Genomic DNA, 69,876 nt, shown 5'->3' on the forward strand with positions numbered 1-69,876 from the left:
GCAGCACAGATGGCTGCAGCTGACCTCTGACCTTCAAACTTTCCTGGAAGATGTCAGAAACCTGCCCTCAAACTCAGGGGACAGGCCATGTTCCCTCAAGAACCCTCTCGATGGCCTGGCAGCCCTTTCCCACCGCTGGGGCAGGTGGAAGGTAAGCAGCAATACATGATCTCTCCAGAGAATTCCTGGCTCCCAAATCTTTCTTTGGTCTCTGGCTTCTCCCTCCGACCATCTGGAAGCAAGTGACTGGGTGAGGCACCTGGGCCGATTTGGGCCTCCCGTTGGCAAGCCTCACCTGGAGCATCCAGCACCTCCCCTAGAACATGGGCAACTGTGGTCTTGTTTCGTCCAGCTTTGGGCCTCAGCCCAGAGCAGGACCTCCCCCACACTTTACAAATTTTTAATTCTTTTTTAAAAAAATTTATTTTACTGAAGTATAGTTGATTTACAATGTTGTGTTAATTTCTGCTGTATAGCAAAGTGATTCAGTTATACATGCATATACATTCTTTTTCATATTCTTTTCCATTATGGTGTATCACAGGAGATTGAATATAGTTCCCTGTGCTGTACAGTAGGACCTTGTTGTTTATCCATCCTATATATACTAGTTTGCATCTGCTAACTCCGCACTCCCAGACCTTCCCTCCTGCAACACGCCCCCCCAGCAGCCACAAGTCTGTTCTCTCTGTGAGTCTATTTCTGTTTTGTAGATAAGTTCATTTGTGTCCTATTTTTTAGATTCCACATATAAGTGATATCATACGGTATTTGTCTTTCTCTTTCTGACTTACTTCACTTAGTATGATAATCTCTAGGTCCATCCATGTGGCTGCAAATGGCATTATTTCATTCTTTTTTATGGCTAAGTAGTATTCCATTGTGTATATATTCCACATCTTCTTTATCTATTCATCTGTCAATGGACACTTAGGTTGTTTCCATGTCTTGGCTATTGTGAACAGTGCTGCTATGAACATAGGGGTGCAAGTATATTTTCAAAGTATGGTTTTCTCCAGATATATGCCCAGGAGTGGGATTGCTGTATAATATGGTAGCTCTATTTTTTGTTTTTGCTTTTAAGGAAAGTCCATACTGTTTTTCCTAGTGGCTGCACCAATTTACATTGCCACCAACAGTGTGGGAGGGTTCCCTTTTCTCCACACCCTCTCCAGCATTTGTTATAAAGTTTAATTCTTATTTTGAAATAACCTCAACTTTACAGAAAAGTGGCAACTACAGAACACATGACTGTCTTTTTCCCTGAACCATCTGAAAATAAGTTCCTTACATTATGCCCCATCACCTCCCATCCCCATGGGTTACAGTACATTTCCTACCAAGAGGGACATTCTCCTACATAACCACCAGCCAGCCAGCAAAATCGGTAAGTTAACATCAACACCTAACTACCATTTAGTCTTCAGATCCCACTCAAGCTTCACCAGTTGTCCCAGTAATGCTCTTTATAGCAAAAGGATCCAGGTTTTGGGGATCACGTCTCATTTAGTTGTCATATTTCTTTTGTCTACTTCAATCTAGAAACAGTTCCTCAACCTCTGCTTGCATTGTCACTTTTGAGACTACAGGCTAGTTCTTTGGTAGAATGTCCCTCAGTTCGGGTTTGTACAACGTTTTTCAAGATTCAGTTCAGACGGAGCATTTTTGGCAGAAATACGACAGACGTGATGTAAGGTTCTTCTCATTGTCTCCAATCAGGTGGTGCCCAGTTTTGATTTGTTCCATTACTGACATTCACTTTGATCACTTGTTTAAGATGGTGTCTGCTGGACTCCTCCATTGTAAAATCACTTTTTCCCTTTGTAATTAATAACTATGTGGGAAGGTACTTTGAGACTATGTAAATATCCCATTCCTCATTAAATTTTCCATTTATTCATTTATGTCAGTATGGATTCATGGTTTCCTATTTTATTCAATGGGCTATAAACTGCTACCATCATTATTTATTTTGATGTTCAAATTGCCCCAGATTTGGCCCATGGGAGCCCCTTCAAGCTGACTTCTGTTTCCTTTTGATATATGCACATCAGGATTTGAGTACACTGGCTTTTTGGCACAATAAGATGTCCTAGGTTCATCTGGTACTTTCTCTGCTCTCGCCCTGGAATCGGGCATTCCTCCAAGAAATCCTGGTTCATTTTAGGGGACAACTATATTTAGAATTCAAGCACTGGGTGCAAGGTATGCTCTTTGCTATTGGTGTGTCACTGTTCGCAGGTCCTCTTGGTGGACTGAGCAAAGGAATAGATGAATATAGGTCAGTTGATTGACAGATCACGTTTATGTCTATGTTTTTGCTTCTATCTATCAATCTATCTATCATCTATCTGTCTCATCTGTTTCTACTGAGAACTGTGAGTTCCCATCGCCAACTCCAACTCCGACCCGGGATCATTCTAGTTTTCTCTCTTTCCTTATTTGTAACTCCCTTCCCCCATAGCGTGAAACATGGATCCCATTAGCCTCCGTATATTTATGCATTTGATCCCCTGTATGTAATCAGGCCCCCCCTGCTGCACCACTCTCCCAGGTGGCTTCCTCACCCTGTGTTCTGACCCACCGAGGTAGACACTCCCCTTCACAGGGGAGTCCGGCTCATCTGCTCAGGCTCCAACATGACATCCTGCTCTGGGCCACTGTGGCCTCCCCTGGCCTTCGGTGCAGACAGTGACCTTGCTTGGCCTCACCTAATGGCTTTGGGGCAGAGTTTTTCATAAAAGGAAGGAAAGGGAAGGGGTGGGCAGGGGAGGGAGGGGAAGGGAGGAAAGAGGAAGAGGAAGAAGAAGAGAAAGAGTAGAAAATCCATTTAAAATCATTCTCATTTGCCTGCCATGGGAAACCACCCCCTTCCCCGCAGGCTCCATGTGGCGTTGCCATTTTGCAGACCTTGGGAATCAGACTGGTGAGTGGCTTTGCTTGTGCTCAGCCTTCCTCTCTACTCCCTCTATTTAACTTCTCTGTGCCTCAGCCTTCTCATGTGTAGAATGCAGATTACAGCAGCGTCCACCTCACATGCTGTTGAGAGGATGCAATGCTCCAGGCCCTGATCATACCAGACCTTCCGGGTGGCCTGCCCCAGGGCCTTGTCACAGCTCCCACCTCCCCCTCACTGTTCCAACCTGTTCCTGGCTGTTGCTCAGGATGTCCCTGGACAAGCTGAAAGTCCAAGCTTCCACCCTCCTGCATTCACTCTCAGGCTGGCATGATGAGCGCCCATCTCTCATCCCCACTGGAGCTGAGTCTGGTCAGGTTTGGATCTTGGCTGGAGGGCAGAGGCAGGCCCTTAGCCCGGTGGCAGACCTCAGCCCCTGTCCCTGGCTGAAGCAGATCTGGGGCTGAGCCAGGGACCTCCTGGCACCCCACTCACCAGTGTGCTGGAGGCAGGATGGGCTATTGGCTCAAAGGGGTTCTGCACAGCTGCCGCCGGTGTGGGCTCATTCCCAGGGCTCAGACATGCCCTCCTCCTGGGCTGTGACTCCACCCAGTCCCTGGCCCTGAGGTCTTCTTCCCTGTTGTCTCCGAGTTGAGGATACTTTGCAGGCGAGGATAATGCTCAGCATGGCTCTGCGGCCACCTGCAGGCAGTCTATGATTTTTTCGGATGCAGAGAAGGCCTGGTGGCAACTGTGCCATAATGGAGGACATCTGAGCAGAGTCTGGGGAAACGAGAGAGGGTAAAGAAGAGAGGCTGAGTGACACCAGGAGCCTGGGTGGGGCGGTGCCTGGAGTCCCTCTGGCTACATAGGCTGGACCCCCAGAAAGCCAGCCTTTAGGGTGAACAACAGCCATGCTGGGCTGAGTCCCTACAATTTTCTGGCTTCAATTCTCATGCATCTCTAGACATTTCCTGGTGTGGAGCTCTGGTTACAGACTGGGCGTGAGCCCTCTGGGCTGACAGCCTCACAGAGGAGCAGTGTGTGTGGTTCAAATGTGACTCTGGGGTCCACCTGAAGATCGCAGTTCGCGTTAATTCCTGTGGGATTCCCGGAGGGGATTGCAGGCTGCCTTCTTCTAGCGGGGAGGGGTCTCAGGGCAGAAGCACCCTGGAGTGTGCAGGGTCTTCCCTGCAGGCCGGTCCCTGCCCCTGTCACCGTTAGAGCCCGGGTTCCCGCGGCGCATAGGCCTGGAGCTCCAGGCTAATTGTGAATTAGGAGCGCAATTATGCCCGGCAGAATTGGCTCCGCGCTGCCGCCTCTTCCCGACAGACATGTATATTAATAGTTGGCACTTATTGAACCAAATATGAATATTCATCTTCATTTATATTTCAAGGCCTTTCCTCCCGGAGGCCCGCGGGGCTGCGACCAGCTCCAGCCCCATCACGGAGCTGACAGCTCGCACTCCTGGGCCCTGACTCCTGGCTCGGCGGGGCGGCGGCGGCGGCCCGGCTCCCAGCTGTCCACAAACACTCATTAGGGGCCGGACCCAGCGAGCTGCGGAGAATGTGTAATCGCGGCGCGCGCTGCTAATTAGGGAGCTGATGGGGCATTGAGGGCGAGAGGACGAATTCTTTAAACAGAGGACGGGAAACTTGAAGAGCTGTAATTACTTGGAGCAGAGTTCATTTCAGAACTTGGGAGCCAATGAGTCTGATGACAGCCCTGCCCGGAGGCGGGCGGGGGCGGCGGGGGTGGGAGGGAGGGAGAAGCGAGGCGCTGGCCCAAACCTCCGCAGTGCCCAGGAGGCGGGGCGCCGCCCTCATTTTGTTCAACGCAATCAAGCTGCGCGCGCTCGCTCTCCCCTCCCGGGACAGCTTCCTCTCCCTCGGGGTCACCTTGGGCTCGGGCTCCTGTCTCTCCAGAGTGCTCCCCTGGCCTGGCGGGTCGTTCCTGGGCGCTCCCAGCGCCACCCAGGGCCTTGGCTCTCCCCGACAGCCAGCCCAGAACGGTGGGTCAACGATCCAGCCACCTGACAGCTGTTGTCGCTCCTTCCCGGAGCCAGAGGAGATGGAGGGCTTCGGGCTCCCCCAGACACCCGGGCTGGCACTGACAGGAGCTGTGCCACGTGGAGGTGGGGGGGCCGCGGTTTAGAGCCCCTGCCAACAGGACTTCCTCCAGAATTTCCCAGGCGTGTCACCGCAGGCCTCAGACCCTAAGAGGCTGTGTTGATGCCTGGGTGCTCTTCAGTCCTCATCTGCCTCCCCCAGCTCCAAGGCCACCGCGCCACCAGGGGTCTTCTGCAAACCTCCGCCTGAAATCCCACCCACCTCTCTCAGGGAAACCTCACCACTACCAGCTGGCGTCTGTCCTTGTGGCCCAGGGCAGAGTCCCACATCAGTCATGCATTTCAGAGCACCTGCGGGGGAGGGGGAAGAGATACTCCTCCACCCTCCCCCTCCCCTTTAAGGTCCAGTGCCACCCAGGTCTCCCAGGACAGCTGTGGGCAGGAAGAGCGCTAGGCCCATGGTCAGAAGTGGACGTGGGAGCTTCTGGGGGCATTGTCCTGTCTCCGTCCCCCCCGGGGTGAGCTTCAGGCCTGACTGTACCTATAACATCCGACAGATCCCATTCAGCTGGTGCATCCTGCCCCCAGCCCCACCCAGGTGGCAGCAATTGTTAGGTCTGAATCCATACTCTGACCACTTCCTCAACTAGCAAGAGGTGTTGGCCCCTCTCCCCATTATTGGGTGTTTGGGTTTTTTTCCTGATGGCCTTTACTCTCTGTTGCTCAAGGAGAAGCTTGTGACTCAAGCTGCGTTTTTCTTTTTTTTTTTTTTTTGCAGTACACGGGCCTCTCACCGCTGTGGCCTCTCTCACTGCGGAACACAGGCTCCGGACCCGCAGGCTCAGCGGCCATGGCTCACGGGCCCAGCCGCTCCACGGCATGTGGAATCCTCCCGGACCGTGACACGAACCCGTGTCCCCCGCATCGGCGGGCGGACCCTCAACCACTGCGCCACCAGGGAAGCCCACAAGCTGCGTTTTTAAGGTCTGTGGTCTCCCTCCAGAAGATAGTTGTCAGTACTTGCTTCTAATTCCAGCTGCTGCTTTGCGTGCTAACTAGTGATGATTGTGGTGGTGGTAATAGCAACAAAAACTCCCACTTATCTGAGTGCTTCCTGTGGGCGAGGCACTAGTCTCGGTGCTTCACATGTATTAACTCATTCAATCCTCACAGTAACCGAAGTGGATATTAGTATTGTTTATGATACCCATTTTACAGATGAGGAAATCGAGGTTCAGGAAAGCTTGGTGGTTTGTTGGTAAGTGGCAGAGCAGGGATGGATTTGAACTCCAGTCTGTTTGGCCCCAAAGCCTGTGCTTCTAACCTCAATCCTCAACTGCACCTGGAAGCCCAGCCCACAGGGCCCGGAGCTCCTGGGGCAGGGACCCAGGCTGACATGGAGAGAAAAGAAAGTCCTTTGGCGGGTGGAGAAGATGGGGTCAGGGGACAGTCATGCCATTCCTCAGGTTCCCCAAGCGACCTGGGAGGAATTTGGGCAACATTTTCCTCACTTCAGTCTAGATCTGTGCTGTCCAGTGCTGTAGCCCCTAACCCCATGTGGCTATTTAAATGAACTCAAATAAAATTACAAGTTGGGTTCCTCAGTCATGCCAGCCGCATTTCGGTGTTCAGTAGTCAGATGTGGAATATTAACCTCCCCTGTTATCAGTCACCCCATACAGAATGCCAGTGGCCTTCCTAGCTTGGGGGTAGAACTCAGAGTCAGCAACCTTCAGGAATCTTCTCCCGGGTGCCCGTCAGGGACTCAGAGCGTGAACACCTGGCAGGGACAGAGTGGGAAGGGGCTGTGTGGGAAAGCATGAGAGCCCTACCCTTACACCTGCCTCTGCAGCCCCCAGGCAAGCATCAGGAGCTGCAATTAGCAGACAGGGGCCCTGCTTAAACCTGCCATTCGTTCCCCTCCTCCCAAAGGCAAGCAGCTTACAGCAGCTTTGCTCTTTTTCCTGCAAGAGGAGATCAGAAACAGAAGCATTCAGGCCTTGCCTGGCGCTCTCCTCTCTCCCGGCGTGAAGTCTGCCCAGCCCTGCCAGGCTCCGCTTCTAATTAGGGAAGCCAGGCTGCGGCCACAGAGGGGCCGGCGCCCAGCCAGCAGCCCACCTGGCCCCCTCCCAGCTAATCAGGTCCTAATTGACGCAGGGGTTGCTCGGCCGTGCTCCCCTTGCTCCGTGGGCCCAGCTGCCGCTCCTCCCCAGAAAGGGGCTCAGCCCTCTGTCCCAGCAAGTTTGAAACCATCTGGACAGAAGGTGGGAGACCCGTGTTCACAGCATTCAGGACTTTCTTCACGCCCCCGGGCAGATTGCTGGGAGAGAAAGCTCCTTGACAAGATGTAACCTGCACTGCCCTGGGCGGGGCTGGGTTCGATGTGGGGCGTCTGAGGGGTGTGCTTCTGTGCTTGAGCTCAGACCCTGACCACTAGGTATCCTTAGGCCTGTGCCTTAGGAGACTCTATCAGGGAAAGCAAAGATGGGGGGTGGGGGTGGATTAGGAAGGGAGATAAGGCCTGAGGGTGAGAGTGGAGATGGGGGCAGGGGTGGGAAGCCACTGGGAGTTGGCTCAGGCTGGGCCTGGCAGGGGTTTTTCCTCACTGATGCCACTGTGTCCTTGGAGCTGATCCACATGGAGGAAAGCCAAGGAAGGGGGGAGGGAATACATTTACAGAGCATCCTCATCTTGCATCTCCTTTTACGGTTCCAAAAGGCTTCCTCTTGGTTTATCCCCACAGCTCTGGGAAAGAAGTGGGGCGGGACTGTCATTCCCATTCTGCAGAAGGGGAAAACTGAGGCCCACAGTGGGGAATTGATTTGCTCAAGGCCACACAGGGTCAGAGCTGGAGTTGAAAGCTGACCTTTGTCCTCTCACTCCCCAGCCCAGGGCTGACTATAGAAATGTCAGACCTTCACTTCACTTACCTTGGGGAATGTTATTGATTGCTGAAGTGGCCACATTTGTTTCCGGATGGCCTGGAATTGGGGCTGTGGCTGAAGTTTTTTAGGAGTTCTAGGGAAAATGGCACAGATGAGAGAGTTTGAATTCGCTCTCCATAACTTTGAAAACCACTCCCAAGAAATTTGGTCAAGGCTGCAACGGTAAAGACGGTAAAGACACCCCCCAGGCCTCCGAGGAAGGCCCCCTCTCTCTGAGACAGCCGAAAAACGATAGGAAGGGAGAATTTTCAATATGGATTAACACATAGAAAGGGATTTCATTTTGGACGTTAGTTTCTCTGTAAGAACTTAATGAGGAGGTGAGGCTCAGACTTGGGAGTTTTCTGCTGCCGCCTGGACTTCTGCCGCCTGTGCTGTCTGTGGCGCCCCCTTTGTTGAACTAGCTGGGGCAGCGGGGCTGGTCAGAACTTAAGGTAGGGAAATAGAAGGGTGTGTGAATTTTTGACTTAAGTGTGTGGGACAACCTTGGGTTATTCAGTTATCAATTAATGTCCTGTTCTAACCTATTCAGAGACCTCTGGACCTGCAGCTCTCCCGTAGGTTTTTTTTTTTGGCCACACGGTGCCTCACGGCATGTGAGATCAGGGATCGAACCCATGCCCCCTGCGGTGGAAACGCAGAGTCTTAACCACTGGACCGCCAGGGAAATCCCTCCAGTAGGTATTGACCAAGGGGCCTTCGTGAGCTGGGAATGGAACTGTACCAATGGGCTGCTGGTTGTGGCCCCCTCCCTTGGGAGGCAGTCACGCCCCCCCCCACTAGGTAGACCAGAAAGTCAAGAGAGGACAAAAACAGGGTGCTTCACCCCTCCACTCTCCCCTTCCTAGACCTTCCTCTGACTGCTGTCCTCCCACCGAAGGAGGGCTCTGCCGACTCGCATGGTCAGAACTCAGGACGTCGGCTGGGCCAAGGTCACGGCCTTAGTGGACCCCGATTTAAGTTCACGGCATCTCGCGGACCCAGGCAGGGCACGAGCCCTGGGTCCTGCGACCACTCCTCCTCAGCATCCCCTCTGATTGTACATTCTGGGAGGAGGAGTGGACTGAGAACCTCTCCCGGGGCCTCACTCTCTTTCCTTGGGAGGTGTTGATGCCACATTTAGATTTGGGGAAGTGCTCGGGCCCCCTGAAGCCGACGCTCCATGTTCCGGGTTCTGGCCGCTCAGCGCGCTGTGCTGGGCCTTAGGCATCACGTGTCACGTAGCTGTGAACACAGCAGGGCTCTGATCTGTGCTGTGCTCTCGCTCCCCCAGGAGTCCCGCCAGGAAGTGGAGGTTACGTAGGGTAGGATGCAGGCATTCCTGGGTCCCTGGCAGTAAGCTAACAGCACAAAACCTCACCCTTAACCTAGAATGGTTATTAACATATTAATTAATATTTAAAAACTCATTATGCCTTGATGATGGCTTCCTTAAGCTGCTTTTATATTAACTGCAGCCATCCAGGAGCAATAACCGTACTTATGTGGCGAAATGGAGTCGTTCTACTTAATTACCGAGGAGGTTTAACAGTCAGTCTTCAAAGCCCACAAACAATCAGAGAGTTGATGTCATGTCTTCTTTTTAGATTTTCTTTTAAATTGGATGCTGTGATGGTTAGGAAGTCGTTTCTTATATTGAGGAGAAACCTTCCTGTCAACACCCTACTTTCCTCCCACTGTGCCAGGCTGGGGCACCTGGTCCGGTCAGGCACAGGGCCCTGTGAGAGCCTGTGGACCCAGTGCGGCTGGGGGGCACCCTAGCACCTACCTTGCACCTTGGGGGTTACACCACCGGACAACCCCACAGGCTGGGGCCCCAGGTCTGGAAATGCTTCTCTGTCTCCCCCTGGCAGGGTTCTGCCTCTGAGCCCTGGGCTGCGACCCTAGCGTTCTGTCTGTGGTTAACACCAGTCTTCCGGGGGGCTGTGCCTTCAGCATTTTCAGGTCCCAGGGGGTGATCCTGTCAGGCTCTGTCACAGCGTCCCTCCTCCCTGTTACCTGCAGGCTTCTTCCTGAACCCCTTTCCGCCACACCAGCACCCAACTCTGCAATGGGTCACACAGCCACCAACCACCCACTGCCTGTGGGGTCCCGTGACAGCAGTAGAGGCAGCTCATGGTCAGTCTGTTGGGACAGTTGCAGGTGGGGAAGGCGATGGGAGAGAGGCCACAGCAGGCGCTGCTTATGTCCCTCCTGCCTGTGAGGACAGGTCCCTGAGCACCGCTGAGGATTTTAGGATTTCTGTCACCTTCCTGAGGGGCTGGAGGCACAGTGTGACAGGGACCCCTGGTGGTCTCTGCTTCACCTGCCTCCTGCACGCCCCAAGGCAATGGGGATGCTCAAGGTGACGTGGAGGCCTCAGGTGAGCCAGGAGTGCTGGGGCTGAGGCAGAGGGGGCCTGGAGGCCAGCAGAACGTGTGACAGCTGATGCAGCCTGCCTGTCCGTGTCTGCGAAATAATCGCACCAGGCCATCCCTTCTAGGTCCTGGCCCCAAGGAAGCCCTCTGGGGCAGGGGCGGAGTCCAATGATGTTGAGAGATGGCATCAGCTTACTGTGCTTTAGAAAGTATGACGAGGTGACAGGCGGGGAAATGGGTGAATCCCTCCCGTGGTGCTGATGATGGCAGGCGTGGCTGGAAAACGTCAGAGCCCCGACCGACCACTCTAAGGTGGTTCCCTGCGGCGCTCGGTGGGGCGGCGGGCAGAGGCTGGCAGCCGCCAGGTGCCGGGCACAGTCTTTTAAACTACAGTAAGTCCCCTACGTATGATCCTTCAGCTCTGCCATCTCCACCTCCTCTCCCCGCTCCAGTCAGTAACTCCTCTTGCCTCTTCGATGCCAGCCCCTGTATGCCAGCCGTTGTACTGTACTACTGTACTCTTCAAGGTACTGTGCTGTAAGACTGAACATGTTTCCTTTGTTTTTTGTGTTTCTTTTTTATGTATTATGCGTGTGAAAAGTATTATAAGCTTATTACAGTACAGGACAGTATAGCCAATTGTGTTGGTTGGGTACCTAGGCTAACTCTGTTGGACTTACGAACACATTGGACTTAAAATGCGCTCTCAGAAGGGAATGGGACTCTTCCGTATGTAGGGGGCTTACGGTAACAAAGCTGTGTCCCTGGACGTGCACAGGCCAAGGCAGGCGTGGAGCTGTCAGGACCGAGGTCGTAGGCTCGTGGAGGATGTTCAAGGTCGGGGCAGAGCAAGAGTGAGGTTTCCAGTTGGGTCTGCGCTCAGTCAGGGTAGGCTGGACGTAAGGCTGGATTCAGGTCAGGGGTCAAGAGAGGCTTCCACGGGAGCTTAGGAGAGAGGTCAGGTTAGGGAATAGAGCTGGAGTTTGGTTTGGGGGAAAGGATTTTTTCCTGGATGAGGGTGCAGTTGGGATTATGTATGTGTCAGGGTGTAGGATTTCCTCATTTGGGGGGTACCATCTAGGGGCCCAGACAGAGGCCAAGACCAGGCATGACATGCCCAGAGTCCACTCCAGCTCACCCTCGGGGAACACCCAGAAGGCTCCTTCTCTTGCTTCTGGCCCAGTGTTCTGTGCTTTCTCTCTCCTTTCCCTGTCCCCTCTCCTGCCCCAACCATTTTCTGAGACTAAGGGTATTAGGGGCTGGTGACTCCATGGAAGCCCTGAAACTGAAGGTCCCCAGTCACTTCCATTGCTGCTGGTGTGGGCGGTGCGGCACCATCTCCAAAGGACAGTGATCTTGGGCTTCCTTCTTCTCTCTCTCCTGCCCGCAGCCATGGCCACCCACCCACACCTGCCATTAGCTGTAAGCCCTGTCCACAGCTCAGGTGGAAGCTTGGCCCCAGATCTTAGGAAGGGGAACTTTGAACTCCCGGGTTGGCTGCACTTGACTGATAGCCACTCCTGCGGCCTCCGAGGTCTTAGGCAGAAGCTGCTCTGTGACAGGTCCCGTCGTCACAGGAGGGGAACACAGGGCCACTCCTGTCTTCCCCTCCTGACCCTCACTGCCCAGCTGAGGTCCATGCTATTCCCCTGGCTCCCTCATCAGGGGCTGGATCAGGGTAATCCCTCTCCCAATTCAGATCCAAACATGTCCTGTAGGGGTTGTGTTTCCAAGCTCAACCCAGGACTCTCTCTGAGCAGACCCTCCTGCCCTGGGTCTCCCAGTGGGCCTATCCCTTCCTCCCTGGGGGCTGGAGCCATGCTTGGAGTGTTCTAGTACAAGAGGAGGTGGCAGAAACCAGGAGAGTGACGTGGTGTAACCAGGGTCTCTGCAAGGGAATGGTGACGTGTGAGCTGTAATCCCCCGGGCGTCCCTGGTGTGTCTGTGTCACAGTAGCGCGTGCACATGCCACGCTGCGTATCCTGGTGGGGGCGTGTGTGTCGGTGTGGGCGGGAGAGGGAGCAGTGTGCAGTCTGACGCTTCTTTCTTCTAGTGCCCGTGGGCTGGCTCAGCCCAGCCCCTTCCCAATCCCACGTGCTGGCTGGGGTCTGCCTCTCCACCCATATCCCCACTTTGAGCTCTTTCTGTTTTGCTCTTCCATAATTCCTCCAAAAAGGATCTTGGTCTTCCCTCACACTAACTACCTTACGTCTTGTCACGGGACTCTCGGCTGTGTTCACCCACTGTGCATCCTGGGGTGGGGTGTGTGTTAGGGAGGTTGACTGCAGGGTCCCACAGCCTTGGATCCCAATCCCGTTCCGCCATGTACTGGCCAGATGGCCTTCAGCGAGTCACATGACTGCTCTAAGCTTCCGTTTCCTCATCTGTAAAATGCGGATAATAATATCTCCTAGCTGGAAGTTCAGTTGTGAGGATTAAATGAAACACGCACGTGAAGGGCCACGCACACTGTAGGCGCTCAGTAAGTAGCTGGTATTCTCAGCCTTACCTGTGCCTGCTTACAGCTCTGTGGGGCCTGTGCTGTCTCAGGCTGGGTTCTCAGCAGTGAACCCTGAGATGAGAAATCGTGTACAAGTGGTTTATGAAGTAGGTGCTCCCAGGACAAGCCTGTGAAGCGGAGGAGGGGGCAGAGGGCCAGGAGGGAGAAGCCAAGCTGGTGTGTGGGAGGGGAGGACGGAGGCTGGAGGATGTTACACAGAGGAAGTTCCCCTCCACAGGCAGAGGAAGTTAAGGGACGGGCACCACTGAAATGGCGAGTAGGAAGAGAGGCAAAGTGTCAACACCCTGGTTGCTCCCGGAGTGGAAGCACCAGGGAAGTGGAGTTGGTCACCCAGATGGGGCTGGGAGTCTCCGTGTATGCTAATCTCTAGGTCCGCCCATGTTGCTGCACATGACATTATTTCATTCTTTTTTATGGCTGAGTAATGTTCCATTGTACATATGTACCACATCTTCTTTTTTTTTATTTTGTTTTAGAAGGCTGATATTTTTTATTGAGTGCAGTGACTATATGAGGTAGGCGCTATTGACCCTGGTTTACAGCTGGGGAGACTTACTTTTTTTTTTTTTTAAGAAGATGTTGGGGGTAGGAGTTTATTAATTAATTAATTTATTTTTGCTGTGTTGGGTCTTTGTTTCTGTGTGAGGGCTTTCTCTAGTTGTGGCAAGCGGGGGCCACTCTTCATCACGGTGCGCGGACCTCTCACTATCACGGCCTCTCTTGTTGTGGAGCACAGGCTCCAGATGCGCAGGCTCAGTAGTTGTGGCTCACGGGCCCAGTCGCTCCACGGGACGTGGGATCCTCCCAGACCAGGGCTCGAACCCGTGTCCCCTGCATTAGCAGGCAGATTCTCAACCACTGCGCCACCAGGGAAGCCCTACCACATCTTTACCCATTCATGTGCTGATGAGCACTTAGGTTGCTTCCATGTCCTGGCTATTGCAAATAGTGCTGCTGTCAACATTGGGGTGCATGTATCTTTTTGAATTACAGCTTTTGTCTTTTCCAAATATGTGATATCACTTATATGTGGAATCTAAAAAGTAGTACAAATGAACTTCTTTACCAAACAGAAACACACTCACAGACAGAGAGAACAAACTTATGGTTACCAAAAGGGAAGGCGGGGAGGGAGAAGTTGGGAGTATGGGATTAACAGATGCACACTACCATAGATAAAATAGATAAACAACAAGGACTTACTATATAGCACAGGGAACCGTATTCAATATCTTGTAATAAACTATAATGGAAAGGAATAGAGGAGAAGAATATAGATGTATACATATACATGTATAACCGAATTACTTTGCTGTACACCTGAAAGTAACACGATATTGTAAATTAACTATACTTCAATAAAAGTAATACATACATACATTTTTTTTAAAAATGGCCAAGGAAGGTACCCGGGTGACTAAGCCGAAAGACAGCCTCACAGGACCTCCAGCACTCTGTCGGGGGCGGGGGGGAGGTAGAGAAAGCCAGTTTGTGTTCCCAGCCCACAGAGGGCATGCTGGGGAGAGCGATGGCACATTCAAGTAGGTCTGGTGTTGGTCACGTACTGGAGCTACAGAATAGGGGTCTTAAGCATTCCAGTTTCTTTCTTTCCCCTTCCTGGCATGGGGCAGGTCTGAGATCCTGGCTCCATGGTGGGACCACGTGTCTAGTGCTAGTCAAAGCGTCACGAGCAAAAGTGCCTCTTCTAGGACAGAGCACTTAGCCCCTGAAGTGAAACCCTCCGCAGCACTCGCTTCCCTCTGCTGCGTCGTTCACGACGTTCTGGATGGTGGCTGCTCCATCGGCCTGGGTCCTGGAGGGAGGACGGTGATGACGTGGATCAGGGCCTGTGGCTGACTTGTGATGGACACGTAACACAGTGAGAAATACGTCCCCGAGATGTGGGGGCTGTTTGTTGTCATGGCGTAACCTAGCTTATACTGGCTGATACAGGCTTCATGACTAGAAGCCAAGATGGGACTCAAGGACTCAGCACCTCAGTGAACACCAGGAGCTGGTCACACCGTCTGAGACCAGTGAGAGTACAACGGGCAGCATGGGTTCCTAATGCCTTTCCCTGTGCCCCCATGAGAGGTGCCAGCCGCCCCCTGCAGTTGGCTGCCGTCTTTGCAAGAAGGGAGGAGAATGAAGACATAATGAAAGAGGAGTGTCCTGAGAGCTTGAATTTTGGAAGACTGAGTATTTATGCAAAAGATATTGAGTTAACCTGAAAGAGACTGTTTTAAACAGGAAGAGGCTGAGCTATCTTTAATTGATGAGTTAAAGGATCTCCCCTACTCCTTTCCCAGGCATCGGTGGGAATACAAGTGCAAGAGCAAGATGAGATGAGTCATAGAAAATAAAGGTCTGTGCTTTTGCACATCTGAATGTATACAATTCTGCCATTTTGTGCCTGCCCAGCTCAGTTCTGCCCGACTCCAGAGGCTGGGCCCTACTCTCCCCAGATAGCTCACGTTCCCTAAAACATGGCTCCATGTGCCATGTGCCAGCCCAGAGTTGTGGCAGCAAGAAAGGTGGGAGCTGGGTGGGGGGACATGAGGAGGCCATTTCAAGTAGCTGGTTAAGTGCTTTGTTTTAGAAAGAAGGAGACCAGGGATAAGACGAGGCAGGTCCTCCGCGCCACAGAGCCAGTGCAGGCCATGTGGGAGCCTCGGGGTGGAGGCAGGAGCGTTCCCGCCACAGAGGTCCTGCCCTCCTTTCCCTTTGACTCTGTCTCTGAGCATCACACCACCATCTGCCACTAACGTCCAACCAGAAACTGGGTCAGCCTTGACTCTGCATTCAGTCCCCAGGCCCTCTGGCCTTGACCGTGTGCTCCAGCCCTCTAGGCCTGTCCTCTCCCACCCCATGCCCAGGAGGCTCGTCACCTGGTCTGCCTTCATGTGTTTGTTACATTTCTCCTAGTTCTCCTTCCTGCAGGGTCACCACGGGCTCACTGTGTCCCCCAGCTGAAGCACCCCACCTCCACGGTGGCATCCCACAGCTCTCCTCTCTCTGGGTCCCAGTAGCTGCTCCCTCCCCATCTCCTTTCTGACCTGGGCTGGTAATGGCTCCCCATGGTTCCAAGCTCTAGGGTACAGCACCATTCTTTAGAGCTTTCCTTCACCCTGCTCACATCTGTGAGACAGTCCCTTGATTAAACTCTTCTCATGGTGCTGAGTCTGAGGGCGCTATCTGCTTTCTGCCAGGGTGTGGCTGATAGATCCTTGGTGGGAGGATTCCTGTAAGGATGGAGATAATGGATATAAGGCACAAAGGTCTAACCCCGAGGACACAGTTGTCGCTCGATAACTAGAAGCTATAATTAACTGTAACCTACTAAACACTGTCGAAGAGTCATTTATCTCCGACCTGGTTGCCACTTTGCTGGGAGAGGTGGCCATTATCTCTCTCCTGACCATTTTAGTTGTCCTCCTTGGTCTGCCTGCCTCCTAGGACAGAGCACTTCCTTCCTGGAACAGAGCACTTCCTTGAGCACCTTGGTGGAGTCCAAGCTGCTCAGCCTGGCCCACAGGCCCTTCCTGCCTGTCCCTGCCCGTCACACACACACACACACACACACACACACACGCACGCACGCACGCACGCACGCACGCACGCACACACACACACACACACACACACGACACCTCCAGGTGGGGGACTGTGTCCTCAGCTCTCTGGGCTTCCCTCTGCTAGTGTTCTCAAACCTCATGCCATGGATGGATGTTAACCACAAAGATCAGTGTTCTGGCTTTCAGCACTTCCCCCAGCAGCCAGCACAGGCCCTGGCTCACAGCAGGTGCTCAATATATAATTGTGGAAGGAAGGAAGGGAGACTAAAGTTTAATGGCATCTTCTCTGTGCCAGGCCCTGGGCACATTACCTTCTGTTGGCATAAGAGTTGCTGGCCTTTAACAGTGGTAACATAGATGTAGTGGTTTTATGACTAATATTAGCCATAACTTTCTAAGGGGTGTTAAGATTACAAGGTTGGGATTGTCAATAGTTGGAATTAGGACTAGAGCAGGATAATAGATTTTGAATTGAACTCTGCAAGGCCTCTTAGGGAAGTTCTGGAGATGCCTGTTGTCTCGGGTTCCAACCTCACCCTTGTCTGGGGCTGAACATGGTGGAGGATAGAGGTGGGAGAGTGAAGGGATTTGGAGGGGAAAGTTTCTGGACTGACCCTTCCGCTAGAGAGCCTGAGCTGATCTGAGGACTGTCAGATCCAACAGGGGGGCCTTTGCCAGGCAGCTCCAGAGACACACGGGAAATGCTGTGAAAAGCCAGGTGCTGGGAGAGAGGGATGGAGGCTGAAGATGGTGCCCAGTGGGGGGGACCTGCCCTTACGGGATGCTCTTAATGATGCAGCTTGGCCTTGGGGGTGGGGATCAGAGCCCCCTGCCCAGCCAGGTCATCAGCCAACTGTGGGATTCAGTCCCACTCTCAGGCAAAGGGCTTTGCAGTAAAGTAGACATAGGCCCAAGCACTCCTCTTCATATCCTAGAAGGAAGCAAAGCCTATAACCAACACCCCAACCTGTGAGTCTCAAATAATGGTTAAGACTCTGGAGCCAGACTGTCGAGGTTTGAATATCAGCTCCACTCCATACAAGCTGTGTGACCCTGGGTGCGTTACTTAACCTATTCTGTGCTCAGTCTTCTAATCTGTGAAATGGGACTGATAGAATATTTACCTCATACAGCTGTAAGGGTGAAAGAGTTACTGGGGTAAAGCTTTTGGAGTAGTGCTGGCACAGACTAAGTGCTATAGAAGTGGTTGCTGTCACTTTTGTACTTATTGTCTGGAAGCTCAAGGGAGGAAAAATGGAGATTGGAACTGGCTTCATGGAAGGAGCAACGGGTTGGGGCTTTGAAGGACTAATACAATTTCCCACGGAGGACAAGAGAGTGGAAGGGCCTTCAAAGCTGAGGGCAGAGTTTGAGTTGGTAATTAGATTGCCCTTTAGGGGAATGGTAAGGGCGTGAGGTGATGGGGGCCCAGGGAGGGAGAAGAGATGTGGTGTGAGATGAGATCAGGCTGAGGGATTGGGCTCTGCCCGCGGGGTGCTAAGAAGCCTCCAGAAGGCTGTTACCAGGGTCAAGGCATGGGCAGAAGTATGTTCTGGAATCAGTCTAGGGCAGTGGAGAATAAGGGGCTGTTGGGTGAGGGAATTATGGAGTAGGGGTGGGACAGGGAGGCCAGTTAGGAGGCTTGCCCCCAGCTTTGGTGAGGACAGGGGCCCCCGGAGTGTGGAATGGAAGCAGCCCTCTGAACTGGGATGGGGAGGGTGCTTCCCGGTGCCCAGGCCTCCGACCCTTCTCCCTTTGCTTGAGGCATGGCCCAGGGCTCAGCCACTGCTCTGCGGAGCTGCCCTCGTCTGCTCTGGTCCTGGGCATTCTTTCCTTCCTGTGTTGCAGGGTGAGAAACCATCTGTTTCCGCAACTGTCACTTTTCTTCATAACCCCCAACAAGACCCCTGGCTCAGTCTACTCGGAGGGCTTTCCTGCAGACAGTGGCAGAAGTCACAGCGGAGGCAGCCACAGGTTCCCAGAGCCCTGACAGGCCGGCTGCCTGGCTACAGCTCTGCTGGCCCCTGACGTGGAGGTTGAGACCCCACTGGGCCTCGCCTTCAGCTACCCTCCTGCAGAAGGAGCCCACCCTCACTCCTCCCAGACCCGCCTGACTGTGGGCCGTAGACCCTTATCCAACAGGAAGAGGCCACCTAGCCAGGACAGCCAGGGCCTTCTTGGCCCCAAGAGGACACTCTGGAGGGCCCCTCTCCAGGCTGGGCCCCACCCAGGTCTCTAGGCCTTAGCCCAGCCATGCAGGACCCACAGGGGCACTGCCCCATGCGTTGGGAGGCAGCCTGGAAAGGGGCTGAGTGTGTGGACCTGGGGCCAGGCCACCTGGGTCTGATCCTGGTGCCACCACTTCCTAGCAGTGTAATGCTGAGCCTCTCTGGGTCTCAGTTTCCCCATCTGTGAAATGGAGCTAACGATACCTGGCTGATCTGTCATGAGGCCATGAATGGGTCAGGACCTGCAGAGTTGTAGCACACAGTTCCCCTGCGTAAGTGTTAGCTCACTGTGTCTGTCATCTTTTTGTGCTCTGTGGCCATACAGGGACCCGATGAGGCATGAGCAGTGAACCTCTGGGAGAGAAGAGCATTGGGTGGGATGAATCAGGAAAGCTCATCTTACACCTCTCTGGACAGGACTGGAAACCTCTCCTCAACAACTCTGGCAGACAGTGGCTTACCCTCTACGTGCATACTCCCAGCGATGGGGAGCTCATTCCGTTGCTGGATTTATTGTTAGACTCTCTGAAGTTAGCAAGTTCTTCCCTGTATGTCCCGGGCCTTAGCAAAACATCTGGATCTCCATGGCCCCATTCCAGTTCAGGTGTCTGTAGACCTCCCTTTCGCAAGTGTTTTGGGAGAATTTCTGGAAGTACGTCACATGATTTGTACTCACAGGGGCAGCCAACTGAGCCAGAATCCTGGCCAAGATTTCACTGCCTCAGCCACCACTACTGTCACCTCGGAGCTCATTGTGCCAGGCATTTGCTGCTGCCCCTACTGCCAGTCACATGGGAAATGAAACCTGTGTCTTCTAGGCCTCCCTTTCCAAGTGAGGGGTGCCCCGCCTCCAGCCATGTCCACTTAGGGGTCCTACAGCTGGTGGCTTGGCTTCAGGGTATAAGTGTAGCGACTCAGTCTGTGATGGTTTTCTCCGTGAAGGGCACAGCACACGCGTGCTCCCAGGGTGGCCAGCTAAGCTATATTCCTCCCCCAGCTGCAGGGCCAGACCCCACATCCCCCCTGGGGCTCTGATCTGGCTGGGCTCGCCCTCATTCCAGCCACCATCACTTCTTTGGGTGAGCTCTTACTTAGTACCATTGCTCTCTGTCAGGGCCCTGGAGCCCATAGAAAATGATTGTATATGGTCTAAATTCAAGGCCTTTTCCCAGTATACTTCTTGGCTCTTACGTAAATCTTGGATGAAAATGCTTCCATGGGGATGTGCCTCAGTGCTCCCATCAGAAGTATCAGAGGTAGCTCTTGCCTCCCCCCCACCTCCCGCCCCTCCCCTGCTCTATTACACTTTCCCTACCACACAACTTCCTCCCTTGACCTCCCTGTGGCCCTCATTCTGCTCTTTGGACTGGTACAAAGAAAGTCAAGTCTTAATGATAGCAATAATAATATTTATTGAGTGCTTACAGTGTGCCAAGTCTATTACATCCATTGGAAGAATGCCTACTAGCTGTGTGACCTTGGGCAAATAACCTAACCTCTCTGGGTCTCATTTTCCTGATCTGTAAAATGGGGAAATAATACCTACCTTCTTCTGTGTAGTGCAGATCAAATGAATGAGTAACAGTAAAGTGTTTGTTTAGAATAGTGCTTGGTACGTAGCAAGTGTTCAAAAAAATGTTAGCTCTCATTATCAAACAATTTAATGACTTAGGTGCTATTTATCGTGCCACTTTCCAGGCAAGGAAACAGTCTGTGAGAGGTGGTGTGACTTTCAGAAGCCACACAGTTGGTTAAAAGAGGGGCAAGGGTTATTTCAGGACCCACTCTCTGGACCCCCAACTATTGAACTGCTTCCCCACACAGCCCACTCTGCAAACATTCTCTTTGCATTTGGTCTTCCGTAGCAAAATGCCTCCAGTTCTTCCAGCTGTTGCCCTCAGGTTGTTATTGTTGAACAACTTGTTTCTTCTCCCTTACACGAAAGGTGAGGCCACATTCACCGAAATCCACAAGGAAGCCAGTGCTGGGCGTGGGGGGAATGTGGCTGGGCAGGTGGTAGGGGAGCTGGTCTGGGAGCCCAGGGGCAGGAGCAAAGAAGGTTTTGGGGAGACCACGGGAGCCATGTGGGAACGGCCCCCTTAGGTGCTCCAAAAGCCGCCTGGGATGGGATGGGGACAGTAGAATGACCCAGGAATTAGAAGCCAAAGAGGCAGCCTCCCTGTCCCATGGGGTCCCTGTCCTCTGACAAAGGGGCCTTGCTAGATAGAGGGGCCCAAGCCTTGTGACCCCCAAGAAGACCCAAGGTGGTGATGGGGTGCCTGGCCCTAACTCCTAGGCCGCATGTTGATGTCTAAGAGTCTGGGAAACAGCCCCCTCAAGGTGTGACCTGGGGCAAGACCCCCCACTCTGTGAGCCTCAGTTTCCCTGTTAACCAGAGGTATGTAGCCAAAAGTGCTCTCAGGGGGCCTGCTCACTGCTAGGGCTCTTTTGATGCTGTTTGCTGTCTGATGGGGCCGGGCTGATGTTGGGAGGCAGCCTGGACTCCAGGAGGGATGGGGCTCTGGAAATTGGAGACCCAGGTTCTAGCCCTGCTTCTGCCTCTGACCTGCTTTGCCGTTGGGCCTAATACTTAAGTCTCTCAGAGCTTGCTTCCCAGACTGGAAGAAAGGGGAAGAGGAAAAATGACAACACTCAGAGTCTTTCCAACTCTGGCGTCTTGTCAGCTCTGCTTTGCTCAAGGTCTGAAGACAGGCTGTGAGAGGCAGCTGAGGAGGGGTGCTTGGCCTCTCCACAGGTTAGGTTCTCTAGGACTACATCTCTGTAAACAATATTTGTTGCACACCATCTCCTGGCAGGCACTGTTGTGGGCACTTGGATGTATCAGTGAACAAAAAGATCCCTGGTACAGACCCCCGTTAGGCCAAGCATGGGTTTGGAGGCACTGAGTTATACTATGTGAAGGAAGCGACCTTGATCTTCCAGGAAACCAAGTTGGAATCCCTTTGTAAATCAAGGGAAGTCCCTTTATGACGCTCCTGAAAAAAAGAACCCAGTTTTTATCAACTGTGTTTGCTTAACAGGAAGGGACCAGAGCCCAGCCAGTTTCCGTGCTGTTGGAGGTGCTCATTTGCATTTGGATATGCTATTTATAAACGCACTCCTATTCATTAAAGCAGGTTCCCCAAGGCCCTCAGCTGCTCAACAAGGTGGGGGCTAGCCTGCGGTGCACCTTCTGCGTGAAAGGTGCATTCACCGTGCAGGGCTTTGCACAACCTCACCAGGTGTGCAGAGAAGGGGGCGGGGCCGGGTCTGGGGCCAGCAGGGCTGGGAGGGTGGAGATGAGGACAATCTGGTGAAGGGATGCGGAGGGATGTGGAGGGCGGGTGGGGAGCCCCGAGGGGGAGGCTTGAGCAGCAGGGCTGCACTGGGCTTCAGGCGGGCCCAGGGGCGGCTGGGGAAGTGTGAGCCTTCTCTCCCCAACCTTGTGGACCATGGGCGGGTGACCATCTCCAGCCCAGGCCTCGCAGCCCCTCCTGCAGAGGAAGTCTGTGCTGGTCCTTGTGGGTGCACCCTGGTCTGCCTGGGAGGCTCCCATCTGTCCAGGGCAGGACAGCAGTGATGCGGCTGGGTCGTCTCTCTCCACCAAGGCGCGCCACCCTCTAAGCGCACATCTTTCTAAAGGGATTAGGCTTCACACGGGTCAGGGAACAATTTGTTATTCTGCTGGCTAGAGCCGAGTTTCCCTTTGAAAAATGGTTACTCTCGGAGTCGGCAATTACTTCAAAATAAATTTACCAAAGACACAATTGTGCCTCTTGGGTCAGTAAATGACTTGCCTGTTTGGGGCTGAGGAGACAAGGTGTTTATTAAGGACCGCCTTCGTTTCCTGTGCAGGTTTTTCAGTTTGAATAATTGTCCAATTAAATATAATTTGGAAGTCAGTGCTAACCCAGCGCCTTGATCACAGGAGGAAGAATCACTTGGAGGCGTGCATTAATAAATCCCTGGGAGCCCCATCGCTCCCCAGACCCCTCCTTTGGTTTAATATTGAGAAATTTTTTTGTCTTCCCATGGTCTATATGCCTCCCATTTGGAAATGAGCTGCTTTTCCCCAAAGAATTCCTCGGCCTCACTCGTTTCCATCTGTCTGTCTGCTTCTCTCTAGCAAGCAGATACATGAGGCTTCTCCTCGGGATGGTTCCTTTATGGGCCTGGGGACTTGTGGGTTCTTCTTTCATTCCTCCGGTCACTCATTCAACAAACACCTACTGAGAACTTACTCTGGGCCCTGCCCTGCGCTGGAAAGGGGAAAAACCAGATGTTGCTCTGGCCCTCAAAGATGACTCAGCCCATTGAGAGAGAGGGACCCCAAAATGGGCCTGAGTGGTTCAATGTGGTTCGTGCTGTGTTCTGCTCCCCAGGGGGCCCTGGTCAAAGGCTTACCTGGAGAAAGTGACAGCCAACTGAGGCCTAGAAGGACAAAAAGAGACAGGCCTAGGAAAGGAGAGGATGCATCAGGAATGTGCAGAAACGCAGAGTGGGAGGGCACTCAGGGGGATAGCCCTAGGTGCTTTGGTGTGGCCAGGTGCAGTCATGTGGGGTTTGGTAGGAAATAGGCAGGAAAGGGCCGGAGCTGGGATGTGGTGATGCCTTGAGCCTAGAGAAGGAATCTGGAGTTTATCTGGATTTAAGGGTAATGCCAGGCTAGGACTGGGTGAGTCCAGCAGGGCCCCTAGGGATTTAAGGAGGCATTGCTATTTAAGGCTGACCCTACATTACACAACCAGAGGACGAGTGCATTCTTAAATTTTGCACCCTAGTCTGGGTCTTGGGGCAATGGAAGGTTTCCAAGAGAGAGAGATGGGAACAAACTGTTTTAGAAAGATCATTGGTGGCTGTATGCTAGAACTCATCCTCCCAGCCCAGTGCAGCCCAAGGGTTAGGGTCAGGGTCAGGGAGGCCAGTTAGGAAGTGACTGCAAGGGTCCCAGGGAGAGGAGAACACCTCAATCAAGGGGAGGCAGGGAGAATGGGGGAGGGGCCGTGCTCAGGCAGACCAGACAGGAGGAATCACGATGGGCCTCACTGGGAGAGTCCACAGGCTAATGAGAGACGCAGGCCTTCTGGAGCCTGGGGGGTGTGTATCACTGTGGGCAAAGCTGCCACCTGCATGGCCTCAAGATGAAATCTGGTGGAGATGGATGCAGGGAGAGAGCCATGCTCCCTGCAGCTCAGCTCAGCCAGGAGGCTGGCAGCCTGAAGCGTAGCATGGCCACTGGGCTAGGAGGTCTTGGCTGGGCCTGGTCCAGGGTCAGGGTCAGTGATAGGGCCAAGCTCAGGACTGAGCTGGTGACCAGGATTCTGTTGAACATATTCGGGCTGGTCGAAGGGGAGACCCCAGGGTCATGGGCCTAAGTCAGAGACCCCTGGCCACCACCCCGTGAACTCCTATCCCTACTGTGAAGAACTGATCAGAGTAAAGTCCCCTTGAGGGCTGTGGTCAGGTTTGGTGGCTTTTCGATGCTCACAGCCCTACCACCTGACCTTGTGGCCCATTTGAGGCCCAGGAACAACGGGGAACGAAGTAAGGACTTGGCATGTGTCCCTCACCACCGCCCTGCGACCTGTCCAGAGCACTGCTCCAGACCCAAGGCTCCACCCTGCCCCAGGCTCTCAACCCATCCTCCTGGCCCAGTGCAGCCCAAAGATGCGAATTGCCCTAAGAAGGTCCATCTAGCTGGTGGGCTTGCCCTGCCTGTAGCCCCAGTACCTCCAGTTGGCAGGTCTGATTTTCCCCAGAATGAGCCAGAGAGGGCTCTGACCTACAAAGGGGTCCTCAGGTTCTCTGGATCCATATTGCAGATGGGGAAACTCAAGTCAGGAGATGGAAGAAAGTCCCTCGGGGCCATACAGAGAGTAACTGCAAAGCCAAGGCCAGCCCCAGGGCTCCCAGTGGCCAGCCAGGGTGTTTATACAGCATCTTAGTCTCTTTGGGCTGACAGAACACAATACCACAGACTGGGTGGCTTACACACTATAGAAACGCATTTCTCACAGTTCTGGAGGCTGGGAGTCCAAGATCAGGGTGCCAACGTGATCAGGTTCCAGGGTAAGCCCTCTTCCATGTTGTAGACTGCGACTTCTCGCTGTGTCCTCATGTGGTGGAATGGGCTAGGGAGGGGCCCATTTTATAATCACCTCCCAAAGTCCCCTCTTCCTAATTACCTGGGGAATTAAAATTTTTGCATTTGAATTTGGGGGGAACATAAACATTCAGACCGTAGTGTACAGTAATGATTATACCACTTGCCCAGCCTAGGGATGTAGTGAGGGAGATGGGCGGCAGCCCTGGGGTCCCCACAGGAGGATCCGTCCTCTGGGAGTGGCTTGGGGAGGGCAGCTAAGGACCCAGAGCATTTCTGTGGTACTGCCCTGGTCAGCTGCATCTGATGGGGTGAAATACCCTCACACAGGGGCCTGTCCCCAGTAGGAGGAGACTGATGGGCTCAGAGGTGTGGTCATGGGCTTAGAAACTATCTGTCCTGAGACCAAAGCCTGACCAGGCAGTGTCCAGGCCAAGCTGCAGGCCTAGGGAGAGGATATTTTTGTCTGGGAGCCTGAGGTCACTTCAGTAGAGATGATGGTGAAGTGAGGATGCGGTCCGGACATACTGCGTGGTGTCCTCTGGAGGCTGGGGACTGGATCAGAAGGTGGGGTGCTGGCGCTGGCTGGGCCCCTGCATGGCCTGCATTGAACAATCATTTATAGAGTATGTTGGTGTACTGAACACTGTTCTAGGTAGCGGTGACACTGTAGTGAACCAAAGGGGCAAACAGCTCTGTTGGCATGGAGTTTAGCCTTTAGAGAGGGCAGATAACCAACCAACACAAGCAAGTAAAGCGTAGAGCTTGTGAATTATAAGTGCCACGCAGGAAAGTGAAGTGGGGAGGGTGCGGGGGAGCCTAAGGGGATGGGTACCGTTTTACATGGGGTGGCCTGAGAAAGGTTCACTGAGAAGTTGACATTTGAGTGGAGACTTGAAGGCGGTGAGGGGAAGAGGCTCGAGGATCCTTCTGGGCGTGGGAACAGCAGTGCTAAAGCCCTGAGGTGGGCATGTGTGTGGCTTGTTCAGCAAAGAGGTAAAGGCTGGAATGGAGCGAGCAGAGTGGGGAGCGTTTGGGGATGGGAGTCACAGAGGACGAGCTGTAGGAGGCCAAGGACACGAGAAGACAGGCTGAGGGCCGCGCGGGGTGAGTCCAAGGGTCCCTGGAGCTGTCCTCCCAACCCAGGAAGGATTGGCGAGGCCCCATCTGCTGGCTGTAGTCACAGAGCCTCCCTACAGGCCCACCGTGCCTCCCCAGCTCCCCCAGGAAAATGCTGCTCCGGGCCACTCTGCTGACTTCTGTGGGAAGGCACTCAGGGGTGGCGAGGAGGGTGCAGTGGCCCCCATCTGCTCTAGCTGCCACCCCCATTCTTCCTCAGCCCCACCAGGAAGGAAGGAGCGGGATTTGTCTGCCCATATTCACAGCGATGGAGGTGATCCAGGTTGAAAGAAAATCAATAAGATGTGTCCATTTATGTGGCACAAAGGAAGAAAGGTCTGCAGACAGAAATAGGCCGGGATTCACACGCAGGTGACTTAATAAGACTTTTCGCCAGTTTGAAGAGGACGGTAATTTAGATTTGCCTTTGAACGTCTCTTTTTTTTGTGCCTCAATAACTCTCGGGATCAGCCTGCTTAGGAAGCAAGGGAAAGGAGATTGGCCGCCTTCTTAGAAGACAAGCCCGTTTGGGAAGGCCGCTTGCTCGGAGAAGTTCAAACACCGGCCTTGAGAAAAGATGAAAGTGCCGCTTCAGCACATCCTCGGCCCATTGATCATGATTGAGGCCTGGGCCTGGTGCATTTGGGCTGGAGCGGGACAATGAGAACAAGGCTGGGCTGCCGGGAGGCCTCCTCTGAGCCGCTGTGGAGCCGGAGGTGCTCATTACCGGCTCTGGGGCTTCGTGGCCAGGTGGGGGGCAAGAGGCAGCGAGGCCCTGACTGCAGACTGCAAGCCCCACAGGCCCCGTGGGCTGCCACCCAGCCTTAGCCCCGGAGGCAGCTCAGCTCTCCCCGCAGGCGGTGGCTTCCCTGGCTTTTGGCAGGCAGGACTCAGGCTGCCTCTCTGGCTCCAGCTTGGCCCACGGGCAGACCCAGTTCATCCCAAAGAAGTCTGGAATGCCTGAAGGAAAAGGCGAAGGGCCGAGGCCGGACTCCTCGGGGCTCCCCTGAGGAGGCCACGGCACCAGCCACCTCTGAGGCTGGGTGTCGCCTGCTGGGCAGGGCTGGGCTACCTGAGTGGGCTCTCCTCACCCTTCAGGGGCAGCTGGGGTCCCGGGGTCTTAGGAAGCTGGGGCGTTGGGGCGGTCTCCCAGCCTCCAGGTAGATCCTGTGCTCCTCTCCCCAGACCCCGTTCAAGTTTTGCCTCTCCCAAACCCCCTGTCCTCAGTGCCTCCATAGGGCCCCGTGCTTGCCCCATTGTGGGCCTCATCACCTATGCTGTCACTGTCCCATCCCCACCCGCAAGCTCCTCAGGATGAGGACAGCCCCTAGCCACCACACGGGGCCGGGCACAGAGCAGGCGCTGGAAATGTCTGCCACTCTGGTGCCTCTTCATTTGACCTCCTTTCACAGCCAGCAGGAGGTCCCCACGTTCAATGCAGTTCCTGATCCATACAAGGCCCTGTGTGGGGAAGGTTAGCAGCAGACCCAGCACATGATGCCCGCCTCTAGCCCCAGCCCAGTGTCTTCTGCTTCAGTGCCCTGGGCCCTCTCAGGGTCCAGCAGGACTGTGGGAGGGACAGAAGTTGGAGTCAGGGGACTTCATCCCACAGCCTGGTTTGCATTTAATCCTGAGCCAGTCTGCCTTAGCTGTAATAGAATGCCATAAACTGGGTGGCTTATAAGAACAGAACTTTGTTTCTCACGGTTCTGGGCTCTGGAAGGCCAAGATCTGGGCGCCTGCATGGTTGGTTCCGGAGAGGGCCCTCTTCTGGGGTGCTGACGGCCACCGTCTCACAGGGTGGCCAGCAGAGAGAAGAAGCAAGCTCTCTTGTGTCTCCTATAAGGACACTAATCCCACTCCTGAGGGCTCCACCCTTGTGCTCTCATCTAATCCTAATTACCTCCCAAAGGCCCCACCTCCTAATACCGTCACACTGAGGGTATGGTTTCAACATATGAATTTGGGGAGACAACAAACATTCCGTTGATAGCCAAGTCCATTCCCCTCCTTCCCAGTTTCTTCCTCTGGAGACACTCTGGGCTGGTCTCTGTGCTGTCCAGTATAGTAGCCACTAGCCGCTTGTGGCCATGGAGCACTTGAAATGTGCCTAGTTGGAATTGAGATGTGCTGTCAGTGTAAAAGATTATACACTTCAGTAATAATTTTATGCTGATTACATGTTGAAATGATAGTGTTTTGGGTTACATAAACCCAATAATAATATGGGGCTAAGGAAAATATATTATTAAATTAGTTTAATCTTTTCAGTGTGACTACTAGAAACTTTAAAAATCATGTATGTGGCTTGCAGTGTATTTCTGTTGGACAACACCAGTCTATGTGGGTTCTGAGCATGAATGTTCTAGAAATCTATGATGAGATATGGGTGGGAAAGTGCTTTGAACAGAGCCAGTTTTCACAGGGATAATACAGGCAGCCAGGAGGGACCAGGCCTGCCTCGGAAACGGTTATTGCCCAAAGCTGGGCCTTTTGGATATCTCCTTCAGGCTTTTCTAGTACCAGAAGCCAGTGACCACTGTCATGGATGAGGCAGTGCTTTCAAGGGGTCTCTCTCATTGTGGCCTAGGGTGTCATGGGCACTTCCTTCTTTCTCTGAGGTTCACGTGCTGTGCAATACTGTTACTAGAACAGGTGACGAGGACCTCGTGGTCTTCACGAAGGGCTTGGGGACCCGGGCTACGGATCAGGAAGGGGTACTGGTCTTAAAGTCGGGGTTCTGCCTCGTTCCCAGGCTTCCCTGGCCTCTCTGTGTTTGCACACCACTCCACCTCCTAGAAGGCCCTTTGCTCTTTTGCCCACCTGGTGACTTCCTATTGAAGCTCATTGGCACCTCCTCAGGGAGCCCCACGGATGGAGTTCTCTGATCCGTCTGTACTGTGATGGACCAGCATTCCTATTTGGCTGGAAGCACCCCAAGAACAGAGTCTGGTCCCTGTGCTCCAGCACTCACACGGGACCAGGCACAGAGCAGCTCTACACATTGAAGGAGAGTTTGAGTGAATGGACAGAATCTGGTTCCAGATCAGCCTTGGAATGGGGCACAGTGCTTAGTGGGGACTGGGCAGGTGATGGATAGAACTTGGGGGTGATGCAGAAAAGCAGTGTGAACTGGGGGAGGCGGGGGAAGACTGAGAGTCCAGGAACTTCCATTAACAGTCTTCGAGGTGTGAGGTCCTCCCTGGAGGGGATGACACCAAACAGGCTTAGGGCAGCCTGGCTGAGGGGAGTGGGAAGGTTAGGTCCTGCCCCCTGGCTTCCTGGGAAGGCCAAGCAGGAGCCAATAGAGGAAGTGGGGGATTTGGTCCAGGATCTGAGAGGGACCTAGGAGGTCCTGCAGGCACCTAAGGGACTTCAGAAAGAAAGGGGCTATAGAGACTGGGAGAGAAGAGCCCCCTGTCTGGAGATAGGGGCCTCCTCCTGGCCTGGGAATCTGGAATCTGGAACAGGAGGGTCCCTTGAGAGATGGAAATGCCAGAATGACTCTGATGAGGGAGACCTTCTGGGGTAGGCTGGGTTGTGGGGTGGGACAGGCCAGGGTGAGGCTGGGCTGGGGGCACTAGTCCAGCAAAGGGAGAGGTCAGGCCTGGGGGTGGCAGGGGGCTCACTGGGTTCCAGAAGAGAGGCTGCTGGGACTGGAGGGAATGTTAGGACCCTGCAGTGGCTCCAGACATGGCCGTAACATGGACAGGTACGTTGGCAAGACCGTGGGGCTCCACACTCTGCCACTGAGCTGCCTCAGGACACCTGTCAGCCCCTCTGCACTCCTACTAGTCCCGTGAGCTGCGAGCACCATTGAGGCCTCAGGCAGGCAGACCCGAGGCCCACCTGGGTCCAAATGCCTGGCTGTAGCTGCAGCACTGGTAGCTGATGGCCCCGGATGCTACCTCCCTCTCTGAGACTTGAACTTCTCATCTGCACAGTCCTTGGGGTTTGCCACTTCCTGCCCGCCCTGGAGGGCCCAGGCTACGGCCTAGCCTTTGCCTCTTTGGGGAGGGGGCTTCAGCATCTCAGCCAGCAGGGGCAGATCCCCAGAGTTCCTGAGGGTAGGCAGATGAAAGTCACTGCCCCCACTCCCTCCCCCAGCCTCCCGGCCAGTCACTTCCCCTCTCCTCCTCTCCTCAGCAGAACTGTAAGAATTATTATTTTTTAAATCCTCATTGGAATGCTAATTTTGATTTTGAGTGTCTGTCATGGGCTCTTTGAAGTTTTTCAGACAAAATAAGTATCTCCTTAACAGAGGGGATTAGTGCCTACTTGTTTAGAATCCTCAGACCGAGAGTGACAACCAATTTCAGAATCTGTGGGGTTTAGGGAGGCTGCAGGAAGAGGGGCCGCCTCCCTCCCTGGTGGTCAGCTTTCCATAAATGGCTTAATGGGGTTAGAGTTTAACCCCTCAAACAGGGATCAGAGCCCCCAGCTTGAAAGCCAGTGAGCAGTGAGGCAGATCTTGCTATTTAAATCCAGCAGGGCTTGGTTAGAACTCTTTCATTCTCTAGAGTTTAAAGAAAACAAACCCACTTCCCTTGCAGAATGTAGGGCCCGCTCCAGACATCCGTCCCAGGCTTCCTCCCCAGAATGCAGGCCTTCGTGCTGCAGGTAATTCCTGGCCCAGGCTCGGCCCAGGCTGGGAGGCTCCTGGCATTAGAATTCCGTTCAATTCAGGAGAACTAATGGGCCAATTTGTAAAGAAAGAAATATAATGAGTTATCACAAAGCTCAGCAAGGACTCGACAAACCGGGCACTTCCCCTCCGTCAAGCGTCCCAGCGTGCTGGCAGACCAGCCGCACTAGAAGTCCTGTGGGTCCCCTGGGAATGCTGCACAAGCAGCGGCAGCCCTGGCGGGTTTCCTTCCCCCTTTACTCCTCCCCCAAGTCATAGTCCTTAAGGGCCAGGTGGCTGAGGGTGATGGTGTGGGGTATATGGAGGTACAAGGAGTGGGGGGACACTTAAGGATTTATTTGCCAAAGCAGAATTATCATTCAGGACATTTTTAAAAAGAGCATTAATACCACGTGAGGCCCCGTGAGCCCCCGCTGGGCTGCAGCATTTCCCCGGGACTCCCATGGCTAGCCCGCACCCGGGATCTGAGGCTGTGGCTTGGTCTGTCATTAAGCCTAGCGTCATGGATGGTGTTGGGCTGCCGCATCCATCCAGTCTGTCACACGAAGCCAGACTGCACCCAGCCTGGACTTGTGGGTGGGCTGTGGGACCTGCTCTGCAGAGAACAGGTGAATGACACACTGTGTCCATTCTGCTGAGATAACAGGCTATGAACTTGAGTCATAGACCCCTAGGCGGGCAAGACCCTCCTGTTCTTCTTTCAGATGTGCAAAATCAGGTCCCCAAAGGGGAAGTGAACTGCCGGAGGACTCACATTAAGGCACTGGCAGCTGTCACACGGTGGACGTGATGAGCTAGGACAGACTGTCGTTGAAGCTGGTGAGGGGCAGTGGGAAGGGCTGGGGCTACAGGTTAGCCCTGGAGGCCTAGAGTGAGGCTCTGGGCTCAGTCTGGCCTGGCCTGCTCACCCTGCAGCCTGGAATGCCTGGAGTCACCCCCACTCTTCCTTCCCTGGCCACCCACTGACCTGGTCCAGCCCAGGCCTGGGGACCGGGAGGACAGAGATCTTGGCCAGCTTGGGAAAGAGGGCTGACCCATGCAGAGGGTCTCTCTGGGCTGCTGTGCCCCTATGGTCTCATTCCTGCCCCTTCGGCCTCTGCTGCCCGCACTGCTGGCCTGTACCCCAGAAATCTGTCCCATCAGGCACATCAGGAGGTTCTTCCAGAGCTGCAGGTCATGGGAAGGTCCCATCACCCATAGATGGGACAGGTGGAGGTCTGGCCACTGTAGGGACTGCTTTATCTCAGAGACACGTGCTCCAGACTGGTCCTCAATGAGGTGCCAGGTAGCCTGGTCCTGCCCACTCAGATCCTGCCTCTTTTCCTCCTATTTTTGTAGGCTACCTAAAGATCCCTCAGGCTCAAGGGAGGTCCACCTGGAGCCTCAGGTTCCACAGAGAGGGCCACAGTCATCTTCCTCATACGAATAATAAATAACAATAACCAGCACAGCTAGTGTTTACTGTGTGGCAGGCATGATTCTGAATGCCGTACATTAACTTACCAAATCTTAACAGTACTAAGATGAGATGCTATTGTTATGATTCCCATTTTGCAGGTTAGGAAAACTGAGGCACAGAGAGGCTAAATAACTTGGTCAAGGTCACCAAGCTAGTGAATGACAGAGTAAGAGTTCACAGCCAGCCAGCGTGGCCCCAGAGTCTGTGCTCTAGCGGCCACTGATGCCTGGAGTCCAGCAGAGTCCTGAGATCCATCCCTGGCATCTACCACGAGGGCAGGTTGAGTGGCCAGAGGCTGAGATTTCCCTGTGCTGTGAGACATGAGACACAGGGAGAGGGCAGTGGATGCAGGGCATTGACTCAGGTTTGGGGAGAGCCCAAGGAGCATGGAGCTGACAGAAAAAACACCTGCCGTGTGCCGGGCACTGTGCCTGGCACTCCACCCACAGTATCTAATAGAAGTCTCCAGCAGCCCTGTAAGGTAGGAATGACTGTCTCCGTTTAACTGATGAATAAGATGGAGACCCAGAAAGGTTAAGTTACTTGTCCACGGTCACACAGCTTGTAAAGAGCATAGCTGGGTTTCAAACGCAAGTTCGTAGGGTTTCAAAGGCGGGTCGGAGGCCATCGTGTGCCAGAGGGTGGGGTGCGGCTGGAGGGAGAGGGGAGGGAAGGGGAGGACTGAGAGTGACGTACCTGGGCAGCGTTCCGCAGCTGGCCAGAGCTGGGTACGCCGGGAAGTCACACTTAGAGCCAAAGGATGCTGAGTCAGACTGGCTCACGGCCAGATGGGGAGGCTTAAGAGCAGCAGGGACCCTTCCTGCGTGCAGGCAGGGGGCTGCAGGGAGTGACCTCAACTCCTAGTTAGGTCATTGCTCTGAGCTTCCTCTAGGGCAGGGGGGGAGGTGAACTGTTACTAACCAGGGAGGGAGACTGCACCCTATGGACCGGGGTGGGGCAGGGGGAGAGGCCAAAGCCCTTGCTCACATCACCCCAGGTTTTCTAACTCCTGGGGGTTCCATCGCTGTGGCAGCGTCCCCCACCCCTGTGTCCTTTGTGTTCCCACACCTTCTGGGTCACCACCTGCCACGTCCCAGGCTCCCACATCCTGCGGCCCGTCCTGGGAGCGGAAGGGTTACGGCTTCTGCTGCTGAGTGGAGGCCGCTGTTCCCCAGCATTAAGCAGCTTTAGTGTCTCCTACCCCAGCCCTGATTTAAAATTCATAAATGCTAATCCTTCATAATTTACGGTTTAAAAGCAGCCCCACTCACAGGCCCCATGGCTACAGCTCTGTCAGAGTAATTATGCCGCCAAGCTGAAATTGGACTACTAACTGAGATATTAAACAGGGGGGGAAATCCTCGCGCTGGCAGCCGACCCAATTATTCCAAATAAGCAAACAGATTAGTGAGTAATTTTCCAGTTAAATTTGGTGATTGGTGCCAGAATTGTATGTTAAATATTCAGAAGTAAATAGATTAAAGATGAAATGTGCCCCCCTCCTTTTTTTCTGAGCTTAACTTACTGTGTATATTAAAACTTTTTCATGAGGAGAAAAAAAGTAAAAATGATAATTAAAAAATCCAAATAAACCCCTCTGGGCCTCCCCAGTGCAGCTTGGCACAGGCCAGAGCCGGGTACAGGCCCCTCCAGCCTCCTTGACTTCCCAGCCCTTCCTGGGCAGGGCCGGCCAAGCCGCTGCCAAGCCCAAACTCCAGCCCTCCCCAGGGAAGGTGGGGCACGTGGGATTCTGGGCATCTGGGTGGGCTAGGGACCTCCCCGGCCTGGTGCACTGGGGTTGTATTTCTTTACAAAGAGAAATCACAAATCTATTAGTCCTACAGTCAGAGCTGAGAAAACCCAGGCAGGGGTGGCAGAGGGAGGGGCAATCCGTGGACCCGCGAGGCCGCGGGGGTGCTGGGTTCCTCCAGGCACAGAGCAGTCTCTGGTTCTTAGGTCCCCGTGCCTGCAGCTAGGTCCCCAGCCACCATGCTCCCCCACCATGCTTTCCTGGCCTGTCTGTAGCCTCTGGTCTGCTGTCCTCGGGTTGGGGGTTACTGAGTGGAGGCACACACACCTGCTGGGGCCTCCCCACTGCTTAGCCTCCTACACTCCTTCCTGGCAGCCTGAACACTCCTTTCTCCACCTCCTCCTTAGATTCTCTGCAGCGGCTTAACCACAGCAGAATACCCGATAGGAAGGGGCCTGTGAGTCATCTCCTCAGAAAAGCCAATGTAGAAACGGAGGCCCAGAGAGGTCAATGGATTGTCCCAAGGCACGCAGCAATTCAGAGACAGAAATGCATCTGGAACAGGGCTCTTTGGCCGCTCAGCCTGTTCATCCTCTCTCTGCTGCCCCCTAGAGGCCCAGGGCTGCTGGCACAGGCTCACCAGGGCAGGTGCAGAGACCTGCGCAGGAATAGGGGGAGAACAGGGCAGGAGCCCCTGTGTCAGCCCAGGAGTGAGAGCCTGGGTCTGCAGAGAGGACAGAGGGTGGAGGGGGAGAAGATCGTGCGCCCAAACTGGGACAGTCAGGCAAGGGGAGCTGAAAGAAGGGGCCTGGGGACGGTAGTCTGTGGGTAGGCAGGGGCCGGTAAAGCCTGCAGGCCCCAGGAGGGGGGACGGTTTCGGGACCAGGACCTCCTGTCTGGTTCCACCCCAGCCCCCTGCCCCTCAGCGTTCCAATTCCAAGTCCCAAGACCAACCTTAGGCACAGTTTCCTCCAGGGCAGGCCCCCTTTCCCCCTTTCTCTTAAGTAACCCCTTCCATTAGGTTCCAACTCCCAAAGGACTGAGAGGGTAGATGGGGGAAGGTGGGGAATCCAGGGGCCGAGTCACCCTCTGCAAAGGTCCCCTTCCTTGTCCTGAGGAATCTCTGTGGCCCCAGCCATGGGGGACAGCTCCCTGTCCCCTGGGTTGAAGGGAGCCCCCTTGTCTCTCCTTCAGCCTCTGAGAGGCACACCCGAGGGCAGGGAGGATGGGGTGGAGGGTGGTCCAACCTCCTCTCTCCAACACGACCCACTGAGGCTGCAGTCATAGGAAGGCCTGCCCAGGCCGCCAAAGCAGCACCCAGATAAGCACAAGACAGGCAGGCAGGCATCAGGCCCACATCCAGTCAGAGGAGGATGGTGTGAGGACACAGAAAGGACATGATCTGTGGGACCCGCCCAGCTTGGCCTTCTCTGACCCACTAGGCTACTGGTTCTCACACAGGGCAAATCAGGGCCCCAGAGAATCTTTTACAAAATACACACAAGCCCTCCACCCCCATGTGGAATCCCCTAAAGGTTATTAACAAACCTACCTAATGAAATTGCTACTCCTAGAACAATGATTTGCAATTCTTAAAAAGTAGCTGAACCCTTTCTTCAAACAAAATCTTTTGTATAAACAAGGCTATTAGGCAAAGCAGATAACAGAACTCAAGTTAAATGTCTTAATTGCCACTCCCCTACCCCCTATTCTGAGGCATCTGGGAGAACCCCCAGAATTCCACCAGGGGGCAGCCGCCTAGGCACCAGGAATCTGAGCCTCTAGTTTGTGGTTCCCAGGGACTCCTCCTGAGGGGCTCCCATCAGTGGGGACAGCCAGCTGAATGTGGCTGAAATGCCTGGGATGGTCAGGGAGTGAGTGGGGACACAGCCAAGTTCCTCCAAGTGCTACTGAGGACAGCTGCTGTGGCCAGGAGGGCTGAGAAACTTTATAAGGTACCTTTTTGAGAGTTCCCCAGAAGGAGGGGCCAGTTAAAACTAGAGAGTGAGAGCGTCCTGGCCTGAGGTCCCAACCCTCTCGGTCATCCATTGTGCAGGTAGATTCCTTTCTTGGCTTCTTTCCTTTGGGGACATAGCAACATAGTCCTTCCCTCTCAGAACTTCAGGGAAGATGGGAAAGGGGCCTGAATCATTATCTTCACATCCTGGGCTCCAGCCAGTGACCAGGAGATGAAGGGTATGCAGACATATTCAGTCGTCATCTGAGAGAGAGAGAGAGAGAGAGAGAGAAAAGGAAGGAAGGAGGGAAGGGAGGGAGGGAGGGAGGGAGGAAGGAGAAAGAAAGACACCCCCCCATATAAAAGAACAATAAAAAACACTGATTGAGTACCTTGTGTGCCTGGCCAGCACGGAGACATGGCAGTGTTACTTAATTGTCAGCCTTCCCATTTGAGGTGCACCCAGGTCTGCCTCATGACCTCTGTTGACTGAGAGAAACAGTCCCACCTTCTTCTACCAGTGCCTGGCTGAGCTGAGCCCCAGCCCTGGTAGTACACTGAGCTCATTTCATACACTGTCTTTTTCCTCATCAGGCTGGAGCTGCCCATAGTACCAGGTCCTTCCAGTTCTTCCTTCTCACTGGTCTTCTCTGGATTTGGTATGAGCATAACTTTGCATGACAAGCTAAAGATTATCTCCTAACTAACTTCTAGTAGTTTGTTGTTTTGTTTTATTTTGTTTTTAACTGTTTCAGACTTAAGACTTTCCAAAGGGGCCAAATTTTGTTTTCTGTCAATAGTAAAATGAAATATAAACAACCAAAGGAAACAGAACACAGTTTTTGAACAGAGCTACACCAGGTGCAGGGATTCTGGGGCTGCTAAGGCGCTTATGTGCACAGAATCCCCAGCCCTTTACTATACAATTCAGGTGGGGACCTGAGGCCCCTGGGGTCAGGCAGGAGAGCCTGCGTGGTCATAGAGTGGAGCCTCTTGCTGGCTCTCTGGGGGACATTTCCCCTACAGTGGGAAACTCTTGCTACATGGGCAGTTTTGGTTGTCAGAGAACCCACACTGCCAGCCCCTGTGCTGAAACATACAGAAGGACACACACACCCATGTATGCACATGTAAACTCCTATAGAGACACGCACAAGAGCAAACACACACATGCACATATGTACACACACACACACACACACACGCACACGCACACATACTAGGAATCACCCTAGGCCTTTCCAAACACTTGGCCCCTGGGAATCAGGCCCCCAGGCTGTGGTGAGTTAGTCAACTGCTCTCCAAGGGAAAAACAGGCCCTGATTCGTAGTGTTTGCCAGTTTCCTCGATGGCAGATTTTAAGCTACCGACAGTTTAACAACTGACTTGCAGAATTCCTGCGTATTTAGTAATTGGCTCTAGCAGGCTGCAGGACCCTGTGTCTTCCATCCCAGGCCTGGCTGCTGTTGGAGTGACTGTTTGAGGGGGTCTGAGGGGACGGAACCGGGAAGGGTGTTGGCCTGGAGCAAGCTAAGTCTCAGGAGCAGGCTTTTGAGCTCCAGTGAGTGCGAGAGGCTTCAGAGGACCCAGTTAGCCCCTGCGGGGAGGAGCTACAGGCAGGAGGATGGTGGTGCTGGACTGACCAGTGGCATTCTCACAGCTACCCCAGGAGGCAGTGCGCTCCCGGTCCCTGGAGGTGTGGCGTCAGGGCCAGAGGCCCAGTCAGCTGGGACGTGAGGAGAGGTTCACGCCTCCGCCTCTTACTCCCTCCGTGGAGCCCACACTCGGGACTTTTGCCCTGAATCACAGCACAGAGTAGTGAAGGCTTAGGTTGTGACGGCTCCCGCCTGGGGTGCCGGGGGTAGGGAGCAGGTCCAGAACTCGTTCCCGGGGAGGGGGTCAAAGCTAGACTGTGCTCCAAGCCCCTGGCACATGCGCCACTGTCCCAATAGCCTTCACACACAAAACACAGATTCATAGATAGAAGAATTCCAAGACAGCAACCACAGAGCATTAAACCCCAAGCATGGGGCCCTTCTGCGCCTGGGCCACTACATCCAGGACACAGCTGTCTGTTCAACAACCAGGTCCCACGGATCCACGTCCAAATGCCTCTTCACCAGGCCTTCTGCACAGTCATTTCCCTCCTGACTAGTTGGAAGAGTCCCCTTCAACTCCAGGAGGGAGTCCTTGCTTACTGGCCTTCTGTGACCAGAGCCCGCTTCCTCCCCAGCCCCGCCTGTTGCCACTGCACCTGTGCCCTGGTTGTGTCAATCTACTTACACTCTGTGGCCCTTTTCTGTCTCCCAGCCTTTGCCTGTGCCTGTGCTCAGCGCCCTTCCCAGCGCCACCTGCAAGCTCTGAGTCAACACTTCCGAGTTCATCTAGCTCGTCACCGGCCTCGTGAAGTCTTTCCTATCTCCAGGAAGAGGTAAAGAGGCTTCTTTTCTTTTCTCTCCTTGTGCTTTATCCTGCGATAACCTATTGTGGTACTTATTACATTTGTTCACTTATTTATTTAATACATATTTATTGAGCATCTATTATGTTCAGTTACAGCCTCGCTAACACTCTCGTTTGAAGGTTAACCAGCCCCCAAAGATCACTGTCTACTCATTTCTATATCTTCAGGGCCTAGAAGCAACTAATAAATATTTGTCTAATTAAAGAAAGAGGGAAGGAAAGAAGGAAGGTCCACCTGAGGCCACTCCTGGCCCCATCGTCTACTGGTATTTGAAGCCAGCTTTTTCAACCTGCATCTGGTGACACAGCCTGGGAGGCATGAAGCAGCGGCCTGCTGGGAATGGGGTGGGCATTGGGGAGGCAGAAGCAGAAGAATAGGTGGGCAGGGGCTGGATCATGAAGGGCCTGGAATGTTCTGGTAAGGGTTTTGCGCTTTACTCTGTGGGTGATGGGGAGCCATTGAAGGGTTCAGACACTCTAGTGACTCGATTCCATCTTAGTAAGGTCACTGTGACTGCCGTCATAGGATGGACTGGGGACAGTGACATTCACTCCAGTGCTGACATATGTGGGTGAATAGTTTGGGCTCAGTGAGGTTAGCTGCCAGGGCATGAGAGCTGCAGGGTGGGAACATTCCAGACTCAGGGGGGTCAGTTCTTTACCACGGTGGTCCCCAATCTTTTTGGCGCCAGGGACCAGTTTCATGGAAGACAGTTTTTCCACGGACCATGGGGCGGGGGCTGGTTCAGGCGGTAATGCGAGCGGTGGGGAACGGCAGAGGAAGCTTCGCTCGCTTGCCCGCCGCTCACCTCCCGCTGTGCGGCCCGGGGGCTGGGGACCCCTGCTTTACCAGTTGCCCCCCACCCTATTTCCACTAACTGGGAATGCATCCTCCTGAGGCCAACAAGGACCGGAGCTCTTCTTTCTCCACATGGCTTCCAGAGCTCTTCAGCCTTGAGAAGTTATCAGGACATAGCATGGGATGTTTGGCCATAGCTTTTTTTTTTTTTTTTTTTTTGCGGTACACGGGCCTCTCACTGCTGTGGCCTCTCCGGTTGCGGAGCACAGGCTCTGGACGCGCAGGCTCAGCGGCCATGGCTCACGGGCCCAGCGGCTCCGCGGCACGTGGGATCTTCCCGGACCAGGGCACGAACCCGTGTCCTCTGCATCGGCAGGCGGACTCTCAACCACTGCACCACCAGGGAAGCCCCTTGGCCATAGCTTTGAGGGATTTGTATCTAGTTTCTGATTATAATCCTCAGTCCGTTGTGTGCCTTTAGAAAACATAACATAACCACAGATACACTATACAAAATACGCACTCATGTGCCACGCCCACAAGTGAGCACACACATACACTCGAAAAGGGCACGTCACACATGTGCACACATGCAGGCCATGTGCTCTGGGCACACATAGTACCCAAATGTGTACCTATGCACATACTTGGGGGTGGGGACAGGGACGGGACGGCTCTCATCGTCATCGTTGTCACCACCCAGCATCACCACCCAGAGTGACCACGCCCCCATGCTCCTGCTGATGTCCCACTGGCCTGATCCCACCCTGACCTCACTCCCTCAGTGGGCGATTCTGACCGCATCCTGTTCCCACCGGGATTTCATGCGCCCAGATCTCACTCCCTCAACACCCCGACCCTCCAGTCTCTCCCCCTCATTGTTTTCATCTGACCGTGACCTCGCCTCCCACACCAAAGTGACCCGTCCCTGACTTCACGTCTTGACCTCACCTTGACCTCATGTAACTGATTTTGTCCTCATGACTCAGACCCTCATGACTAACCAAGGGGGCATTTCAGTGCAGGCCTTTCTCTGAGGTGATCATGGAAGATGTGGGCCTGGCCACACTTATATGTCCTTCCCTTGCTCTAAATAAGGTCACATTTTCCTCAGCTGTCTTAAATTGTTTTAGAAAGGAGGCCGATATAAATTAAAATCAATAGGTAACTATATATATGCAAGTCTCCTCAATCATTACACACACAAAAAAAATTTTTTTAAGTATTTCATCCCCTCTGGCATCCCGCCCAAGGCATCATGAACCTCCACCCTTCTTGTCAAGGTTCTGTGGGCCACACGGCTGACCACGCTTCCATGAATTCTTTTCCTCTCATCTTCCCTGACCCTTCCTTCCTCTCTGGCTGCTCGTCCTCACTCCCTTCTCTCTCTTCTTCCTCCAGTGACCTCCTAGATGTCAGTGTTCCCCAGGACTTTTCCTCTCATTAAACACACCTCCTTACAATCTGGCCTGGCCCTGACTTTCTTCCACTGTTGAACTGTACACTGAGGGCCCCTCACCTCTGTCTAAAGCACTGAGCTGTCTCCTGGGCTCCAGACCCTCATAGCCAAGAGATTCCATCATCTTCACGTGATGTCCCACATTCAAAATTTATCCCATCACTTTCTACCCCCAACAATCCCTGGTCCAAACTGCCCTTTCCTCCTGTATTCAGCGTCCTGGTGAATGACACTAACCATCACACAACTGCCGGGTAATTCTCCTACTAGGCCCCCCACTTCTCTTTCTCTTTTCCTTCAAACACAAAGTCACCAAGGTCTATTGATTTTACCTCTTTAGTGCCTCTTGAATCTGGTTCCCATTCTCCACTGCCATCACCACCCTGATCCTGTCTGGTCTTCCTGTTTCTGCTCCACATGCCCCCGGTCCAGAGCAACCTTTCTAAGACAGGAATCAAAGCATGCCTTTGAACTGCCTGAAACTGTCAACGGCTCCCCCATTGCCTACAAAGTAAAGTGCATAACCCTTACCAGATATCCCAGGCTCTTCACGATCTCACCCCTGTGCACTATTTCTTCTTCCTCTGCCTCTCCCACCTCTGCAGCTCTGCCCCAATCACCCTCCTCCTCAATGCCCACCCCACCCACAAAAGGCCACTGCTTCATGACTCTGACACATAGTGGTCAGTTGCTGGTCCAAAGTGTTGACTTTAAACATCAGTAGAGATGGGCCTGGGGAGGTATACATTCATGTATTCACTCAACAATCATTCCACGAGCCTGTTTCATTCCAAGCACTGGGATAGGCACTGGGGTTACAGTGCTTAAAAATCCAAGGGTTAAAAAAAAAAAAAAATCCAAGGGTTCTTCCCTGGAGGAGCTCACTGGCCCCCTGGGGGAGATAGAAGGGAAGGTAAGCAAGTACAGATTAAAGAGGAGCCACTGAAGACAGAAAATCAGAGTGGGATGGAATCCTGATTTGCTTCAGACTTTGGGCATCAAATGCAGTGGAAAGGGCAAGAGTGGATTTGGGGAGGCCCGTCTGGAGCTACCGCAGTCATCCAGGAGAGAAATCACGGGGCCTGGATGGGCGAGGAGGCCACGAGAATGGAGGGGTGTCCAGAAAGTGGAATGGGCAGGACTGGGTGACTAATTAGCATGGGGTACAAGGGAAGAGTCTAGGATGACTCCAAGGTTTCTGCATCAGGCAATGAGGGGATGGTGGTACCACTGGTGAAGCGAGAACCGGGCAGGGTGAGGAACAGGTGTGAGCCTCAGCCCTACCCTGAATCCTTGATATTTATTGTCGCTGTTGTTTTAGCTAATAATCTGGAACACTACTAGAGCCAAGCACGTGCCAAGTGCTTTACTTGCTTTATCTGATGGCATCCTCACGTGAAACCCTTAAGGAGACGACTGTAATCCCCATTCTCAGTAGATGGGACGACTGAGGCTGAAGAAAGTTAAATAATTTGTCTGGGTTCACATACTTGGTGAGTGAAGGAGCCAGGATGCCAGTCCAAGCCTGGATGACTCCAAACACCCCACTCTTAACAGCTGCACTATGTCACCTTCTCAGCTGGTGACCCCTGCTTATGGGTGTGAGCCTAGGGGGCTGCATCGGCCTTGTATCCAGGGCCACTCACTGTAGTTTCTGCCTCTATTCCTTGCTTCTCGCTCCAGGGTAGAGCTTGCTTTTCCTTTACATGGCTCTCGATCTGTGTAAGGACAGGCTCCAATGCTGGGCGCTCACCTGAGTGCCTGGACGCCGCAGTGATTGGTGAGGCTAGGGATCTAAAGGAGGGCAGCAGCCTGGCCTGTGGGCAGTGGCCTGCCCTCTGGTCACACATTCCAGAGCTGAGAGCTGTGTCCTCCCAGGTCTTTTCTGTGCACTGTCACCTGTCCTTCCACTGTCTGAGCTGAACCCCTGGGACAGAGGACAAGGCATTTCACGGGGTTTGCAAAGGCTGGGCTGGGGAGCTGGCCTCTGTGGAGTGGAGAAGCAAGGCAGGCAGGGGGCGCCACAGACCCCTCTAGGGTGGTGGACGCCTGGGAGGTTGTACCTGATGAGCTCCCCTGAGCAACCAAGCACTGGAAAATCAATACCGTTTTCCACTTTCAGGGCTGGGCTACTACTTTTCATTACATGTCGCGCTTCCTCTGTGCTGCTGGGGACTGAGACGTTTCTCTGGCCACGGTCCCAGCCCTAATCTCTGTGCAGGCTGACAAGCCTGGTGAACACATGGCTCTGGGACCCCTGGTTTGTTTCACAGTACCTGGGAACCCGGGGCCTGTCACCTAGCCCTTAGCTACACGCGTCCCTGCCTTCCCTTCTCTCTCTCTCTCTCTCTCTCTCTCTCTCTCTCTCTCTCACACACACACACACACACACACTTGACCCTGACTCACGTCATCCACATTTTCCAGATAGTGGAATGTGTCACCATACAAGCACCCACTTTATCATTTTAACCTTTTTGAATGAAAATTTTTCCTAAATCTCCTGACATTAAGTAAAGACTAGGGCTTCCCTGGTGGCGCAGTGGTAGAGAGTCCGCCTGCTGATGCAGGGGACATGGGTTCGTGCCCCGGTCCGGGAAGATCCCACATGCCACGGAGCAGCTGGGCCCGTGAGCCATGGTCATGAGCCTGCGCGTCCGGAGCCTGTGCTCCGCAACAGGAGAGGCCACAGCAGTGAGAGGCCCGCGTACTGCAAAAAAAAAAAAAAGACTATATCTTTATCTCTTTTTGTTAAAATAATAAAATTCATTATACAAAGTCTGGCAATTATAGGCCATTATGAGGAGAAATGATTTCGTTCAGGAGTCATTAATGAAGAAGAAACTGCACACAGGTGTGCATGCATATGGAGTCTGTAAGGATTTGCATGTGGGCACCAGGAGGGGGTGTGTTTATCTCAGCTCAAGCATCATCTCCTCAGGGGAGGAAGGAGATTCTGTGACCCTCAGGGCCCAGAACAGTGCCCAGACCACAGCAGGAGCTTAACACAAAAGTATTTGTAGAATGAATTAATGAACATGCTTCAGTGTAAGGATAGAGCTCCTCCTAGCCTCCATCCAGGCCCTTTCTCAGCTCCAACTCAGCTGAGAATCGGGAAGGAAACAAAGAGCTCTGAATAAAACACATGTCCTGACTCTTACTTTGAGGAGAGTCCCCACGCTCTCAGCCAAATCTATTTCCTCTTCTTTTACAAATAATGTATAAAGTTTGGTTTTCTAGTCTTCGTGCTGCAAAGTTGATTTCCTGGTCTCCAAGCTCACCAAAGATTAGGAGTAGCACAAGAAGTGAAGATGCTAGGGACAGACACCCTGGCGGCTACACACACCGTACACATCCACACCGTACGCATCCACACCGTACGCATCCACACCGTACGCATCCACACCGTACACACAGGGCTCAGAAGCCATGGCGCTGGGGCATTCTGTGCAAGGACTAACAGCCTTCAGAGCCTCTGAGTGCATCTAGATATTCCACTTTCAAACATAACGGTGACCGTAGCCATCTCAAGAAGATGAAATCCTGTCTAGAATGCCGTCTTAGAGAAGGCATCAGAGGCGTATGATATTCGAGGTTTATTCTTCCCAAGCGGCTCCCCACCCTCACCTTTCTCCCGTCTCTGGCCGAGAAGGCCGCCCTAAACTATGTTGGGGACAGAGAGGAACCCACCTGTGTTGTCTCCAGTGACACAGGATGATCTGGAAAGCACAGCTGTGGCTCCTGGCCCTCCCCATCCCCTGCGCCCTCCCGATTTTAGATTTTTCGCCTCCAAACTTGCGCCCCAGTCGGGTGGATTCTGGCGCACCAGGAGCAGACCGGCCTTCGCAACAATGATTAATTGAGCCAAGCACTTTAAGAATGCTTATTTGCACACAGTTATGAAGTGTCATGATATGTCTCAAATGCAAGCGGCTTCCATTAGAAGCGGAACGGCAGAGCAGGAAGCACGAGCAATATTTCCTTAAAAGTTCATCGTAGGCAATGGGCTAGTGTGCCAAGCCAAACAAATCCAGGCAATAATGGAAATGTAGCATGAAATTACTTCTGTAAACAACAACCATTCATTATGTGAACATTTTTCATAAGCGAGCAGGCAGGGAGAGGGGCAGGGGCTGCCGGTGAGAGGGGAGAGGGCCGTGGCGAGCACGGCCCATCCACCCACTGGAGTTTCCGGGCGGAGCTTTCTCGGGGCTCCCCGTGCCCATCTGTCTTCGGAAAAATGCGGAGGCGAGGCTCCATCCTGCCCGGCTCCCGCCGTCAGGTTCCCTTTCTTCATTAAGCGGGATTGGCGCAGGCAGAGGGAATGTATGATTTAAGGAGGAAAGAGAGGCCCACTACTTAATGTTGATTTGGCGGAGTGTATAACCCCGGAGAGAAATGTAAATAGCAGCCTGCAATAACATGACAGCCCACTAATCATATTTACAAACGATATTAAATCTGTCCGCACGCAGGCCTGCCTGTGGATTGGCCCGGCCGTAATTGTCATTGTAACCAGCGCCGGCTTATGGGAGGATTTAACTGCAGTGATATAAGGTGAGTCGCGGGCTTATTATGACTTTATTATTACCCGGTTTATGTTTATTAAAACAATTTGTCATGCAGAGCAGGAATGGAGGAATGGGAGCATTAAATCGTGCCATACTCAACCTGGAGAGATGACTCCGGGGATGAATGGTAGCAGGTCCCAAGCCTCAACTCGGTTGCCTCTGGAGCTGGGACCCGTCGGTACCAGCTGCCCAGGGCCCTGGCCTGGCCGAGGAAGACCACTCCACCAGAACCTCAGAGCCCCGCAATGCGCGGCCAGGGTCTTTTCTGTGGCTCTAACTGCCTTTCAAATAGGAGTCAACTCAGGGCAGCCGTGGGAGGGATCTGGGCCCGAGTTATTGCTGGACATTTGCAGGAGGGACCATGAGAGCCAGGTTTGGGGCTCCCCTCGCCCGCAGGAACAGAGCCAATCCTGCGAAGGCTGCACCCAGAGAGCCTGCAGAGGCTCAACACAAAAGGTCTTGGAAGAAGTTTAATAAAAGCTGCTTTATTTTCTCTGGGGGTCCTTATTGGTTATTATCGAATTCATTTCATCCCCAATCTTCATTCTTTGGCAAGGCAGAGAATGGGGGCGGGCTGAGAGGAATAGGTCTAAGCGACTGGTAAATAATATTCCCTTTCCCCAATCCAGTTATCCAAGGACAAGTGGCATTGGGAGGTGGGAGGCCTGAGGTGGCAGCTCCCGAGGTCACTGGGGCTGAGGCCTTGTGTGCAGACATGAAAGTTACAGGCACCAGTTCTTGCTGCCAACCCCAGCATGCAGGAAAGGCCCCATGTGCTGGGGATGCACCCATGATGCACTAGAGCTGAGTCTGTGGCTATCACAGAAGCCTCAGAAATGTGACCCTTGGTCCGAGTGCCCTGGAGAGGAAAGGCCAGTTCTCAAGAACCAGGTGACTACACATTCAGGGTCTCCACTAGCCCTTACAGGGTCTCTGTGTATCTTAAAATTAGGAAAGGTTCCCCTTCCTCCAGGCAAGGGTGGGCCAAGCAGGGCCCACAGGTTAGTGAGCAGAGCAAAGTCTGGATTCCAGCCCTCATTTTCTCCCTTTACCCTTGTGCAGTGAACAACCTACACAACTGTACGTGCTGGCCCTACCTGCTGCCAGCAGCATCGTGGTCTGAAATGCTACTGTTTAAGCAACTTACTGTCTGCACGTCTCCAAAGCCATTAACGTTTTGGGCAGTGAAGCAAGGCGAGTCTCCAGAGGGGGCGATGGACAGCAAGAAAGGATGTTCCCATCATCACTATCTACCGGGGTGCCCACAGATCTCAGGCATCATGGCAGGTGAGGGCAAGCAGGACAGAAACCATTCAGGCTCCCTTCCGGATGCCTGGGCAGTGCTGCCTGTGGGCTATGATAGCAGCTGCTTCGAGCAAAGGGTGCTCTGGGACATGGTGCCACGTTTCAGTCTCCATTCCCCAAGGGTATGGGATACCTGGCTCCCAAGTGTGTGCAGCACCAGGTGGTGGCCTCAGGTTCAGAGTATCTCTAGAAATGTCAGCACACCCCTCTGCTCCCCCCATTCCTGCCTGGCCAAGAGGGCTCGCTTGGGGATCCTGAGCCTGGGCTTTTGGGCATTGGAAGTGAGCTCGTTGTGCAGAATTCAGCCTTCATTCTGGGCACCCTCCTGGCAGGTGGGCTTCTGGCCTCGGCTTACACACTTCCTGCAGTGGGGAGCTCACTCCCTCCTGTGGTGGCCTCTCTGGCGGTGGAAGCCTTTCCTGGAACACCCCTAGCCCCAGGAGGACTTTGAAAATGAGGCTTGTCCCCAGCGTCCCATTAGCTGCTCCGCTGCTGGCTGTGCAGCTCCCCTGCAGGGGGACTTCGGGGCCCCTCCTCGTCAGAGTCCCGCCTCCCGGAGCTCTAGCGTCCCCTGGAGTCCCCACTGGAGTGTGGATCCCATGGTCAGCACTCCCGGCTTGCCCTGTCCCGTGAGTGCAGTCCAGATGGAGCCAGAGTTGGGCCCTCCACGCCAGACCTGGCTCTGGGGTGGCTGTGGGGAACGCTTGCTAACTGTGGGTACAGCCCCGCAAGCCTGGGGAGGCCAGTGGGCCTTGGGTTCCCTTTGTCTCACTTAAGAAAGGAGTCACCAAGCGGTGGCTCAGGGGAGGAACAATAAGCCTTTATTGCAGCTGCCCTTCTCCATAAACGCTCAACCTGCCGGCTGGCCGGCAGGAGTGGCCGTGCTGGCAAATTAAAAGTCTCTAAACTTTCTTTATGTCTCCTTGGACACTCCAGCGGCTTTAACACTGCACTGGCCAGCCTGGCTCAAAGATAAAGAGGCAGGCTGGGGTCAAGGAGGATCTGCCTGGGCAGTCCCTTCCTGGCCAGTGGATGCTGGGTGGGTGGAGTGGTCGTGGGTCTGGGGAGCCCTGGGGCACCAGAAGGCCTCTTGGAGGAAACTTGCCTCCTGACCGTCTCCATCCTGTGGATGGCAGACACAGTCCCTGCCAGCCACCTCTGAGGTCCACCCTCAAGGAAAGGGTAGCCTGAGCCCGGCAGAGCTAGGTGAGCAGGCTGCCACCAGAGGCAAAGGAAGCCTCTCCCAGGCCTCCGGGGTGTCTTGGCTCCGCACCTACCCCCCCCACCCTTCTTGCTGAGCCTCAAGGCTGGTGGACCCCCAGAAGGGGTTGGTGGGCCAGGTCTGGTCCTACTACAGGTGAGGGCCTCCACAGCCTCCACCAGAAACCTTGTCTCAGCGCCTCTGGGCTCTCCCTGAGGGCCGAGAGGCAGCAGGGCTGGGTAAAGAGACTGGGACAGTCCCTGTTACTACTTGTCGTCCTGACATCATTAATTCTTTTCACTCCCCAGAGTGCCAGGGTTTCCTCCTATGTGTCAGTCGGGGGCTGGGTCATGCCACCTTTCCAGCAACAGCTGAGTCCTAGGCACCAGCGGGGAGCCCTGCTGGGCCAATCGATCCTCTGGCTCACAGAAACGTGCCAAGATATGCAGAATAGAGGTGACGTTTGTGGGAGTGTACTGACTGGAAGGGGGCACGAAGGCGCCTTCTGGGATGCTGGAATCTAGACCTTGAATCGCGTGACGGTTACACGGTGCACACGTATGTGAAAACCCATTGAGCTGCACTTGCACGCTTTGCTATGTGTAAATTTAAATTTTGAGTGGTAACAACCAAATAAACATAGGCCTTGCCCTTAAGGCCTTCAGTTGGAATCCCAACTCTACCACGCCCCAGCTGGGTGACAGGACACATCGGCCAGTCTCTTCATGTATGGTAAAGGGGGGGAATATCACCTACCTCTTTCCACTGGCCTGCGAGCTCCATGAGAGTAGGAACCACAGAAAGTGTTCTCAGTAGAGAATAGGGACTCCCCTCTGTGTCCTCCCTCACCCCTACTAAGGGTCTAGCTTAAGAACTGCCAATATAAGAAGACCCTCCCCCACGCCGTAGGAAGGGCTGTGGGTCTGAAGGGAACCCGCAGCTCCCCAGGAAACATCTCACCTTGTTCTGCCAACATCCCAGTTATGATGTGGCTTTTGGTGTGTCCCCACCAGCCTCTAGCTGCTCTTCCACAAGGGGCTTGGGGTGGCCTCTCTCTCTCTCCCTCGGAAGGGGAGGGCCAGAACTGGGGTGCTGAGGTGACACGGGCCTGGACACTGGAAATTAGGAGCGGGAGCCCTCAGAGGTTTTGGGGCCGCTGGGTTCGGTTTGGAGAGGGGCCAGAGTGGGCTTTGCTTTCCTGGGCAGGAAGGGGAGCATTGAAGAGCTGTGCTTAGGACAGAGGCCCTGCAATGAGACTGGTAATGGGACTGGTTCTCTGGGAGAGAAGAGGAATTGGCGATGGTAGGGAAGTGCCCTGGTCTCTGGCACTGGGCATACCCAGGACCAGACCCTGCCCACTGGTTTACCTTGCCTCTCTCGGGGGGCCCCCCTCGGCCTGGATGTTCCAGGCTGCTTTGGAGGGGAGGGTCCTTTCCCCCCATCACTCTATCTGATCTTCTGCTAGGCTAGTTCGTGGCAATTTCTTGCTCCGTTTCTTTAATCCCTGATTCTCTTCAAGCGCAGAGGGAAGAGAAAAAAGCAAAAGCCGAAGTCCTGTTGGGGGGAGGGTTGGGGGAGGGGTGGAAGGAGCTGAAGGAGTGGCTCCAGCCCTCGGCATCCAGGCTTGACACGGGGTGGGGATAGCGAGGGCCTTCAAGGGTCCTCGACCAGAGCTGTGAGACCCAGGACTGAGGCTACCTCCTCTTCCTTGACCTCCCCATGATGGGCAGGGTCAGTGTTAAGTGGGCTGAGACTGCTGGGCTGCAGTCATCTTTATAGGCCAAGGACGGAGGCCTGGGGTGAGCAGCAAAAAAGGCAAAAGCTAGACCACGGGGGAGAAGATACTGTGAGCTCACTGCAGCTCTGCAAACTCCCAGGCCTGAGGTGACACCCAGGCAAGACTCCAGTCAGGGCTCAGACACAGTCTAGGCCAGTGTTGGGGGTCTGCAGACCCCAGAATGGCAGCTTTCCCACTGGCTGCTGGAGCTGGTGGCAGAGGAGGGCCCTGTGAGCTCAGGTGAACCCAAAGCTTTGTGCTCCCCTCCAGGGGCTTGCCCCGCCCCCCCTCAGGCCTCTGAGACCTTCCTGCTTCCAGGGGTGGGGTGGGAGGGGCAGTGGTACAAGAATAAGCCCTGGAGAATGGAGCCCATGCGGAGCCTGCAACTTCTTAGAGGAAAAACTTACTGAGACGCTCAAATGATGGCAGTAATTAGGCCACTTATTCTGCAGAAGTCCAAATTAAATGGAAAATTTGGTGCTAATGAAAATGTTCCATTTTCCCCTTTTATTAAATCTAACTCTGTGCCTTCCAAGAGTTTGGGAATAGCCAGCCCCTGATGGCTTTCTCACAGCCAGTTCATATCCTCTGACTGTAGAGCTGCTGAGATAGAACACACTCTCAGAGCCTCCAGTTACTGGCTCAATTGAAAAATGTCCTTCATAAGGTAGCAGCGTTAACCCACCCCCAGCCACCTCCTCTGCTACCAGCCTTCTGCCTGTCACCATCCTCTGCGTGGGCCTCTAGGAACCCAGGCCCAAGAGGGAGGGGCCCCATGCTCACTGCAGAGCTGGGCTTCTGGTCTACTCCTCCTGGATCCTGGGAAAATCTGAGCTCAGCCTCTTCTCCCAAGAGACCCCGGCCTCTACCACTCCAGGCTGCCTGCCTCCTGACAGCAGGAGTAGGCGGAAGCACCCAAGATTCTGATTGGACCTGCACTTTGATCCCCCACTTACGAACTAGGGGCCTCGGGCAACCCCGTTTGCCTCTCTGGCCTCCAGTTTCCTCATCTGTACATTGGGGACAGTGCTAGTGTCTGCCTTGTAGCGCATTGTGGGTGTGAATGGAGGGAGGGCCTCGCAGAGCCCCGTCCATGGTGGGGTAGAGCACCTGTCTGTGGCCAGGTCCCTCCTTGAAACACCCTCTCTGGCTGGGCTTAGGACATGGCTTCTGTCACTCCAGCCTCTCCAGGATTTCCTCTGAAAGGCTTGGCAGAGGTGGGAAGGGTGGAGCTAGAGGAGGAGCAGGTTAGGGTCGGGACATTCCCCACACCAGGTTAAGCAGCAGGGGCGGAGCAGCCTACCCTGATCCCGCCAGCAGGAGGCATGGGCTTGGAGGCCTGGCTGTCCAGGATGGGGCTGTCAGTGGGAAGGAAGGTCATCTCCCACAGACACGCACGCTGGCTCAGCCCCAGCCCTCCTCAGTGGGGCTCTCAAGCACTTGGCAATGGGACCTGAAGCAGACCTACAGCTTGAAGCACAAGCCACAGTGAACACCTACCTTTCAATGCAACTTCCAATTTGTCTACCCACAAAGGTTTCTCAGGAAACTAGTGTGTACCCAGCACTAGGCTTGAAGAAGTTGGAGAGAGGAGCTTATTTAAATACAGCCATCATTTAAAATACTGGGCTGATCCCACTCATGCTTCCCATCTGGGTGATGAGCACCCCGACACAGACACCTGATACCCGGATGAGAAACATGGCTGTCACCTCGACTCCTCTCTCTTCTTTGTCTTCCCATCCTTTCCTACCCCATCCTACAGTTTCTACTTCTTTGTTAGTTTACTATCTGATCACTCTCTGCCCTCTGCCCCACAAGGTTTCCTTTTCCTCTACCTCATTTCAGGCTCCGCACCAGAATTATTATAACAGTCCTTGCTCTCAGTCCCTCCCTCCCACAGGTCCCAGGGGGATCTTTCAAAATGAACATTTGAACTCCTCACCCTCTGCTTCAATCCCTTCAATCACTGTAAAGTTCCCATCGTGTTCAGGATAAAGTAAAACTTGATAGTTCACATATTCTGCATCTCCCCCAGTACGTCCCTCTTCGTCACACCCTCCAGTCATACCAAATAGCTTGACGTTTCTCATACTTGGCGTGAACTCTGGTTTTGCTTTCTTAAGATTTCTTCTCACTTCTGAGACCCGAACCAGTTCTATGTGGTTTGAATGAAGATGGATAGGCGATCTAGGTCTGTGATCTAGGACGATAACAATACCCCATCCTTCTAGGCCCAGTGATTAATGCAGGAAGTGAACTTGATCCAAGCAGGGCCTATTACGATGCTTCCTGGGAACCATGGCTGAAACTTATGAAAGAAAAGACTTCCTACTAATAATGTTATGCTGAAAGTAAGTGAGTCTAGAGCTTTTGAGAACTGTCTGATCTATTACATAAAGAAAGCCTATTTGAGTGATATAGAGAGAATCAGAACCTGGAAATCAGTTAAGCTCCTGGATCCAGCCATGCCTGAACCCACTGCACATGACTTTTCAATTATGTAAGTTAAAAACAATTTTTTTTTGGCCTAGTTTGAATCTTGACTAAGACGATGGCTTAGTTTGCTTTACAAACTTTGTAAACTTTACAAAATTTACAAACTTTACAAAAATTGCTTTACACTATGTGTTCAAAACTGTCAGTAATTATCACCCCCCTTGTCTTGGAAAATAAGACAACTCATTTTGAGACTCATCTCAAATGTCAACAGCTCCAAGAAGCCTCTCTTTTTCCCATTCTGATTATGATAATACCCCTTCTGTGTTCTTCCGTATCTTACTTCATACTGTGTCATAATTACCCATTCCCACAACCAGATGTGATCACGTTGATGGCAGGATCCATGTCTAAGCCATCTCTATAATCCCTTTGCCCAGCACATGGTTATAGACACCAGGCAGAGTGTAGGCAGTATGATTCAATTAGTATAAAGATAAAAACCAGACAACTAATCAATATTTTTTTTAAAGATTTTTTTGATGTGGACCATTTTTAAAGTCTTTATTGAATTTGTTACAATGTTGCTTCTGCTTTATGTTTTGGTTTTTTGGCCGCAAGGCATGTGGGATCTTAGTTCCCTGACCAGGGATCAAACCCACACCCCCTGCATTGGAAGGTGAAGTCTTAACCACTGGACCACCAGGGAAGTCCCTAATCAATATTATTTAAGGATGCATACATAAGTAGTAAAACAGTAAGAAAAAACAAGAAAATTATTATCCTAAAAGTCAGGATGGTGGTTATCCCTGGGAAGAAGGAAGAGAATGCAGCTGGAGAGAAAGAGTCTGGAAAAATAATATTTTTAAATCTGAGTGATGGTTGCACAGATATTCATTTTATTATATTTCCTTGAATTCTATATATCATATGTATACTCTTTTACACACATAGTGTAGTTCACTACAGGAAGAAAATGAATGAGATTTTTTAGATCTTTTTTATTGTTTTCTAATTTTATTGCACTGGAGTCATAGAATGCGCCATTAATTATATCAAATATTTAGTGTCTGTTAAGACATCCTTTGTGGCCTATTATATAGTCAATTTTGTTAATGTTCCATGTATACTTGAAATAAAGTGTAGTCCTTAATTATTGGACACAGGGGTTTAAACAAATGTTAAACAAATGTTTAATGTTATTAAACAAATGTTAATTGTGTAGTTCAATCATATGTATTCAACTGCTTATGTTTTTACTAATTTTTTCTGTTCCATCAGTTTCTGAAAAAGCAATGTTAAAATGTCCCATTATGATTGTAAGTCTGTCAGTTTCTCCCACAATTCTGTCAATTTCTGCTATGTAATTTTGCTTAATATACTGTCAATTTTTCCTCGTAATTCTGTCACTTTAAGGTTATGTTATTAATAGCAACCAGGTACAGCATCAATATAGATTTCTACTGAATTTTTCCTCTTGTCAGTAAATATTCACCTCCTTTAAATCTCAAAACTTTTTTGTCTTAAAAGCTCTTTTACTTGCTATTAACATGTCTCCTTTCTTTTGGTTAGTATTTACAATATATTCTTCTATCCTTTTACTATCAAGCATTCTGCAAAATTATATTTTAGTTATTATGTCTCTTATAAACAACTTATGACTAGATTTTTAAAATCTTACCTGAGAATATCTCAGAATAAGTGGGTTTAATTCATTTAAATTTGTTGTGATTACTGATAAACTTGGACTATTTTATACCATCTTTAAAATTTTTTACCATGTATTTTTCTTTTTTCTTTTTTTTTTTGGCGGTACGTGGGCCTCTCACTGCTATGGCCTCTCCCGTTGCGGAGCACAGGCTCCAGACGCGCAGGCTCAGCGGCCAGAGGCTCACGGGCCCAGCCGCTCCGCGGCATGTGGGATCCTCCCGGACCGGGGCACGAACCCGTGTCCCCTGCATCGGCAGGTGGACTCTCAACCGCTGCGCCACCAGGGAAGCCCCTGAGTTCTTTTTATTACCTGTTTTCTTCTCTCTACTGATTTGGTTGTTATATCTTTTTAAAAAGTCTAAATTTAGTCAATATCTTTATTTGCCTCCAACAATACAAAGATCTGTAAATGTTTTAACTCCAATCCCCACTCCCATCTTCTTGCTATTGTTATAAAATATATTAGTTCTACCTTGTTTTTTAACACATTCTAAAGATTAGTCGTCATTTTCTGTAGTCAATGCTTATTTAAATTAACCAAACATGCTTTCTAATTTATTTGCTCATTGTTCCTTCCTCTTGGTCTCAATTTTCTTCTAAGTTACACCCCTTAGTTGTTAGTTCAGAGAGAATTGTGCGTTGTAAACACTCTCTGACTTTTTCTAATATCTTTTACTTTGCCTTTACTCCAAATAAATTATAAGTTGCCAGTTATTTTTCTGTAGTGCTCTGAAGATGTTATTCCACGGTCTTCTGGAATTAATTGGGCTTCTGAGAAGTCTGCTGCCAGCCCAACTGTTGTTCTTTTTTAGGAATTCTGCTGTCTCTCGTTGTTTTTCTCTGTTATTTAATGTTTTGAAGTTTCCCCATAATGCGTCTAGATGTGGATTTTTTTTATTTGTCCTCAGGATTTAAGGTATTGAATCAATTTGAGGACTCAGCTCTTTCTTCAATGGTGGAAAATTCTTAGGCATTTTCTCTTCTAGGATGCCCGCCTCCATTCTTTCTACTCTCTTCTTCTGGAACGATTGGGAATCTTTGAACCATCTGATTTCTCCTGATACTCCCTCATGGTGCCTCCTTTCCTCATGTGGTTGGTAACTTTTCGTTGAGCTTTTGTTTCTCTGAGCTTTAGCAGGGGTTGTGCTTCTAATGGAGTCTCAAGCGCCATATTTGTCATAATATTCCTTGCCGACCAGCTTCATGCTTCTCGTTGCCGGTTCCCTAGACCCATCTTATTCTCTCAGCTTGTGGATCCTAGGCCCCCAGGTAGTGTACATTTGGACTTCATACCTGCTTCTGGCCCATTCCCAAGGCTGCAACTTCTTGTGGACTTTTTTCTCTCCCATCCACTGCCCCAGACACACAATACGTTTTCTTGTTGCTTGCTACACTTATGAGTTTAGTTTCTCTAGTTCCATCTTCGTATAGATGGCAGACTTTCAGTGCCCTCAGCTGTATGCAAGGGGTCTTAATTCTGTTTCTGTGGCTTTTCATGGGCAGGAGGCTAAATCTCCTGTCCCTACTTGGGTGTTAAAATGCCACTACCACCACCACCAAAGGACACTACAGTATCACTTCCTGCTTACCATCCTAGCAATAAATATACTCTTTTGCTGGTCCTGGAGATTTCCCCCTTTTTTTTTTTTTCCCCATGTAATGCTATATTGAACATGCCCATCCTTTTCATTATCTTTGTTTAGGGGTTTAGTTTAACCTTTGAAAAATATACAAAATATGGCTATTGTTATTTTTTATAGTCAACACTTGATTGAATTTACCAACATGTTTTAATCACTTCCTGTGGTCATCCATGGTCCCTTGCACCCCATTTGCCTTACCTTCATGTTTACTTCTCTTCCTACTCAAGGGACATCTTTATTTCAGTGAGGAGCTGTAGGGGCATAGTAGCTTAGTCTTTGCGTGTCTATAAGGGGGTTTATTCTGCCTGCACTTTTAGATAATAGATTAACAGGGTATAAAATTCTAGATTGATTGTCATTTTTTCTCCAGTATCGTGAAGATATTATTTCATTTTCTTCTCTCATGGGTCACTGAAGACGAACCTGCTGTTGATCTAATCTGATTTTTGTAATGATCTGTTTCTTTCTTCTGATAGCTTTTAAAATGATCTTTTTACCTTGATGTTCTGAAGTGGCACATGATGTGTCTGAATGTGGATCTATTTTTATTTTTCCAACTCAGTACACTGGGTAGATTTTTTAATCTGAAAACTCACATCTTTCTTCAATTTTGGAAAATTTTTGACAATTATCTTTTTAAATATTGCTTCTCTACTATTTCTTTCATTCTCTTATTAGATAACCTTTATTAGATGCATGTTAGAGCTCTTCAATCTAATTCCATATTTCTCAATTGCATAATATATATATGCATTAGATATCTATCCTATCTTTCTACATGCAATCTAGTATATATATATATATATATATATATATATATATATATATATATATATATATATATATATATACACACAGGATTTCTATTCCAGTTCTGGTTCATGGAGTTGTTAATCTTATTTTTGAAACTGCCTATGAGCTTTTGGTTTTCTCTTTATATAATCGATTGTCATTGCTCCTTGTATAGACCAGATCAGACCATTAAAGTGTGAACCACCTATGTAATTCTGAAGTTGACAATCCCTCTCTCTCTATTCAGAAAATCTGGATAAAGAGAGTGATGGGTCCAACTTGTGTCACTGGGTACAGGGCATGCAGTGCAGTAACTTAGATCACATGCCTACCCTGTGGTGGAGGTGGTGCCGGACACCTGGACTGAAAGCCTTATCATAGTCATATGGGGCAGAAGGAGGTTTTTTTCCCCAAGGCAAGAAGCAACAGTTCACCAAGGAAGGGAGATGGGATGATACACTGACCAGAACAAAACCATGGCTACCACAATCCACACTGGGACCCTTTCTCATGATCTGGAGTACCCGGGAAGCTTAAACTTACCCTTATATTTCTATTTCAACCCTTTGAGTTCCAGATAGGCAGGACCTCAGCTGGATGAACAGGAGAACACATTAGTACAACCCAGGAGAGGACCAACCTGGGAAAATCCTCCTTCCCTCAAGCTCTTCTCCAAGGACAGCAGAAGCTGAGAAGCACGTAGCAAGCTTGGTCAGCGTGTGAAGTTCCTTCAGCTGAGATGTTTTCTTTACTTTTCCTCAAGCCCCAGAGGTATGTAAGTAGACAAAGAGGCCTATGGTTCCAAAATCAAGGGAAGAGGGGTCTGGTGCTGAGCTGGGGCTCTGCCGTCTGTTGTCATGGTGGGAACAATCATTTGTTTGAGCCCTAGTCTGAGTAACCAGCCCAGGGTCATGGGATACTGGGCAGGTGGGCAGCCCACCAGGGGGCTTTGGTAGGAAGACAGGTGGTCCATGGATCTTGGCTAGCCAGGGCACAGACCCCTGCCTCCCACACCAAGGCTGCTGGGCTGGAAGGGAGATTAGAGGGAGGTTGGTGGGTTCCCAGGCAGGGGCCCTGGGTCAGTTTCTACTCTGTACCCCCAGTGCCCCACATTGAGGCCTGCTCAGCACTGCCACTGCCGCAGTCACAGTTAATGGCATCTTTCATTGCATTTAGAGCTTGATTTGTTTACAAACTAATAAATATGATTTATAAAATGTGCCCGTGGTTTGCTAATTACTGCACATATGGCGTTTTCATTTTGTAAAACTGGCATTTGCATTCTTTGTAGATTATGACTTTGTGTCCCCAGTGCTAATTAGTCTGATTAGGCAGATAACTTCCCAGTTACTAGGCTAAGAGGCCGAAGGCTGTGGCACTCGGGGAGAAGGGCGGCTGATATGGTCAGCCTTGCCGGGAGGAACCAGGGAGGCCCCAGGACTGTGCTGAGGACCCTGGAATGTCAAGCAGCCCATTTTGTGTCCTTCCCCAAATCCAATTAAGCACAGTTCGTTAGCATGAATTTCTTAATCAGGCCTAATCTTCCCAGTGAATGCACAATTTCTGAATTGTCACAGAGCTGGGTCCGCCTGCAGGCGATCAAGGGACTGGCAGGGCTTTGGTAGGAGAGTGAAGGGACAGCAGGCTGCCGGACCCTTCCCAGTGGCCGGTGAGAAGGACACACAGTGCTGGGCTTGTTGACAATCAAGACCTTGGGTGACCAAAGGGGATCCCAGAACACTAGGCCAACTTATGAGCCTCAGACAGGAGCCATGGCCGCTGAGCCTGCGCGTCCAGAGCCTGTGTCCGCAACGGGAGAGGCCACAACAGTGAGAGGCCCGCGTACCGAAAAAAAAAAAAAAAAAAAGAAGGGGAAGAGAAAGCACACTACAAATGACTGGCATTGGATCTCTCACGAACATTGGTGAGCTTGGGCCGGCACCAGATTTAATTTGTGTTAGAAAAATAAGATAAAGTTCCGTTGCTTGCATCCTGAGCTTCACAGAGCAATTTGCACCTGCTCCGTTACCTCCAAGGGAGGTGATATCCCTAAACCATTTAGTATGAGGTGTGGCAGGCATCTTTGAAGTGTTAGTTATATTTAAGCGGTTCTTAGAGAAGGGCCCCCTACTGATGAATGTGCAATGGAGGAATTACAGCGGATGTTCTGTGGAATCGGCGTCGGTAGACTCTGGGTGAGGCCAGGCAAGGGCTTCCTAGTAACTCCGTGGCACTCCACAGAGGCAGTCCTGGGCCCCAGTCCCCACCCCCACCCCCTACCTTTGCTCCCCGAAAACATCTGGAAAGAACTTGGTCATACACTGTCCAACCTCCCTCCTCCCTGGGAACGTGTGGCTAGCTCTTCCCTCTGTCATGGCTCAGGAGGCTGGATAAGTGACATGCCTGTGCCTCCGCCCCCCCACCCCCACCCTGCAGCTCCCTGTACTTTTCCGGTCACAATGCTTAACACACTGGGTTGCAATGACTATTTTCCTGTCCTCTCACAGATCTGCGAGCAGCTTGAGGGCAGAACTGTGGCTGCCTTACTCTGCTGCAGCTGCGGTGTAGCTGAACTTGTTGGGTGGATGGAAGGACGGATGCACGGGTGGATGGATTTCCATGGGTTCTGGAAACCACCTCCTCCTGTGCAGGCCTTTGTCCCAGTTTGGTGCTGGGGCTTGAAGGGGCTGGTTCAGGAGAGGGACGGGGTGGGGTTAGGGCAGCAGCATTAGCTTGGCCTAATTCTCTGTCTCTTTGGGCAGGAGAGGACCGGAGGCCTCGCAGACTCAACAAGGGAGGAGCTAGGGACCCAGGATCACCTGGGCCCAGGTTGGCCTTCCTCATTGAGTCAGGAACCTGGGAGGAGCCGCAGACCTACGCTTGGAGGTCTGGGAAGTTCTAAGCGGAGAGTCCTGCCCGTGGAAGAAGAAGACTTCAGATCTGGTCCTGCTTGACCTTGGAAGGGTCACTTCCGCCATCTGAGCTTTCATTTTCTCCTTTGAACAGCAGAGATCAAATAGCCTTCCAGGCTTCCTCCCTGATTCAAAGAAGTAACTGCAGACAGGGAGGGACCAGCGCGTGCACACATGCTTGTGGGTGTGCTGGTGTGAAGGTGAGTGTGTACATGCGTTGGGGAGGGAAGTGTGTGCAGATTGGCCCAGGCAATGCCAGTCCTGCCACGGCCTTCAGGAGAGCAGCACTTTGTACAAGGGTCAGAAGTTTCCTCAGAACTCAGAGGGGTGGGCCCGAGCCCCCGCCCCATCTCCCAGTTTGATGTGAGGGAGACAGTGTAAGAGGATTGCCTTGGCCCGTCCATTTGACTTTCATAACGAGCATCCTGGTGTAGGGATATGATTCTTTCTCTTTCTTCGAAAATCTTAATATATTCTGCTTTAAAATTGTTTTGAAGTAATAAAGGGATTTTCACAGGCAACAGATGAGTCTCTGGACAGACTTAATCTGAGGCCAAAAGCCAGAGACGGGGATTTACCTCCCATAATGACTCCTTTCAAGTGAGACAAAGGGGAAGAAGGGGATCCACAGAGGGGCAGGAGGGAGCGCCCCAGAAACCCCTGCTCCTGTCCCAGAAGCCTTGTTTATGAGCAAACCCAGGCCAGCAGCTCCACGAACCCCACTTCAACCAGGTGTTCGCTGCCACCATGGCCACGGCTCGACTGCCTCAGCCTACCTTAGGGGTAGGCTGATCTGTCCCGATCCTGGCTGCACAGCCACAGTCAAAGCTGGGGAGGGGCACTGAGGCTGAAAACCACAGCGAGGTGTTATGGGGCAGGGCAAAACCCACAAGCCCAGCTCAGAGCTTCTCCCCAGGCTCCAGACCCACACATGCAACTGCCTGGACACCTTCCCTTGGATGTCCCACCTGTGCCTCCAACTCACTGTGTCCACAGCTAGACTCATCACCAACTCCCAGGCCTGCCCCACCTCCTGTGGTCCTCATCACCAAGATGGTATCACCCCTTTCCTGATCAGGGCACCGAGCCGGGTGGCATTCTGGAAGAGGGTGGGATGCTCACTCCCCAGAGACTCTCCAGACTCAGAGAGGGGCCAGTGGGCATACTTAACCTGGTCAGAAGTCACCCCCCACCCCCCGCTGGGGACCAGGCTGATGGGAGCCTTCACTGCAGGAAGTTCTAAGGAATAGAAGGATGAAGGGTCCACAGACAGCCCCCAGGAGACCCAGCTTCTCTCTGTGTTTCCCGTTCTCTTCAAGGCCTTCCCAGAGGGACTGAAACTGAGTCCTTCGTGATTTTGATGCACATCCCTTTGTGCCTCCACATTGGCCTTCTGGTCTTTAGATTATGTCTAATGGCCTGGGTAATAAGGCACACTCTGTACAAGCATCCTTATACCTCCTACACTCAGCACATGTACTATACTCAGCACATATGTGCACAGGTGCTCACACAACACCCTCCCCCAAATAAGTGCAGATGTCTGGGCACCAGGTAGCTGAGCAACTGAAAGTCCACATGTGCACATGAAGGTAAACCCTCATACACTGGGCTTGGAAGTCTCACTTTGCAGCCCAGGGTAAAAAGACATGATGCAGGCCAGTAAGTACTCCCAGATTTCTAGGGAAAACCCTGAGATGAAAGGAAAAAGAAAAAAGGAAATGATGTCGCCTTTTTCATGACCTGGGGCCACAGTCCCAGAGGCCTCCTTTGGGTCATGGGCAGTGCTGCTCTGGGGGTTGGTCAAAACTCCTGAAACTTGGGCAGAAGGACTCTCTGCCTGGATGCGCACTGAGGGTATCTTCTGTGTCTCAGGTCCCTTCTCAGGCCTTTAGGTCAGCTATTATATTGTGGGAAAAGGACTCACTAAGTCGGACCTCAGTGCTGATTCTAAGACCCCTCTTATAGGCTTTATGACCTTGGGCAAGTCACTTAACTTCTCTGAGCATCAATTCTCCCCTCTGTAAGGTGGGCATAATGATGCCTGCCTGTCTAACTCTAGGATGATATGAATCAACGACAGTGAAAGTTCTTCAAAGCTGCGAAGGCTTGTATATATTTGAAGCGTTATTAATATGTTCTTCTGCCTCCAAAGCTGGCCTTCCCCGAGGAGACGATGCAATGTTTTTGAACAGAGAGTGAATTCCTAAACTGTGCCCTCCCCCTCTCCACTATTTCTGCCTTGGGTTGTCAAAAATGGTAATCTTCTCTCAGGCCTGAAATTATGAGCCTGCTTTATTGGTCAAAGGCCATAATAATTTGAGCTCTTATTTTATAAACTCATTTCTGCACAGTGATATCCTGATAGGAGCAGGAATAATAAATCACAAACATGTCCCCCAAGATTGCATTGTAAATGTCAAACTAGACAGGAAATTGTAATTAAAGAAAGGAAATTGCTACAAAGAAGCACTTGATTTTAAAATGAGCCAAGCATAGAATTTTCTAAGCATTTAATTATAGTCCAATTTCAACTGACTTGGCTTTTGCAGTCATATTTCTTATTATAACTCTTCTACATAATAACCCAATCTCCCTGCTCACATAGGTCCGGCCCATCAGAGGGTAAGGACACTGCACAAGTATAGGGATTTAGAACTTTAAAGGGACGGTAATCATGGTGGAGGCTGGGGTGATGGACACAGGTGTCAGGATTTTAAATCAACCACAGTCGAATTTCCAGCCAAAACGGAAGCAACCTAACACCTGGGAGCTAGCAGATTTAGCCTGACTTCCGCTCAGTTAGAAACCCACTCAGGCGCTTGCTTCCGTCAGGAGAAGAGAGGCCCAGCCTCCCATGTCCTGTTCCTCAGATCTTCAGACGTGCACGGAAATGGCCACCACCCAATCCACCCACCTACTGGCCATGCTTTACCCAGGTAGTACCTCGGGACTGGGCGCGGTTTAACATCCACGTCTGCACCTGGGTGCTGGGGGTGGAGGGTGTACGCATATTCAACCAGGTGTTCAGCGGCCACAGGCGCTACAGGAGGGAGGGCAGGGTGGCTGAGAATGTAGGACGTGGTGCTAGATGGTCCGGGGTTCAAATCCTAACTCTGCCACTTAACTACGAGTTGGGCCTAAGTCACGAAACCTCTATAGCCTTGATGTGCTCGTTTGTAAAACGGGCATCGTGATAGCCTCCATCTTGTCTGGTGTGTGGTTAACGGTCATAAATGGGAGTGACTGCAATGGTTACTGTTGCTGGCCCAGGAATGATCCCCAAAGTAACCTGCGCACCAGATCTCCTTGTCTCTCCATCAGGCTTATAGGGCCCAGAAACTGGTTAGCTACTGGTTCACCTCCCAGTCCGTGGAGGCTGCTGCTCTCAGCTGGGATTCCTCATTCCCCTCTGCAGGCTTAGCCTCTCCCACAGGAGGGAAGGGAGACTCAGAACCAGAGCATCCTTCTTTCTCAAACCTTCCTCTCTCTTCAGACAGTTCAGCTAGGTTGTGGTCAGCAGAGTGGGTAAAGTCTGACACGAGTAGAACAGGGCGTGGCCCCCAGAAAGGCCCAAAGACTGCTGTCTCAGTGGAGATGTTACCCAAGGAGTTACTATGAGTGGGGGTCGAGCGGGTCTGCTAGGCTGGTTGTGCTATTTGGCATTGCACAAGCTCCAGGGAGTGGTATTTACATAGACTACAATATGAATGCCCCCTTTAAATTGTGCAGTGTACAACTTCTACAGCTGAACATGGTGAACCTAGACTCTGGGCCCAGAGCTGAGCTGGACCTAGATTGGTGGGAAGGTAAGGGTCAGGTTGGAGAGAGGTACAGAATAGTTTGAAGATTTGGACTTGGAGTGAAGAGTCAAAGGTCCCAGGGATCAGAGGAGAAACCAGAGGAGCAAAGTCCCAGAGAACTGCAAAGGCACGTCTGGAACCACAAGTTGCAGTAAAGGGGTGGGGGGCGGTGCTGATGAATCCTCTCCCCTGGGTACCTCTGCTCTGTGGGGTTTGTCTCATCTGAATCTGCTGGGCAGCAGGGGAGCTTGGCTTCTGACAGCAAGTGATGAGTCGGGCACCAGTCTGTCCTCTGGCAGAGTATCCCCATCCCCACCTGTGATGAGTCAAATGCAGGGATCATACCACACAGTACAGACGGTGCGTGTAGTGGGTGATATAGGACCAACTTCCTGGGCTGCGAGCATCTGGGGGAGCCTGGCTCAAGGCTTCCTGACAGAAGTGCAGTTGGAGGTGGTCACAGAGAGGGCACTTAGGAATTGTGGGGGCACCATGGGGAAAAGGCATTCCAAGGAGATGGAACAACCTGGACAAAGGTACAGAGCTGTGAGAATACTTTCATTCGTTCAGAAATATTTATTGTGACCACCACGTGCCAGGCACTGTTCTGTGTACTAGGGATACTGCAATGAATAAAACAGACAACAATCCTTGTCTTCATGAAGTTTCCATTCTAGTGGGAAGAGAAAGATAACAAATACTATAATAACCAGATTGTATAATATGTCAGAAGGCAATACTAAGGGCTATGTAGAAAAATCAAGCAGGGGAAAGAAATAGGAAGTATTGGGAAGAGTTGCAATTTTAAGTAGAGGGTTCAGGGTCCTTCCTGGGAAGGTGATATTTGAGCCAAGACATAAAAGCCGTGGAGGAGCAAGGCAAGCAGACACACAGCGAGCATTCCAGGCAGAAGGAAGAGGAAGTGCAGAGGCCCTGAGGTCTGGCCTGTTCAAGGAATAGCCACGAGGACACTGTGTGGTGAGGAAGGGGGAGTGAAGGGGGCAGAGAAGAAGGGAGAACCAGGTTGCACAGGGTCTTGCAGGTTACTGAAGGACTCAGACATGATTAGGGGCTTACTGGCTGCATCATTGAGAGCAGACTCAAAGGGATCACAGAGGCAGAAGTGGACGTAGTCTAGGTTCAAATCTTGGCTTAGCCACTACTAGCTGGGTAACCTCAGGGAAATTACTTAACTTCTCTGGACCTCAGTTTCATGCATATAACCCTGGGGATTCATAATAGTGTCAACTTCAGAGGATTGTTACAAGGTTTAAAATAGTTAATTCACCTAAAATGCATAAAGCGGGTACCTGGCTTGTAGCAAGGGCTCCATGAGTGTTGGCTACTGCAATTTCAAAGAGGAGAGACAGGTCAGATCTCGGATTCATAAAACTCATCCAGGCTGGTGTGAGGAGGTGGGATGCGGGGCCTGGAGAGGCAGGGAGAGGGGCTTTGCTGTAGTCCAGGGGAGAGATGGTGGTGGCCTGGGCTGAGGGGTGGGACATGCAGAGAACTGGGAGGGTTTGAGAGAAACTTGTGGGGTACCCTTGGTGAAATGTACCTCATACTCCGCCTCAGAGGACGGGAAGTTGAGGGAGAGGGCAGAGCAGTGAGATCAAACCCACCTCGTGGCTGACGAGGTTCCCGCAGTGGCTTTCTTCTCACTCTCCCTCCTGGAGCCCACTGTTCCCCTCTGCCCCCCGGGGGGGTCGTATCAAGAAGGCCCTTCCCTCCCCCTGTCTCCTGACAGGATCCAGTCCAGACTCCTTGGCCTGGTCATCAAGGCCCTTCCCACCCTGACCCTAGCTGGCTCCATCTCTCACTGCCCCTTCAAGACCCCTTGTGCTGCCCCCATCAGGCCCCTCCACTCCAGCCTGGCCCCTCAGCTTCCCAGGAGTTCGGTTTCTGGCCAGTGACTCAGGGCTGCCTCCTGGTGGCCACAGGGCCATGACTTACCCGCATTCCACCTCAGGAAATAGTTCTCTGGCCAGTACAGCTTCCTGCTGACTAGCTCTGCCTATGCACAGTGTCCTCAGCGGCTGCATGTTGGAAGGCGTGTGCCCCTGCCCCCGGGGGCCTCTGCCAGGCACAGGCAGGTCCCATTTGTGAAGGAGGCACGTGTGTACTCAGGACTATAACTTTGTGCCCTAGACCTTGTGACCCTTTGGTCAGGGAGAACCCAAAGGCTTCTCCTGTGAAAACAGACCTTCAGGAAAGCACCCCAGACTCCCAGTTAAGATGACATTTTAATGGGGGAACTTGAGGCACTCTGGAGGTGGCCAACCAGCAGAGGCAGCTGGCCCGGCCTGCCCTCAGGCATCCTGAAGCAGTTCTTCCTGGCGGAGAGAGAGGGTCCTCCAGCTGTCAGGTTGTACTGTCACACCAAGGCTCCGTCTCATTCTGGCTAAGACAGAAGACCACATCCCAAGTCTCCTCCTGGCCTCCAAGACCCCCTACCATCCACCGCTGCCCATGGAGAACTCTGCGGCCTGGCCATGCCAACCTGCTTCTCCTGCCCCGTAGGCCCACCTCCCTGCGCTGCGCACTCCAATACTCTGCCTTCCTACCCAGCTCCTGCACCCCGTCTTCCAGGGAGCAAGGCTGCCCTGAACTTCTTGGCCCATCTCTGCTTCTCCCTCTTCTTTTCTCCTTGAACCACCACCAGGCCATCTCAGAGGGCTCAGGGCTGAGAGAGCCTGAGGCTCCCAATCTCAGCCCTGCCAGCCCCAGGCCTTGGCTCCTATCAGGCTTCCTCTAGGCCATGAGCGCTCCAGGAATAGGGACCACCTGCCGTTTCCTTCTCTGTGCCCCCTGTTCCAACTGGGCACTAGCACTGTGGGAGAACAAAGTAGGTGCCTGATCCCCACCCACCTACAGGAAAAGGGGACAGTTGTTCCCCTGAGGCCTCAAGCCCAGAGCCAGGGCTGGACAGAGAGGAAGGGGCAGGGCTTCAGGCAGCAGAAGCTGATGACAGAGGATTCAGGGGGTCCAGCAGAAGCCCCTCGTGGTAGACAAACAGGACCTCCAGCAAGGAGCCCCAAGCCATGTCTGAGGGGAAAGCAACGTCCATTAAGTCCATTAGCTTTAACACTGAAATCAATGTTGCAGCCACCAGAAGTAATTAGTGTAAGTCACATTTCAGATCAGGAGATTTTTTGAAAACCAAGTTTAATTACATTGAAAAAAAATGACAACTTCATTTTCCCTCCCTCCATAGGTTCCCCTGATGATCCCCACACTTTCATTTAAAAAAGGACTGCTTGCAGTTTGTTTTTTTTCATGCCATTAAACAAAAGTAGTACTTTGGCTATTTCAGAGGTAATAAATGAGCTTGGATGCCCGCAACAGAGTTCCCCTCCTTTTATCAGGACAGAGCGTGTGGTTTTCGGCCTGAGAGAATCCAGTTGGGGCTTTTGGGCAGACAGAGTGGCTCTAAGAGATCACCAAACCCATTTTACAGATGAGTAAACTGAGGACCAGCCAAAGGAGGAGACCCATTCCAGGCCACCTTGTCCAGCCCCATGCTAGCTACAAGGGATGCAGAGATGGCCGCTGCCATCAAGGAGTGGGGAAGATAGAGATGTAGGCTGTGTCGGGGTCAGCCAGACCAGCTTGGGGAATCAGGAAAGGCAGAGGTGACATCAGATCTGAGCCTTGAAGGGTCTAGGACTTAGCTGGGGGAAGAAGAGAAGGCTGCCATTCCAGATGGAGGAGAAGGTGACAGCCAAGGCCAAGCAACGGGCAGTAGACTTGGGAGTGTACCTGGGCTTGCTCACTCAGGCTCTCATGGGAAATGAGGCCTGAGGATGCCACGTCTCACCTCACTGATTTCCCAGACAGAAGGCCCTCACATCCATATGAGGATATCAGGGTTTCCAATAAATTGAAGATGGCAGCCAGGAGGCCACACTGTCCCCACCTTTATCCCACCCCACCTTACCGCCCTCCCTGCATTTCCTGCTCCTGCAGCCCTCCAGTCCCTATCCTAGCACCTTACCCCATTTCTTTGTCCCACACTCAGATCTGCCCACCCCAGCATCTTAGCCTGACAGTTCTTATTTTCAGCTTCCCTCACCTCAAGCCTCGTCTCTGTAGCCTCTGGCCCCTCTGACAGATGCATCTCCCCCACCCATGACTTGGTCCCATGTGTTTGTTTAAGAGACTGCCACGGTGCTAATTGCTGTGTTTATTCGCGCTCGCCAAATGCGCTCTGTTTTGCAGGCATTTGCTTGAGTGGCTCCGGATGCCTGATCTTGCTTGTTTTTCTTTTGGGGTGGGCGGGGGCAGGGAAAGAGACACATCATTCTCATCACTGCCTTTCTGGGACACGCCAGAACCAGGACTAGGGCCTGTCCCCTTGTCTTGCCTCTACCCCTCCTCTCCAGGAAGGGGCCCCTGGGCTCGGAGTCAGCTTCCTGGGTCAGAAGAGTTTCGGTTTGCTGCTGGGGGGCTGGGGCAGCATTCTCTCCGTGGAATCATGTCTCTGTTTTCCCAGCGACCCCCATGGCCAGAAAAGCAAGCCTTAGCTCATTGGTTGTGCAGTCTGGCCTGGCCTGTTCTCTGAGTAAAAGAACAACCTAGATGAGAATGTTGTGCTTCGCTGGATCTCAGAAGATGAGGCAATAAATGTGAGCCATCCCGGCCTCCAGGGATCCCCGCGAGGGCTGCTCAGCCAGGCAGGGCCGCACTCCCAGCACCTCCTCCTGTGCCAAGCCGCTCCATTGTGTGGGCTGGCAGGCCTGGGGTGGGGGGCGGCGGGAGGGTCACGCCTGCCAGGGTCTTCGCATCACAGCCCCTCGCTGAAAGGCCCCACCCCCTCCCCTGGGCCCCACCAGCCAGGCCAGGGTCAATGGGATTAAAGGCTCAATTCACGCCAGTCAGTTCTCTGGTAACATGATTTCATTAGAGGCAGGCAGGGAAGAGAATGGACGGAAACAGCTGGTGTATAAATTATAAAGTCTACTTTGTACTGAGTGCACACACCTTTCCCCAGCCACATGACTAATTAATGTGGCGGGGAGTGGACTTGAAGTCAGATTGCCTTTCCCCCTCTCTCCTGGGGCTTGGTTAACAACAGGTCCCTGCAAAGCTGGGAGAAGGGAAGATTATGCAAAGCTATCATCATATGAAAATAGCGTATTAACATACTGCCTGTGAGCTGTGTCCAATCAGTTCCCTCCCAGTGGCGTGTGTACGAAACAATTAGAATGGCATTTCTACCATGCTTCTTTAATACATTTTGGCGTTAATATAATCAAGGGATGAGGGCCTAGACATCTTGCAGGCACAGTTTTCTGTAACACCCATGGGACGTTTGGTTGGGGGGGGGGCAGGCTGATGGGATCTCGGGGGCGGGGGTGGGATGCGGCAGCGCTCCTCTGGACCAGAGCCTCAGGTGCAGTTCTCTGGTGAGTTGCCCTGCCTCTGTCAGCCACTACAACCTCTGGCTGCCTGGGAGCAAAGGCTTCCTTCCCCCTGGGCAAGGGACCACAGATTCCGGAGGCTTCTCTACTAGCGACAGCAAGAAGTTGCAGAGTTAGAGAGATCCTTTAGAAACATCGATTATGTCTTTTCATCCTTTACCGAAACCCCCCAGAGACTGCCCAACTCACTTCAAGTAAAATGCAAACTCCTTCCCCGGGCGTGATCTAGCCCCTGCCTACTTCTCCGGCTCACCTTGCCCAGCTGTGCCCTCACGTGCCTCCTTCACCCCTCCAGCCTTCTTTCTTTTCCTCATGCACCCTGAGGTCCTCCCAGCCTCAGAGCCTTTGTACTTTCTCTTCCCTCGGCCTAGTGGGATTCTCCTTCTTGTCCTGCAGGTCTCAGCTCCTCAGAGAGGCCTACCCTGACCACCTGATCTCAATCAGCTCCACCCCAGTCACTGTCTGCCTCTTTGTTTTGTTTCCTTCATAGGTCTCGTCCTGATCTCAAATTGTTCTGTGTCTGGATTTGGTCCTTGCTGATCTGCTACTTCCCACTGGAACATAAGCTCCTAGGGGCAGGGACCTTGTCTGGCTTGGTCACTGCTGGATTCCCAGCACTCTAGTGGAAATTGGCACATACCAGGTAATTGGCAACTGTAGTTTGGATGAGTGAATGAATGACTCAAATCCTAGCATCTGGAGTCTCTGGGGGAACCAGTAAGACCTTGGGATCTTGGCTTTGCTGCCATCTCCCTTGGGCAACCCAGCTCTTTCATTTGCCACGCCTTTATCGGGGACCTGTTGGTTGCATAATCCTGAAGAACTGGGAGAAGCAAGAACCAGCTGTGGTTCCTGCCCTGAGGGGCTCGAAGCCTAATTGGGAAATAAGTCTTGATATGAGAAGAGAAGACCAGCTCTCTAAGTCAGAGCTTGAACACAGGGGTACAGGGGGACGGAAAGGTGGGAGTGAAGGGCCTGGGGCCAACAGCTCTATGACTAATGCTGCTGTGCGACTTCAGGCCAGTCACTGAACCTCTCTGCTCCTCAGTTTCCTCATCTGGAAGACAGATCAGAGTCAAAGTCAGCCTTGGAGCTTACTGAGTCCCATTCGAGAGATAGGCAGACTGAGGCCCAGAGAGGGACAGAGTCTTGCCCAGTGTCCCAGGGTGAGTTAGTGGCAAAGCCAGGACCAGCGCCCAAACCAAGGCCTGTGTGTCTCAGTGGGATGCCAGACCCCTGCTCCCATCTGTCACCAGCCACCTGAACCATTCCAGATTCTCCGGGGGCCCAATTAGCACCCAGCCCTTAACCCGCAGCTCAGAGAAAGAGCTGAGAGCCCTGAGCGTGTGCCTCCTTCCTTCACAGCAGGTGGGGATCATATCTGAGTGAAGGCATCTCCAGGCCATGAGACATCTGGAAAGTGGCCTGCTGCCACTCCCCAGACTTTCTATGAACAAAGCCCTGTGTCTGTGGGAAAGACCCAGCACAAACAAGTCCGGCTCAGACCCTTTCTGCCTTCTCCTGTTCTGGCCCCCCTGGGAGGTTGCTTCACTGAACTCTGGTGTTCATATTCAGTGTAACCAACAGGTGTTTCCCAAGTATCTACCACAAGCCAAGCACTGTCCTATTGGCTGGAGGTGCATCCGTGAAAAAAACATAGGTGCTCCCATGGAGCTTACATGCGATGGGAGAGACAAACACACACACTACTATTATATAATATTTTAAATAATATTATGCAGTGCTATAATGATAAGTCCTATAAATAATAATAAGTACCATAAATACATTTAGTAGGGGAAGAAGATAGTAACCAGGAAGGAGGGCTCATGGATAAAGTGACATTTGGGCAGAGACCTGGGCGAAGTGCTGAATCAAGGAATGAATGCACATATCTGGGGAGAGCCTTCCTAGGCAGAGGGCACCAAGAGCCCAATGGCCCTGGGGTACAAG

The 69,876-nt window shown here is 52.3% G+C and overlaps 1 long non-coding RNA gene across 1 annotated transcript; it reads left to right on the forward strand.

Moving 5' to 3' along the window:
* The first annotated feature begins 4,781 nt into the window (after nucleotides 1–4,781).
* Nucleotides 4,782–59,205, forward strand: LOC132526038 (uncharacterized). The gene is made up of 7 exons (XR_009542434.1): nucleotides 4,782–4,910; nucleotides 5,746–5,951; nucleotides 37,937–38,057; nucleotides 44,823–44,904; nucleotides 45,981–46,205; nucleotides 56,357–56,556; nucleotides 58,548–59,205. It is a non-coding gene; the product is annotated as an uncharacterized LOC132526038 (long non-coding RNA).
* Nucleotides 59,206–69,876: the final 10,671 nt, after the last annotated feature.

Source organism: Lagenorhynchus albirostris, chromosome 9 (assembly GCF_949774975.1).
Source record: "Lagenorhynchus albirostris chromosome 9, mLagAlb1.1, whole genome shotgun sequence".
Classification (NCBI taxonomy): domain Eukaryota; kingdom Metazoa; phylum Chordata; class Mammalia; order Artiodactyla; family Delphinidae; genus Lagenorhynchus; species Lagenorhynchus albirostris.